This window comes from Calonectris borealis, chromosome 16 (genome assembly GCF_964195595.1).
Source record: "Calonectris borealis chromosome 16, bCalBor7.hap1.2, whole genome shotgun sequence".
Lineage (NCBI taxonomy): Eukaryota > Metazoa > Chordata > Aves > Procellariiformes > Procellariidae > Calonectris > Calonectris borealis.
The window spans coordinates 10871746-10943834 of NC_134327.1; the positions used below are offsets into that span (position 1 = coordinate 10871746).

Consider the following 72089-nt stretch of genomic DNA (forward strand, 5'->3'; position numbering starts at 1 on the left):
CAACACTTTTGAATACTGCTATGGACTTAGAGGTAGTTTAATGAATATGGTGCCAGTGGAAAGTCATCGTTGTCCAAACTGAAAGAAAATATGGCTTAAATAACAGAAAATCTATGTTCAAGATTGTGACTGAGGAATAAAAAAGCCAAGTCTTGTCACGGGACGATGAGGCTGACACAGAACGGCACCTTCAAGGTATTTAATTGGGTCTAGTTCTGCCCCATAAGACATCTAACGACTTGGGTCAAGCCCTGTGTACGGTTTCTGTTGGGTCTGCTGGGCCAAATCCCGATCTCTCTTGAACTGGCATAAAAACAGATGGGATTTGTCAGAAGGGAGAGGTCACGGTGGCAGACAGGGAAACAAACTGCTCTCCTTTACGAAAGGTGGAAAGAGGAGAGAAGAGTGCAGCTGAAAGCCAGTTTTCTAAAAGAAAACAAAACAAGATATATTTCTTTTTGCAATCTATTCTTGATTTCCTTACTTAGACGGAAACAAAGGCAACAACACAAATAGAGAGCGTGACATTTAGCGGAACAAAAAGCAAGATGAACTAAGCTGCTAATTAAACCTCCTATATGAAGACAAAAGACATTTTCCAAAATAACTAAATATTGTACATTTTTCCGTAATTAAGACAGGATATTGCCAGAGAGGAACATGAAGGTAAGAAGACAAAGACAGGGAGAGAGGTTTTTTTATAGCTGGGGGTTTTTTAAAGATTGTTAAAATTGCTACCAGAAATATGCTGAAAAAGACAAGTTTGTGGGCAGAAGCACCACTGAATGAGGAAGAAATGCCACAGGAAGGAAGAAGAGTAATTCTAGGAGTAAACAGCTACTTTTAGAAAATACCATCTGTCCTGAATACGAGTTTGCCATATACTGTGACTCAAAAGGCTTTTTTCCACTGAATTCCCAGCTCTGGCTTTGTTAAAAGTCAAAAACCTTAACCTGACTCAGATAAGGTCACATCCCGTGATTAATGTGTACTTTCATCTGGACCCAAAAGTTACCGGGTAGGAAAATCTCCAGTTCCAGAATTCATCTCGATTCCTCCTGCGATCTTATGACATCACTGCATTTTTTCACCTTAATTTGTCCCTCTATGGAAACTCGCAGGACCTGTCTGCCTTGGGAAGCGCGTGGGTTAATCTATTCTCACTTGCTAATGCATGTGGAAGATAAAGCAGTACATAAACACCAGGAGTCATGTCACAGTAGATGCTAAAAATCTGATATTGCTTAAAATCAAAGTTGGCAGGACATGGACAACAGGAGTAGAGGGGGTCATCTCTGTCTTTTTCATCAAAAAGAGCCTGGGATGTCTAAAATGCACAGAGAAATGAACTATTTTAGGTAATGGAATCAAAAATACATTAATAAGCAGCTTTGCAAACCATTTATGCTCAATCTTCTAATTATCCACAAACATTGGAGGTGGGAAATTGTCTTCTGAAATATGTTAATCTCCATCAAAGATTGTTTTCTTCGGGGCTTTCTGTGATATCAGTAGGAAATCAGAAAATGAGAGGGAAAACAATTAATAGATATAAACATCAATCAGGGTGGAAAACAGGCCAAATGGATTTGATCCTTTGAGGGAAGGAGGCAGGCTTTCATCACTACGTCCTAGGCAACTCCTAAAGGATGAAGAACTGAGCAGAGAAGGAAAAAAAAGCCAGATCCAGTTGAGGATTACATGGGAACGAGCTTAGGCAGAGACTGTTCCCAAATGGCCTTGCTAGGGAGAGAGGCTTTTTTCCTTACATTTCCCCTAGAAAGACTTCCCTTTGGATAACAAAACTGGGGACAAAACCAAGCAGGAACACCTCACACAAAGAGTTGTCTTGGGTCCAACCAAGACCTTCCAGATGCAACACGGGGGACTGTCACTGCCTCATCCCCTTTGTACAAAGGAGCCCAAGCTGCTGATGCCTCTCTTCACCCACCTGAGCCAGCAGCAAAGAGGAGGGATAAGAGTGCCTAAGAGGGGTATGCCACATCAAAAGTCTTTCACAGTTTATTCTGAGTGCAGTTTTTAATAGCACCCTTTGAGCGTGATCATGATGGGGGGCGGGGAGGGAAATGCATCCATCTGCAGAAAATGAAAATGAGGATGAAAATGCTGATTTTTGGCTAGAAAATAAAGCAGCAGGTGCTGATTCACAGTGTTCGAGTAGGGGCGACCTTGTCTGGAGGTTGCTGAGTGTGGTGTAGCACCTCTGGGACATGGGCCTGACTGATTCCTCTTACTCTGGTTTCATTGTGCTGCAACTCCAGTACTTTCCATGAATTTTCCACCTGATTTATCCAGCCATACATGAGATTACAATTTTTTCTTCATTTCTCTATGTAGTCTCAGCTAGTTCTGCTCTGGACCTCTACTAGTGAGCAGCACTTTCACCCACAAGTGGCTCTCTGACTTCAAGAGGATTACAAGTGCAAAGAAAGTCTTCCTTATGTTGAAGTACTGGATATAGCAACACAATCTTGCATTAAGCGAACGAGTTGAGCATGCTGAGTTTTCCAACACCAGCTGGAAACACTCTTTATACTGGTGCTGCTTTGGTGAGCTGCTGGCCACTGACTTGGACATTCAAAGTCAGATGTCCATGGAAATTCTCCAGTTGCTTCCTATCAGCCACCCAGTCTTACCTCTTCCTGCAGAACTGGAATATGAACACACAGCAGAACAGGGCCATGTAACACACACACACTCTTGTTGTATAAACACTGCTATCCCCTCCTCCAGTCCCCTGCACAGCAGAAATGTAACACCACAACCTCCTCTTGAACACCAGTGTACAGAACAAATTATATATTTCAGCATAGGTAGAAAGAGGGAGGGAAACTTGAGGGAGCCAGACTGCTCTCAATTAGCAGTTATCTCCAGCAGCTCATCTGATTAATGGCTGCACCTCACACTGTGCCTATATAATAGGTGCAGGGAAGGTGCTTTAAAAGTGCTTTGCTCCCAATTACTGTGCAGAATGAAAACAGTGGGTATCTCTTGTTAGAGTAAACATCTTCTGTGTCCTTCCCCCAGCTCAGATCTATGCAAGTGCCAACTCTGGACTCGGGTGAACAGACCACATACAGGTGGGAGCGTAGCAGGTACCAGCTGGCTGATGCCAGCAGGAGCCTGAGCATGATGGCCTTGGGTAAAATTATGTGCTTCCATCAGCACTAAGCACCCTCACTTCAGGGGACTTCATGCCCTCAACCAGAGTCTCTCTACCTTCATGGACCAGAGTCCAGCTTTTTTGGAGCTGATCCTCACGGTACAACAGCACCGATCTGTCGTGCCAAGCACAAGCCTTCCTAGAGCCAGAAAGCTGCTACATGTTGGTGTAATGCATTAGCACCTCCAACATCATACTTCAGGGGGTCTGAAGTGTAGTCCCATTCAGTGCCTGAACTGTAGTCCCATTCCCTGTTCTGCCACAGACAGTGACTTTGGAAAAATTAATTTATTGTGTCTTTGCAACAGAGTTAAATCAAGTATGCACATACTTGTGTCTTGGGGTAGCTTAGCTGAAGGGTGAACAGCCATATTGCACAACTGGACCTAAACTGCTGTGACTTGATGTCTGCCCTAACTTCTCAAGAGCTTGTCTACTCTGCTTCTGGCTCACAGTGACCTGCGATGTGCTATAACTCTTTCCCAGTGAGTTATAGGAAAACCTTGTCTCTACTTCCAAGGGAATGCATTGGAAGATCATTGAAAACTTGGACAACTTCAGCCTGCATCCTTGCTCCATGGGAGGAAAGCGAGTGGCACAAATCAGTCTCTCTTAGCCTGCAGAAATCGGCAAGCCCAGGCTCAGCACACCACCAAAGTTGAGCAAAGTGAGACCTCCTGGTTGTGGGCAGGAGGGAGGGACTTGGAGTCACCTTTTCGTTTGGTCTGCTGAGAAAATGGTCTTATAGTCAGTGGACAATTTGCTCCTTGCCAAGTCTAGTTTAGCATCTACAGAGCTCTCTCTCGTACCTACAGATCAACAGGTCTTTGGGGTTGGTTTAGATATTAGGACACGCTGGTGCAAGTTTCAGGCCAGACCAGTCTGCTGAACCGGTTTCAGCAATGTGGGGCTCTGGCACGTCAGGGAGAGATGAGAATGACGTTGCTCCTTCCCCTCCACCAAGCAGCTTCTTTGCTTCGGGCATAAAGGTGCAGACAATAGTAGTCACCAGCCAAGAATTTGGACATCTTTTCAGAAATGTTGTTCTACCAGCACCAAAGCCATGGCTGTACTACGAACAGGAATGCAACAACATTTCCCAATCACAGCTGAATTACATGAAAATTACAATCAATTCATGGCTATCTGGGCAACGCTATTCTAAATCTTGCTTCCCTCTCCTCCTTTTCAGTAAGTTCACTTAATCACACATTCACTGCAAAGTAAAGAAAGGTTTTAAAGTACATTTACCTTGTAAAAATATCAAATCTTCTTTAGAAACGAGCACTAGTGAATTATGAATGAAGGCATGCAGTGCTTATACATTTTTAAATGTAGCCTTTCACTTCTGATAATACTTTTAAAAACCCACTGGACTAGAGCTTACAGCCTATTGCAGAAAACAGCCATATTCTTTGCCACCATGTTCCCTGATCTGAAGAAGTCCCAGCTGCTCCAGTCATGCTGTCTTCCATGCAACTTGGAGAAGAGGCCAGCAGGTCTGAGCAAAGGTCACTTCAAAGGGCAGGAGAGGAAGAATTCATTGTAAATAGCAATTATACACTGAGAAGAAAATGTAAAGATTAAAAAATTAAAAAATAAAAACCCACAAAAATTCATTCAGACAAATTCCCAGCACCAGATCTCTTATTTTGATGCTTTGCTGGGCAGGATGGTTGCTGGTGTGGGTGTGCCCAACCCCACTAAGGGACGTCCACAGGCAAGCAGTTTGTCCAGCTCCCCAGACCTGGGCACAGATTCAGATTCGACGTCTCCACCCCCAGCAGAGGCACACTGACCTGCCAGGCGTTGGAGGGGACGTGTTACCTTGGAGGACACAGGGAATTGCTGAAATGTGTGGGAACGAGCCTTTCAGTGCGGCTCCTGAGCTCAGGTGTAACGTTGTACCAACACAGCTGTACCACACCTGGAGGGCAGCTGGGGCAGAGCCGGTGCTGGATGTCCTCAAATACTCACAGGTGCTGAATGTCCTTAAAAACATCTCAAGGCTCTCCTCTGCAAACGTTATTTTCTTCTGCAGAGTAAGAGACCTACCAAGCTTGAGATAAGAAGCAACTAAATTCAAGTTACATGAACAAGAAGGGAGAAGAAAATCCCCAGCTTATACTTTCCTCTCACACACTGTCTCTATCAGTCTTTCTTCAGAGACAATTTTCATTACTTTGGAGTTAAAGGCCAGGAGGGGACCTTAGACCTGATCTTCCTGATGTCAGCGTTTCACCAGGTATCCCCAGGCTGAGCCCAGTAATTATCTGACTGAAGCAGTTACCTGAAAGGCAACTACAGTTGATTTGAAGCCACAAGGAAATGGCAAAGCGACCTGCTTCCCTTGGCAGCTTCTCTTGACACCCTTCCTTTAACATGGGTGCCTTCCCTCCAGTCTGAATGTGTCACTTTTTTTGCTATGTCCTTTTTCACCACATTATGTATATGCTGCAGTCACGTTCCCTTGCAACCTTCCCTTCAGCTGAGCTCTTTCAGTCTCTTCTGAGCTTCCATCAGCGCTCCCAAACCCTTCAACACATGAACAGTCCCGTCACTGGCATCACAGGTGCTTGATCAGAAGCAAAATGACCTTCTCCTGTTTACCTACTCTCCAGTCCAGCAATCAGACCACATCTAGGGAATTACCAACTTTGTAAACTTAAGTCTTATCTAGAAAATCTCTTTTCTATTTGCTTAGCATTAATTATAGTCCTGTCCATGCGTTTTATCTTCATAGGATTCACTATCCACCTCTTGGATGACAAGATGTCCCACCAGCAGGAATGGCTGGCCCCATTCAAGTACTGACGTAGCAGTAGCGACCTTCTAGTCCTGAACTTTATCGCATTCAAGCTACCAAAAAATGAATTCTCATGGGCCAGAGACTTCCTTGGCCAATTCTTCTGGGATGCTTAGTGGCGAGAATAATTAAGTCTGATTTTTTCACTAGCAGATGATGCCTAACATTTTCCTAGCTGGATGGACTAGGAGGTACCAGCCAAGCTCACGTGAGAAGACAGCTGCTTTCCAAATACAGAAGGTATCTATTGGATACCTCTCTCTTTCCCATGGCTGTGTCAGCTTCAGTATCTCCACCTAATACTAGGCCTGTGATGTTGCTAGGATATGTTTTTGCTTAAAAACAAATCTCCTTTTTTTCTTAACCCTTCCTGCTCTGGATTTTTGGAGGCTCGCATTCATTTTCGGGACCAAATGGTCTCCAGTTTGTGTTGGCTGCTGCCCATTCGTACACACACCTTTTCTCATGTGGTGTACGTTGCTGTTTTCACTCTGGCTGGTGCATTTATTTCATCAGTGAATCGAAAGCGGGCTTACACTCAGATTGCTGTCCTCTGTCTCAAGTGGAGCGTTTGCATGAGTTTTTGAATTTTAAGCATTGGCATGTTTATATTCCCATTTTCTTTCTTTCTTTTTTTTCCAATCGGTTCCACTCGACAGTGATCAGCTTTGTGAAATATCTGCTTTGCAGCACAGCATATACACTACTGGTTTTGTTCGCTAAAAATTTGTGGTCAGGAACCTGTGGTTTTGAGCTATAAATACTCAAAACCATTAAACCAGGTCTCTTACTCAACTCTGATATTTCCCTGTCTGACCTCCGTGCATTTCCTGACACAGGCTCCTGGGTTAAAAAAAAAAAAAAAATCAAATAGAACGGTTTAGGTAGAAACTTAATGTGCAAAATATCTCAAGCTACAATACAGTACAGTGCACCAGGTTTTAGGAAATATGCGTACACCATATGGATCTGGCTCTCATCCCAACACTTAAGGGAATTACCAGCAGTGCTGTGTTCCAGTTCCCAGTGATTGGCAATATGCCCTCCTGTAAATGCTATTAAAAAAAAAACCCTCTGCTCAGAAAAAGAGGGAGAGACCCCAATCAAAGCAAATTAGAGTCTTTTCTCAAATTTTTTATCAGACTGCACCATCTAGAGGGCAGCAGCAGCATCACCCAGCTCCAGATCCGAACCGCTCCTGGACGGGTACCAGTGCTGCCAAGATACTTCTCTATTTCACTGTATAGAAAATATTTCTATATCCCCATTGCCTCCTTGCTATAGTCGGCGCAGCTCCGCAGGAACGTATGCTACTGAAAGCATTTTCCTGGCTCTGGACGAGTTGCTGTCAAGGTGCACAAAGGCAAGGGGCTGGGTGTGCTTCCAGGGACATGACCCTGACGGCGCTAACTCTTCCCTGCTCTCATTAGCATTAGGCTCTTCCTTTGACCCTGTGTTATTACGGTCAACCTCTCATCAGTAAGAAGCCTTTATACAATATGAGGTATACAGACCTCTTTCATTTCTTCTGCTGACATCTTTTTTTAAATATATATCCGCACCATCCCTGCATGAAAGTTCACTGGGGTCAAGCATGTCCTGTCGTCGAGCAGATCACCATCTGGGGCCAGCAGTTGCATGTGTGCTCTTATTAAATTCACATTAAGCTTGATAGCGACCTCTTATTCGGGAAGGGAAGTGTTTCCTGGTTTGCTGTGTGACAACTGATTTATCAAGCCACTAATCAGTTTATTATTAGGTTATTAGCACATACTACTGTATTAATCAATGCACTGTTTAGAGGAGGGTGCATTTTTTTGCCAGGGTACATGAAATCTTAGCTAGAACTGAAGTCATCTGTGAAGCAAAACAGACTCTTAAACACTGTGACAGCTGGAGAATATTTATCTTCCAAAGAGGAAAAACCTGTTTCCAGTCCCTGCACCATTTAGCCAGAAAGGTGGGCATCTAGTGGTGCAGTGGGAAAATAATCTTCTTATTGACTTATTGCATTATCGGTCAATGGCCGTTAGGTGCCACACAGCTGGGGGAGAACTGCTACAAATGGCAGGGCATGACTTAGGGAGCAGTAAAGCTTGGCAGAGCCACCAATTTCTGCCTCCAAAGTGCAGGTCCATGTGATGTCTCAGACATCCAGCAAGAGATGAGTCCAGGCTCAGCTTTCCCATCAGACAATAAATAAATCATAAATAAATAAAATTAATTAAGTAGAATTCTGAACTACTACAAAAATTGTTTGAAATAGGCCTAGAGATTGAGGCAAGAAACTGGCTGATGCACAAATATCTGCACACAGACAATGTCTTCATGTAATTCTCATTTCTAATGCAACCAGCCTAACAGCAAGAGGTTGGGTGAGTAGGAAGAAAATGTGCAAACTAAATGGCCAGGACAGTGATGGTCACCCTTATTTTGCAGTTTAATGATTTTTAGCATCATCCTCATCTTTGCAAGACCTTGACCCTCCTCCTCTCCTCGGGGAGCACGACACAGAAGCCGAGTTAAATCTTTCAATGGGTTTTGCCCAAAGAGTCCTTGCTGCTCGGCCGTCTGGGGGCGGGGGGAAGTGTGAATATGCACCACAAAGATTTTTAGGCAGCTGTGCTTGGAAATGGTCTCTCTAATGGTTTCAGCTCTGCTCCTGTGTAATGAAACCAAGCAGGCAGCATCTGGGGTCTTTCCCTCCAAGGGATTAAGGGGGATTTGATCCCAAGCAGTGAACAGCAGCTGACCCTGAAGGAATATACAACAAGAGAGCCTCCGCTCTTGCTCAGCCTGGCACACCCTGTGCTATCCCTTAGTCAAACTTGCATGAGCCTGTTCGGGTCACCCAGAGGGGACAAAGCTGGCGGAGAGCCCTGCCCTGCACGAGGCAGTGGGGAGCAGCGGGCTCTGCACTCCCTCGCCGTGTCCCTGCATCCTGCCAGATCTGGATGCTCCACTGGGAGCAAACTGATGCCGTGGCCCAGGAAACAGCTAAACCCTTTCTGGGGACATTTTTGTGGTGACAACCTGCTCCGGCTCCTGCCAGTTTCTAAATGCACTTTGACATCACAACTTGCAGCTAAATTGCTGTCAATGACCTTATGTAATGCAGGTCTTACAATGATTTCATTAGCTCCACTGAATTACTTTCCTCAGAATGGAGAAATCATTTCTTTCTTCTGAGTATCGAGCATTTTCAGCAGTTCAGCCCCTTTGAATCATATTATATAACCCCTGAATTGATAATCACTCATAAATGTCATGTTTTGCCTTCTACAGGACCTGTGGATTGCCTTTCCCATTACGGATGGAGGGGAGCAGGAGCTTCTTGATGTGAAGCTGCCGGATCCATCCCCACGACCCCTCTTTCCCATTCCAACTCACCACCATTTCCCCTCCCATCGCTTCTCCCATCATAGCACAGCTCACATCGTTGAGCACCATTGCATGGGGAAGCCGACGCCAGAGCAGGGCAATGGGATGAGAAAACTTTTCGGATAGGTACTCTTACACAAAGGTGGTGTCCTTTCCCTAGACACCCCAAGGAAATTTAGAGGTTTCCCAATCTACCCCTCATCTGGTAACAAAATACACTGACAAGCTGTGAGACAGATGCGTCTGTAACTCTCAGATTGCTCAAACAGCTTTACGCTGTCCTAAGGAAAACTGGGGACATCCCTTGAAATCTGTGAAGTGAACAGTTGCTCTCTTTTGCTTCCAAATAAAGATTAAGTTCTAAATTGCCTAAATCAGATATGAATGCATTGGGGTTGGAGCCAGGCGACAAGCTTCAGATCCAAACTCCAGCAACCAAAAATAACCTTGGGAAACAATCTTCTAAACTCCAAGTTTTAATCAAGAACATGTCCATCCCCACACATTTTCCAGGGGAATTAATCTAAATACATCTCTGGCTCTCTGCTTGATGCTGTTCAACCCCATACCAAACAAACAAACATAAATAGTTGTGATGCCTTTTTTTAGAAGAAGTTTTCCCCACAAGAGCTAGCAAGAAACATATAGGCCCTTAACCACAAAAAGACCGAGATGAATTCTGCATGCTCCAAATTTAGTTATTGGGATCCAAGATTTCTATTGAGTTCTATTTCAAATTGCAAGTAAGAGTTCATGATTCAGACAGCCCTTCTGTGATCTTCTCATCTTGGTGCCTGATTTTTACTTATTAAATAAACTTAACAAAAAGAAGTGTTCTCTTCCAAGCTTAGCTATTGCAGAATAGCTCAAAAGTACATTGTATGACCTGCAAAACTCCCATGCTCCAGTTTTCTCAACTGCCAGTGCACAGTGATGCAGTGCCAGCAGGTATCTCTGCAGTATGTGCTAGAATAGGATTCTCTGCTTATTTTAAGTGATAATTTGGCTGCTTTGCATTCTGCTTGCTAGAAATCATAATTCTACCCCAATGTCCTCTGTCAATACCGATGCATCTCTCCACATTTAAGCAATTTTCAAATTTCTGTTTCTGTTTATAGGCTGCTTCTGCTGTACGAATTGTCTTTAGCAGCCCAGAGCCCAATGTCAGGTAAGAGGCTGCTTCAAGTCTTCCCCAAGTACGCTGAACAAAGAACACCAAGCACCACCAAGCCCAAGTCAGTCAGCAAAGAGCCGTACTTACTCTCCTGCTGTCGGACACTGCATTGGAAAAGGCAGCTCGCATAGCGGGGTTACTTCTACTGCAGATCAATGCTGCTCATTTTAGCATGGGCACAGTGTTGTTTGGTTGGGAGAAAACTAGAGACATGAAGCAAAATATCCAGGACTGTATCCTTACAGTATCCTTACTTCCTTTCAGATCAATGCTGCGCGTTGGGCAGTGGCAGTACGTGTTTTGGAGGGTCAGCACATCCCTCATTAGTCTCAGAGCATTTAAAATTCCTTTTTGTGATTGGGCTTTCTTTTTTCCAAATTGACTGGTATTGAAGAAAAAAAAGGCAATTTGCCAAGCCTCCCAGGCAGCTATAAAGAAAGAATAGCTGAAATCATCCCTGTGTCTCACCTCCACCCACTGATCACCCCTCTATGGACCAGTCTACAAATGGTAACACTGAAGATCCTACTTAAGACTATCATTAACAACAGGAGCTGCAATTAAATATAGATACATTCCTTGTTGTTTCCTGGGTCATGTCACTACCTTTGTCACCACCCACGTAACTCCTCCTTCTCTGCTCCCATTCACCCCAAGCAGCTGCCGCGGTGTCGATTGATACAAGTCCTTTGCTTGTGGCTCTATTTTACAAGTACAGCGTTGGACTATTTGGGTGCCCTTGGAGTTGTGGCTACAGACTGTCGTGTGGGCAGCAAACGGGGCACAAACCTCCCTCTGTTGCTTGTGAAGCTTCATGCTGCAAAATACCTCATTTAATACCATTTTCACCATACAGCTGGGTTGCAGCTCTAAGGAGAGATGTGCTTTCTTCACTTTGGGGACTATTCACCAGTATTAGAGCAGATGAGCACATAAGCAGTTGGATTTAGGAATATCTTTTGCATGGTAGAAGTGCTGACTTTGCTCCCGTGTGATTTCTGAGTTCCTGTTTGTTAGCTTTGGAGCACACAGAGTCCTGGAATCCTTGAAGTTTCATAAATTGCTGTTTGCCTAGAAATTCACGCCAGCAGTTAAATACATAAGTCATCTTCTATCATTTCCCCAGAAGTGTTCTATCCAGAGCTCAAGAATTAGGACCAATGTTTCTAAATTCTGAAGTCCTGAGAATTATTCATAGGAATTGATGAACAATTCCTTGCAAAATAAGGAAGATACTAAAGAAAAATGAACTACTCTCACAAATACTCATTAACTGAGAGGTATGCTTGTAAATAATCACCCCTTTACTTACACACCTAATCTAACATGCTACAGCAAAAATAGGTTAGTCAGAAAATATACAAGATTTGACTCTCAAATAAGGAAATCTTCAACTCTTAATCAAGAGATGTGGTTTACTGAGAACTTACCTATATATACCTGAAAGCACCACACACCAGATGAATGGGAAGAGCTGAGCTTCCATTTAAAAACTCAGCTTCTTAAAGGTTTCAGTTTGTTAAATTCAGCTGTCTAAAGGAAGGCAGCTACACGCTGAGCAGAAGGAAAGTGAAAAACTTCTAGCACTACAAGTTGGCTTCAGACACTTTTAAATCCCAAAGACATTTCAAACTGATCAAATGGAAATGCTGATGAAGAAAAGTAATCTAAGGTCAAAACTTAATGAGAAGAAGCAGAAACAAAGTTTATATTTATATATATTCTTTTTATCACACTTACCCTGCTCAAACATAAAATATGACTTCACAAATAGACATACAGCAAAGCTCCCAACCTTCCTAAAGACAGCAGAACCGAGGACTAGCATTACACTACAAATAATTTCACCTGAATCTACTAATGGTGAGGATGCACTTCAGGTGGCAGAGATCAAAGCTTATTTCTCTTTTGACTCCGCTGTGTGCATCGGAAAGCTCTCATAAGATGAAAAGGATGGAAAAGCAAGAAGGGAGCTTACACCTCTTTAAGGAGCCATCAGCAGAAACCTCAAAATACAATGTTAGCTGATGGTTCTCTGCTGAGAGTTGCTTTCATGTGATAGATAGCCAAATACTTGAAGGATGATAAATGATGAACTGTGAACGATCGTTCTAATTCAGAGGAAGAGAGGAAGGCTTATGTCTGGCATTGAGGAAAATGTAATCAGATGTCCCTGACACATTAACCATCAAGTGTTTATGCTGGAATGAAGTCAAGTAGTTTAACTGGTATTACCAAAACACGAAATTTTTTCAGAATGAAGAAAAGCCTTGACAATTGAACTTGCTAACGGGGAGAAATACATCAAATTAGATCTATGAGTTAGGAGGGGTGGGTTATGGGAAAAAGAAATACGGGTAATGGGGTAATATTATTACCACTCGGTAACTAAGAGGTGGGAAATATCTTACTGTGCTGGTGTTGGCTGGGGTAGAGTTAATTTTCTTCACAGTAGCTAGTATGGGGCTGTGTTTTGGATTTGTGCTGGAAACAGTGTTGATAACACAGGGATGTTTTTGTTCCTGCTGAGCAGTGCTTACACAGAGTCAAGGCCTTTTCTGCTCCTCACCCCACCCCACCAGCGAGGAGACTGGGGGTGCACAAGGAGTTGGGAGGGGACGCAGCTGGGACAGCTGACCCCAACTGACCAAAGGGATATTCCATACCATATGGCTGTCATGCTCAGCATATAAAGCTGGGGGAAGAGGAAGGAAGGGGGGACATGCGGCGTGATGTCGTTTGTCTTCCCAGGTAACCGTTACGCGTGATGGAGCCCTGCTTTCCTGGAGATGGCTGAACACCTGCCTGCCGATGGGAAGCAGTGAATTTATTCCTTGCTTTGCTTTGCTTGTGTGCGCAGCTTTTGCTTTCCCTATTAAACTGTCTTTATCTCAACCCACGAGTTTTCTCACTTTTACTCTTCTGGTTCTCTCCCTCATCCCACTGGGGGGGTGAGCGAGTGGCTGGGTGGGGCTTAGTTGCCAGCTGGGGTTAAACCATGACACTTACGAAGTGTGATCCCATTTTAAAGATGGGTATTGTGGAAAACTGGAATACCCTAGGAGGTTTATGCAGCCACAAATTGCACCTCATGGAGAAATTAGAAGGTATCATGCCTGAAGGGAAACCAGTAGATGGAGGACCTGAAGAGAGGCAATCCTGCAGCTCAGTTATGAATGAACATGGAGCCCTTGCCTACCATCCCCTTCTTCAGTAACAGCACTTGCTTAGGGCCCAGTTCCCAGTTACTTTTGTCCTGCCAGTTCGATCTGCGTTGTTTTGGGATTGTTCATGCAGCTCCCAGAAAACTTCTGCGTGGGTGAGAGTTATGAGTAAGTGAACTGGAATGAATGATTACTTTCAAATGAAAATAAAATCAGCAAAACATAACAGTGCTGCCTCTCCCTATCCCTTCTGTTCTCACAAGGTGCAGGATTCATAACGCTAAAGGTGCCAACAGGGTGCAGAAAAAGGCAGTAAATTACCACCAGCTGCTCAGCCTGCCTATGTCCTACAGCTGCGGGTCTCGGCTCAATACACACCACTAAACCTCACAGGCTTCTCCAAGGGAGGAGTCAGGAGTCAGGGGACTCTTGATTCAAATGGCCCCTTGATTCAAACTTGATTCACACAGTTCCTGGAGGGTCACAGCTTCTCACAGTGACTGTCTATGGTGGTTGGAGACACAGACAACATAGACAAGCTGCTCCAGCAGCTCCGAGCCCACCTCCTCATCCATCAAGAAGCTGGTGACCTGCATCACCATGGGGTGATTGCCTTTGCACTTACAGGACCACATGTGTTCAGTCAGCTTGGGCAAAGCTTGCTTGCACCTTGTATTTGCTTGCCTTGTATTTGTCCATTTTGCAATATCAGATAATAAAAAGTCTCTGATTCACTAACTCTGAGCTGTGTGCAAGGCAGATGGGAGAGAGAGATTTGAATTAGCTCGAATTTGCTGTGTCATGGGTCTGTCAAGTGTTTGTATGACCCCCCCCCAAATCCCTTAAACCAAGGGACGTGTGGTAGAGAGCAGACAAAGCACCCTGGCCAGGCCCTCCAGCCCCTGAGTATCTACCAAACTCCTAATTTGTGACTGGGTAAAATGAGACTGTTCTGTCATTTAGATTTACGGCAGTAGGAGAGCCACATTGCCTATGGGATATTTGATAGGCATCTCTGAGGCCCTTTGGTGCCACAACAGTAGACCTTAGCTCGGCTGGGAATTAGCTTCTTTGCTTCAGCGTTGCTCCTCAACGCCTGGCTGACTGTTGTCCTTTCTCCTCTGGAATAATTATGATGCCTGAAAATAAATGTGTGGGACAACTTGTGCCAGTTTCCACAATTTAACAGCACATGGACATTTGTGTGAAAGTGTGAGCCAGGATGTTTGTGTTCATTCTCCTAATTCTCTCTACAAAATGGTTTTATAAATAATCAGGCCTTAATTGTGTGATTCCAGTTAATGCAGAGGGAGTTAATTAACATCTGGAACAAGTTTCCTGGCCCGGGCTATTAGCTGTGTCTGGTGCAGAATTCAAACAATGTATGAAATGAGGCCTATAGCCAAATGATTTTGTACATAGCTGGAATGAGAAATGACCAAAGATGGATGAGGTATGGCAGCTGCGCCAAGATAATGTCCGTTTTTGGTAAACAAGTGTAGACTGAGTCAAGTCATGATTGTTGTGCCAGTCCAAGAGGTGCACTGTAACGGCAAAGAATAGGCATCACCTCTCAATTTATCCCCGCTTCAAACCCTCCAGCTCTTCCTACTTGTCTCCAAAAGCCTCACGGATCAGAGATTCCGGAGACTTTCACAGCTGGGGGAGGAACAAGCCCACCAACATAACGGCCACGTTTCCTGTGCAACCTTGCACATCCCTACCGTGTTTTATCCCATCTATCTGCAAAGTCAAAGAGGAGGATTTAATTTTGTGCCACTGAGAAGAAGAATACCAAATCACAAGCAGGCAAACTCTGAACCTCTGCCTCACGTATCCGTATCAAATAGAGAAACTGGGATGTGGCTTCTTAACTGCCAGCATCCCTCCTGCAGAAAGGTGCTGGGCAAACCAAGCACAGTACGTAAAATCTTCAAAATCCCAAACCATTTTGTCTAAACTAAATTGATTTTTTTTTTAATTCTTTGTAAAGCTTTTTAATTCTCTTTCCATCATTTTTGGTTTTAAGTAGAAAATGGGTTAAAAAAAAATCAAGAATTTTGCTTAATAAATATCTAAAAGCTAGCAACCTGCCCATGTTCTCTCTCTACTGACTTTAAAGCCATGACCCCATGGGAGCAAAGGAGAAATAATATATTGTAGTGCTAATTTGTGTGATATTACTTGTAGTCAACCCTCAAACGTCAGCGTGAACAGCTCCAACAGGAAACCTAGCGCTCCCAGGAGCTGGCCTCACAGACCTGCAGGCTTTCTCCACAGCTCCTGGCTTCTTGCCCACTCAGCGTTGTCAGTTCACTTGTTTGAGAGCTTCTTGCTAGAAAAGGTTTTGCTATGCTCTCGGAAAGGGAGGTAATAATAGAAAAAAGAACAGTCCGTTGTGTTGGAGGGTGATGGAGTGCGGTACCAGGTCTGCACACCAAGCAGATAAAAAAGTACCATCTAAACTCCTCCCTGGCCCAAAGGGAAATATAGTCCATCCTGGTGACAACATGGTCACAGGGCTTCACCAGACTGTGGAAAGCCCTCAACTTTGGAATTTCTGAAAAAAAAAGTTTTTTGACCAATAGTCACAATCAGGAGTAAGTAGGAGAAATGTCTTTTCACCCTGAAAACCCTTCTTCTCCTATTTTTCACTACCAAAACACAGTGCGCGTCTCCAGAAATGGATTTTCACATATGCCTTGTGAATCTCCATATCTAGCTAGGGCAGGGATAATATGTCTGAGCTGGTTTATATAGTTGTTGTCTTATTTACCACCTCTAATGTGATGAATTGTTATTGAAGGTTTCTCATCCACGTTCCTGTTTTGGTGGAAACCCGTGCTGTGTTTTATGCATGAGGTTTACACTGCTGTAGCTAGAAGGCATGCAGATGAGGAATGCCTCTCCAAATAATCCTCTAGCTAGGAAATATAAACAATTCTCACTGAGCTCCAGCAGAAAACCACAAATTGTGGGGCAAATTGTATTTCCATGAAGTTCTACATATGAATGCAAAAGAGAAGCAGAAGGGAAAGCAATTCAACCAATGGACACGGGTGAAGTAGAGAGCAATTTAGGATGAAATGCAATGTGGCAAGACTCATCATTTTCTTAGAAATGAGGGTCACCGAGTTGAATGTCAGGAGATCCCTTATATGGGGTATCAGGTGCCATCACAGCCAAATACCCAGCCAAGTCTGGTGAACTCTCCTTCTCCTTATCCCATATCAGAGCAACTGGGAGAGTAAGTACCACCACCTTCATTTCCCCATCCTCTTTGTTTGCCAGAGCTACAGATCTTGTACTAAAAAGAAAGCAGTTTACTGGTGGTATAGACTACCTTTGCATGATGCAAAGCCTGCTGAAGGCCACCACTTGTTTCCACTGATTTAAACTGAAAGAGGGTAGATTTAGATTGAATATAAGGAAGAAATTCTTTACTGTGAGGGTGGTGAGACGCTGGGACAAGTTGCTCAGCAGTTGTGGATGCCCCATCTCTGGAACTGTTCAAAGTCAGGTTGGATGGGGCTTTGACCAACCTTATCTAGTAAAAGATGTCCCTGCCTATGGCGAGGGGGTTGGACTAGATGATCTTTAAAAGATCCCCTCCAACCCAAATAATTCTATGATTCTATGATAAATTTAAAAGTTTTGGGTTAAAGTCCTAAACTGCAACCAGCTCTGGCTCCCAAGTCAGTGAGAGAGCAGAAGAAGCTGTGCTGCTGAGAAATGCCAGTCCACACCAGTAAGAGGACTGGGATGTCAGCGTGCAGTCCTACACACTGAGGTACCCACTGTTATTCTGAGGAGCTATAATGATTAGTAATTCAGCCCTGTTTGGATTTATGACCGGTCTGAATTTCATGTACAAGTTTCATAATCTGTGTCATAATTACAAAAATTGCAAATAACTTTTTAATATCAATGTTCAAAAAAATAGGCAAATCTTTCACAGCATTTTTATTGCCTATTTACAATCTCAAATCAAATGGTTTACAACTTTGTGTTCTGAAAATATACAACGTAAGAAAACACTAGCCTGGCAAAATTATGCTTTTATGATAATGACAGGGATGAGTTATAGTTACTCTAGTTAAACTATAATGGCTGCACAGATGCTAGGAAAAAGCTATTGTACAACATGTTTTGCCACCATAAGCATGGCACCTGCTAGCTCCACCATGGCACATATAAGAGCATGTTAACATTTCTTTATGAATATTATTTTCAAGGATTATAATTGGACCATAAACATTCACCTGGGGATAAAATATCAGTATGCAGGCTTTAAAAAATACCTTGAGAAATATTCAGCCAGTTTTGCATATCTGGATTTCAGAAGCAGGTTTATGAGAGAAAATATATATTTTGTTTCTGATCTTGTAGGACTCAGAAACGGTCTGCATTCTTCATATGGTCTGCATGAATTTGCAGCAGATGAATTTAGTGATATTTACAGAGCCAGAAACTCAATCCTCCAGCCCACTGCTGGCTATCAGGAAATAATAATATTTATCCACAGTTTATGTTACACAAATGGCAACGGCAGGAGTTTCCTATGCATCTTGCCAAGCTGCCCCTGCACCATCCACCCATGGTCCCACTCACTCCTGAGATGCTGCTCAAGGACATCAGCACTGGCTGTTACGACCCACCTCCATTTGCTGAATTTAGACTCATAAACCAGCCGCTGAGATGGAAATTTAATCGAGGTGTTATTTTCCAGTGAAATGGGTGAGGAATACGGTGGCCCTGAGCTCTTGCACAGAAAGTAGAGCTAACCACCAGCCATAATGCACGTTATAGATGTGCTAGGCATGGGCGAGCTGATTACACTCACCACGGCAAGCAAAATACAGGAATTGGCGTAAATAACGTTATTAAATGTATGACACTACAATCATTTGCTCTAATTCCTGTAACAGAAAACTCTACCTATTATATACTGTCAGTAAATACATGAGGATTTTGGTCAAAGTGTATTGTCTGACTTTCTTAGCAAGGCAATTTTCATAAATAGAGTATGAAGAACTGAAAAAAAAGTGCTAACAGGTTGTGTAAAATCAGAGTCAACTAACCCAGTTCTGCTTTTTAAAAATTGTTATAAATCAGAAGCAAGACTGTTTGAGTTACTGGAATTTCAGTGAGGTAAAACACCTCTAAAGAGAAGAACCACTGCTAAATATCAAAGCGGACATTTACTTGTGTCTCAAGGATTGCTGTTTTTCATGAGGGAAAACCTTCCCAAGTCTGTGGCCCAGCTTCTTCTTTACTTTAATCCTTCTCAGTCCAGCTGGAGTATGAATGAAGATCAGACATCATATATTCCATTCTCCACCACTGAATCTGCTCTATCTTACTCAATGTTAAAGCCCTGTTAACGCCTTAGGCAGCAGTAGCTGACCCTTTGTATTAAGACCTCCTCTGCAGTGGATGCCTCATGCATACGGCTATTGATGTATTTTAGAGTGGAGATAATTTTTTATTTTGGGTATCTGCTCTGGCTTCATATTCCCAAGAAAACACCTCTTATATCTATTTTTTCATGCCATGTATTTCTCACCACTCCCTGCTATAATGTACTGTTGCGTTCCACAGAAAAAGCTTTCTTATGTCCATCTTTGTCAAAACTCCAGGAGCCACTTAAGCATCACTTTAAAGGGCTCTTTATCACTCGATGAATTTTCCCCTAATTGTATCCTTTAACTCCAAAAGGGGTTTGGGGACATACTTTGTATGAAAGATGCTATAAAAAACAAAAGTTGCATTGCTAGCGGTTCTGCTTTTATATTTCCGTCCAGGTAACTCTCCGCACACCAGTTTGCTTTCTTTTTTCCAATACCCATTTCCTCCTGGGGCTAGCTCCTGGGACAGAGCTGTCTTCAAATAATTTAATTATCATGTGGCGTACACCTTTTTAGTCCCCCCTGAAATGGTGCGTGATGCCTTTGGTTTACATCACTTGTTGGAAAACACTCCAAAGCATTGAAAAACTATTAAATTGTTACAGTATTGGATGCCAACACACAGGGCTATTAGTCTAATTCATCCTTCAGATCAAAGCCCACACAGGCAGCTCTTCTGCCTACAGCTATTTTCCTTTTACTTTCCTGCTTGACAGTAGTCCCTCATATCCCTCTGTTCTACTTTCTTTGAACATACACATTTTCCTTTAGTCATGGAAATATAGTTTATGTCTATTATACTGTATTATAGATTGCAGATCAGGACAAGCGTGCATTACTGCCTGGAACGTCTGTTTATTGTACGTCGGGTTTCTAAAAATAAATAAATAAGAAAGCCATCCTGCTTCGCTGGGGAGAGAAAAATACAAAGGGGGAGGACTCGGGGGCTGGGGGGAGCTGCACTCTGTTCTCAAAGTTTAATTTCCAAGTAGAGACCTTGAAGCATGATTTATTAACATCATGCTGTTTGCTTTTGTCACGTTGTGGATGTGGCGGGGGGAGCGCTGGCCCCTCTCCAGCCCGGACCACCCAGCGAGCTGAGCGGAGCTACCGGCAGTGCACACCCCGGTTCAAAGGTTCACCCCCAATTCACCAGCTCCATCAGTCACCAGCCGCCTGGCTCCGCCACCCCATTGGAGGCAACAGCAGTAACAACAATAACAACCCCCCCAAAAAAATAATATCCTAACAAACGGGCTGTCTGGGACGCGAGAATTGCAAAAACAATCCCCACCCCATCACGGAGAGTATGTGTGCATGGAGGAGAGGGAGCGTGAGGAGGGGGGAGAGAGGGAACGAGACAGACAGAGGGGAGGGAAGAAGGGAGGAGGGAGTCCAAGCTCTGAGAAACATCACTCCATCTCTCTCACTCCACAGGAGCTGAGCAAGGAGCAGGACGATGTTTGACAACACGCAGTACCCCTATAACTGCTTTAATTACGATGGGGATGATTATCCTACCTGTAGTTCTGACGAAGAGAAAAAATTCACCAGACCAGCGTACAGGTAAGAGGAAGTTTTTCCAAGTCCCCCCACTTCTGGGGAGGTTTCTGAGCTCTGGGATGGTGGGATCGCAGCTCCCGGGGGAATGTGGGACCTCTCCCCAGGTGTGTGCGGTGGGTCTGGCCCCGGCGCAGGCATCGCAGCGGGCAGACTTCCCCCCCTCTCCGTGTTTGAAGTGTTCACGATTTGTTTCCTCCTGTGCGGGGTCACAGCAACTCTGGCATGCCATTGAGCCGCCAGACCTCGGATGGTCTCCTCTGACCTCCAGGAGCCCAGGGAGAAGGGGAATTAAATGTGCAATGTGCCAATGGGTGAATCGGGTGCAGATAATCCCCGGTGTGGTGGGAAGGTGTGCCGTGTAGATGCTCGCAGGGGCAGCTAAGGTCCTTTCCACGAGCAGGCGAGGTCTCCAGTGACAGTGTCTCTGAGCCTGGTCTGTCTCACTGCAGCCTTCCAGCTCAGGGAAACTTTTCTGATGGGGTTTGAGAGGTGGGTGATCTTTCTGTAATCCTCCTGTATCTAAGCACTCTCCACTGAGTGCCAGGGCAAACAGCCCTGTCGGGACTCAATTGCCTGGAAGCAACGCCTGCGCATCACCCCAGGGGCTCGGCGCGGAGAGGCAGGACCACACTCCGGGCTTATCCCTGGGTCAGGGCGCAGATCCACAGGGAGAACCTTCGGAAGTGGGATATAGGCACACATGTACCCATGTGGTCCTAAAAACTGAGGATGTGAGTGAGGTGATGGTGTAACAGCAAGTTTTCCTTTTTTCAGCTACATTGCCTTAATTGCAATGGCCATCCAGCAAAGTCCTTCAAATAAAGTCACCCTCTCTGGCATTTATGACTTTATAATGAAGAAATTTCCTTACTACAGATCAAATCAAAGAGCCTGGCAGAACTCCATCCGACATAACTTATCGCTTAACAGTTGTTTTGTGAAGGTAAGATCAGTAACTGTATATTTACATACACACTGTGCATGGCTAAAAAAAATATATGCAGGAATAATCTCATCACTAGGAAAGGGAAACAAACAGCTGAGCTGCGAATCACTTAAAATCTCTCTGAGTTGTCAATTATAGAGATAAAGAGTATGTCCTTGTCTGATGCATGCTAATAGATAACAAATTGAAGAGGATGCAGTTTACATCCTATTCGTATAATGAAAGAGAATAGGCTTAAAAGTCTTGTCATATATGTTTACACCATTCTTGAATGTAAATGAATGCAGATGTTCAGCAGCAGCATCTGTAACACATACAAATACTGAACTGCCTTTAAATAAATACAGGTTCCCAGAACAGAAGGGAATGAGAAGGGGAAAGGAAACTATTGGAGCTTTGCAACGGGATGCGAATCCATGCTAGATCTCTTTGAAAATGGGAATTACAGGCGAAGACGGAGGAGGAGGAACGTAAAAAGAGAACATAAGGAGCAGCGACCAAGCAGAGCGAAAAGTCCTTCATCCCCCGATATGTCTTCTGTGGAATCTGCTTTAAACAACATTTCCTCTTCGGAAAGTAAACGCGAAAGAATTGAATCCGGACCAAGACTACTGGAGCCTCGTGGGTTTGCTCCAAACAGCATGACCAACCGGCAGAGCCTAAGCAGTTCCTCCTTAGCAAAATCGGATTCTGAAATTAAATTCAGCATCGATTACATTCTTTCAGCCCCCGACCCTTTGCCTGTCCTAAGATCTCAGTATAATATGCAAGAAAATAAATATCCTCTACTGGAGGCCCAGCAAATTAATCTCCAGTTCTGGACAATGTGATGTTATTTATTGGTGGTAACAAAGTCTGAGTTGCAGTGTATTCAGCAGCCTCATGTCACTGAAAATCAGCCGCCTGCCTCCTTGTTTTCTTCCGAGCAGTACTCAGAAAGGGTTACCGATTCACCAGCTGATACTCTCTCTGTACCCAAAGAACTTTGCTAGGGTTAAAGCGTAAATAACAGTTACCAATATCAGCTTTCACTATGCTGAAATTCATGAAATTCTAGCTTTGTTTTCTAAACTGTTGTGGACATCCTTTAACACCACAAAGAATTCCTTTTTCAAGCAGAATCCGACAGAAAAGAGACTTGTTTATCACCCATTGCTTTATTAAAGACAAAATGGATTTGAGTCCACTTTCACTGGTGGAAATTAGGATTAATTCCACTGAAGTATATAGGTCAGAACTTAAGCTGATCTAAAACAGTGTAATTCTGTCGACTTACACTGGCTGAGAATGTAAGGGGGGGGGCTTTGTTTTCTTAAAAGGAATCACAGAAAATCACTCTGTCTTCCCTTATTTTTTATTTTAACATCATGTTTCAAACTGTTGTGCAGCTTTAATTCATCATTAATTAGAAAATGTAGTTATTAATAAGTGTTTAAAGTATATTTTTATTGATATGCAGGGCAGAGTTGTTTAAACTGTTGAAGTGAAGTTGTATTCAGAATAAGTCCAAGAAAGCTAATTTCAAGGCTGTTGAACTCTGGTAGACTTTGAGGGGTAATGTGGCAGAGCCATAGGGCCTCCTCATGCCTTGGTTTTAAAAAAAAACCTCTCCCCTTTACTATCAGAAGGCTTCCTGAGATGCTGCAGGAAAGTCCTTGAACATATTTCATTTAGCAAGTGTGAAGGGAGACATGGCTTTGCAAGAAGCTGTATCCAGTGTTGACCAAAGCCAGAATTCCATCTACCTGCTTTGAGACAAGTTGTATATTTCTATTAAATAGATTTTTATTGATCCTTCTTGCAAGCAATTACCAAAGTGGTACTTGATATGATTTCAGCAAAGCTGGTGAGATTTATAATTTACAGATAGGGGTGTTAGATCATGAGCTCCATTTCTAAAGAAAGCCGTTTCGGTACCATTTACGTGCAGTGGGGTATTTCAGAACAGAACCTGGTGGACAACGATGAACTGTAATGAGCATTTAAGAACTTGCTTTTATACAACTTGTTCACAATGAATTGCTTCCCCGTACCTAACGGCAGCATTAGTAAAGACTGCACAAAATCTTGGTTTTGGCTTGGCTACTACAGTCTTCACCTACTGCAGCTAAAAGAAAAAAAGACAAGGATTCTGGTGGTTTTAAGCAATTATATACAGAGAGATAAAATTATCTTTGCAACATGAACTAAAGGTAAATGAAGGTATATGAGATAAGATTAAGCAAAATTGAGCTAGAGGTATGCTCAGGCATGACTTGAATTTTTATGCAGAAGCTTTGACATTTCACTAAGTTATTTTACATTGTGTCTAATATATACTGTACATTTATACTATATATTCTTATATATTGTTATTGAGAAAGGGAGCAATATCACTGCACTTACATGTTGTAAAAATGCATGATATATGTTGTCATGATGCTGAAAGTCCTGCCATATACTTAAAATTTACCTTCAGTGGTATTTCACACTGATTGGTAATAAATGCTCATTTTTTGGAAAACTGTAAAACTTGCTATCTTCAGGCATTTCCATAGCATGCAAAAGTCTTTGCTTCTTCTTCAGAAAAGACAAAGTGGAAAATCATGTCAGTTACATCACTGCATGTCTTCCAAACTTTGAAGGGATGATTTGTTGTGACCAAATTCTGCCTTCAAATGGGAGCTTTCAATTCTCTGTGAATCAATGGTTATTCTGGGCGATTATCTGAAAGCCAAACTTGACTCATTAGACCTGATTGATCTGCTGTTTACATTGATGTTAGAAAAAGAAGAAAACCTCTGGGGTCACTGGACAGATGGATTCTCATTTGAAGAGGGACGAGAATTTGCTCCTTTAGTATTTATGCTCGGTAGTAAATAGGTGTGGGAAGAGCATGTCCTCATTTAGTACTTCAATGTATGCATGCACTCACATGTGGGTTGGTACGTGTGCACCTCTAGGATCCTACCTACATTTATATATCATGCTTTATATGCAGATTTTTTTCTTGATTGTTTTAAACATGGCAATGCTGCTGTTAGGCTGATAGTTACAGTACGCATCTGCAGTATATTTGAAATATATATTTTTTGCTGTGAAATGTGCGAATATCATTCTTCCTATGTGTTCTTTGTTAATGCTGTTAGCACAAGGTAACTCAATGACAGCAAAAGTTCCTACTAAGCATACACCTTACCCAGGTGAACACAGTGGGCTGCTGAGACCAGTGGAGATACAGTTATGGCTACTAAGCAATATAGGATAAATGTATTAGGAAAGGCAGAAATACACCCAGGTGGATTTACAGCGGAGATCCAAAACCATTTTCAGTAAGATGAATTAATATTCACAAATAGCCATGTCCTTTGCTCACAGTAAAGTGCCTGCTAGGAGAGACTGTCATACCTGAGTTTCCCTAACATATAATCAAAGAAATTTGTGTACAAATAGGTGTTAACATTTGTTTTGCAAAGGATATCAATCATATTTCAAAAAATGAAGGGACATATTTCAATTTACCCAGTATATTATATTCTGACGACTCCAGAAAGGTTTCCAGCACTTAAAGTGAATGGCATTTAATATAGAACAACATAACAGGGGTGAGGGCTAGACGTGACCTTATTCAAATGTCGTAGCCATTACAAAGCCATTCCCAATGTAATTATAATTAAATACTTTATGCCTTTCTTGCAAATCCTCTGATCGATCATTGATATGAACATTAATATTGTATTACCCCCGAGCAAATGTCTCCCACACAAGTGTTATGGATCACCAGGTTTCCATTAACAAAGTTGTGAGCTATTGCCGTATGCTGGTCGTGGATAAATTTACGTAAATTACCTTTTCTCAGAGAAGGGGGGAAAAAGTCTAGGTTTTTTTCTTTTCATCCCTGCACTCTAAATCTAGAGCTATTTCTTCAGCTCCATCACAGCCTGTCAGCCACTTACATAAAGCCATAACCAAAGAAGAAAGAAAATCTCACAGGAACATCCTTCTTTGCCCTGTGTTGAAGCAGGTGAATATTCTCCAGACATAGCTGGTTTGGTCCACGGGTTAAAAGCTGAGCTGAAGCCAGGGCTGAGCAGTGCAGGGCAGGGGTCTGCACCCCACCAAGGCCATCACCAGCCTGGTTAGGCTGGGCACAGCAGCCAAAGTGACAAAAGGTATTGGTGTTTGGTTCAATTCCTCATCTCGAGGGGTCTTCCGGACTGCGAAGAGAGACCCAGAATGAGCCACAGATTTCCTAACCCCAAAAGAGGTGCTTCCCTTGGGGGGCTGACGCTGCCTGTCCCAAGCCCGGGATGAGGCAGGAGGCAGGCGCGGGAGAGCAGCTCCTCCCTGCTGGGCTGGTGGGCAAGGCGGGGGGAGAACAAGCCTTTTGTCCTCTCTTTTTAGGATCATAAATACCTTTGCAAAGGAAAGATGAAAGGTTTCTTTCTGGGGAGAAGCTAGGCTCGGCCTCACTGAGGGACCCTGGGGTGTTTTGTTTAGTTATCCTTTTAAATGAAGGCTTCCCATGATAAAACAAAGATTTTGATGGAGCTACGCCAGGTTATTCTGCAGCGATTTGACTTCTAATGATTTAATTTCTCAGGCTTTTGTCATTTGTGTCACAGAAGTGGTTTTTGCCCAGCAAGATGATGCTCTGCCTCAGAATGAAATTCAAAGTACTTGGGCAAGGATGCAGCACTTTTTTTTTTCCCACCACCAGTGAAGAGAGGCCAGATAACACCCAATGCAGGCCAGTGGTTGACCTCACCTATGGGAACCTCTCCCTCAGCAGAACCTCCTCCTCATTATGGGAGCGTTAATGCAAATTAGGATAGCTGAAAACAAACCTTTTCTTTGTCAGTAAAGCCAAGTTCCCATGTTTTTCTGCCAATCAGATAGATCTTATTAGTTGAGACCCATTAACTCCCCATATAAACAGAAGCTGTGTTCAAGGAGCATTTGAAGGTCAAACCTGAGAGAGAGAGTTGGCTCTCCCCATGCCTTTGTTTTGTTGTGCTCCATCTTGTTGCTTGGGCTGCCACAAGCTTCCTCAGCTGTGCAGCAGGTTGGTCCTCAGCTACCTTGCAAAGCAATCTGCATGCTCCCTCAAAGCTGAATCGAGATCTTTGCACCATTTTCTGGTCACAGAGGGTTTTTTTGTTTGGTAGCAATTGCCTGTTCAGGTCCAAATTTTGTGTGTCCTCTCCACTCTCTACTGGCAGGGAAAGGGGTTTGGAGGTACAAGCCTTGGGGAAAAAGCTCTGCTACACGTCTTCCAGTAGTACAGAGCTGGTTGGGACTCTACAAATGGCACAGTGCAAGGGCCCTTGGGGCTGTGTATGAAGTCTCCATACTGTAAATTGAGGGCAGCATCTCCCCAGTGTCCCACCACACTCAAGCTCAGGCAAAAGAGGGAACCTAGCCCACACGTCCCTAAGCAAACAGGGCTTGAATCTTCATCTCTGGCAGTGTAACACAAATCCCTGTCCGTGATCAGCACTTCAGATCCCAAACCCAAGACTTGGAAATCCTGCGCTGCTCATTCCAGTGGGCCTCTCCCCTCACTGTCTCCTCTGGGGCACGTTCTCCTCCCCGCTGTGCGGGTGTAAATCCTCGCAAATCCATTAACTTTGGTACAATCACTTTTGGAATTGAAATAGCACGTGTGAAACTGAACTTTGCATATTATACCCAACATCTCTACTCACACAGTCTGCCAAATTGTGCCAGCAGCTCATCTCCTGGATAGAATTCTCACAGCAACAAATGGTCCTGCCTCTTTATTTTGCCTTGGAATCCAGCTTCTAATTGCTTTCTCCAGAACATGGGTACCATATGCACTGCAATGCACAAAGAACCTAGTACATACCCTCTGTCTCTGTTTTACTGGGAATGTCTTTCTTATTGCACTTAGGGTCATTAAATTAAAGAACAGGGTAGGTCCAAGTCCTATGGAACTTGCACTGGAATTTTTTTACCCAGAGAGCTAACATAAAATAACAAAGTAAGTTGTGCTCCCTCCCACCCTAGCTACAACGGTTGGAGGCAAATCCAACTGTGAGAATTTTGCCTGAGAAAGAACTGCCGGATTTCTCCCACTGTGAAATCCAGCTGTTAATTCAAACAGAAGGGATGGACCTGACCAGATAGGCCAACTGGCTTGTTTCCATCCTGAAGTCCATTGTGTTCCACAAGTTCCTAAATTTATGGTCGTGAAGGTCTTCCAAGCCCTGTAACGAAGTATGGCATGCAATGTTTTTGTTATGGAATGTGCACTGCAAAGGAAAAACAAGGTTTGCATTTATCTTTCAAATGAAGATCCTGGAATCTTTCAGGATAAACAGGCTAAATTAGGAATCAAAACACACCATGTTTCTCACCATAACTATGAAACAGAAAATAGCACTTGCAGAGTACTGTCAGAGAAGAAAACTAGAAGTTGCAGTAAGCCCAACCAACTTTCTTTTTGTCATGAGTGTTTCTCTCTGTGTTCATTGTCACTTCATAGCAGGGGTCGGCAGTGTGCAGCAACAGGAACAACCTTTCATCTTTTGGGGGTTGTTGTTCTGCTGGAGTATTTCAGAAAAAAAGTTTTGCACTTCAGAATTGAGCTGCCGGTCTCCATCATCAGCGTTTACATTAGGCACATACTATCTTGCCTTGCTCTGAGCAGGTTGGAAATAAGATACCAAAATGCTCTTTGACTTGTCAGCCTGTATGGTGCAGCTCAGTGCAGCTTTCTCATTGCTACAGCTCCCCAAACTAACTGTTCTGAACAAAAGCTGCTCCCTCTTAGGTCTTTGTTGAAGGCATGATGAAGACTTAATAGGCTTGGAAGTTTGTTCAATTTTCATAGTGATATCAGTGGTTCTAATTAAAAAAAATTAGGCTTCCTGAAATATGCACAGCTACAAGAACGCTATTCTTTCCCTCAGTCATTAAAACCTTTTGTTAATACTAGCACTTGGCCTTACAGCCCCATGTATGCGGATCTAACTGTCCCCCTGAAGCTGCAGTTTCCATAGCTGCTAATGGTGAAACACTGTCATGTTTTCCTTTGTCCGGGAAAAAAATTAGGATAGAATCAACTTTCCTCTTGAGCCCAAAGGCTCCGCTGACCATTAGCCATCTGTCCCAAGCAAGATCTGCTCTAGCTGAAAATCCTTTTTGAGGTTTCATGCCACAGATATTTATTCCTACAACAAAATTGCTCCCCGTCTTCCCCTCTTTGCCTTGAGGCGTTACTAGTATTGACTGCAACCAGCATCCTCTGCTGCCATCCTCTCCTTCCAGCATGGCCTCTCTGAGACTGGGAAAAAGAAGCAGTACTTTCCATGGAAGTGAATATGGAAAATAACAGGTGCAATGAGCTGTGTTTTCTGATTAATCTGTCTCAAGCTTTTCTGAGGCTGAGGGCTATATGAGCAATTATCAAGCCCTGGGAGGCATTTCAGTACTAATCAGCCCATAACATTGTTCTGCATTGGAGCATCTGGGACTGGCTCCGTGGGTTGAGTCCTGACTCTCATGAAATGAACGGGAGTTTTGCCATTGGGTTCAAGGGACCAAAACTTCATCTTCTGTTGCCAGGACCAGAGATTAATCAGATTAAAGGCCATGTGGACTGCAGAGAAAATTAAATACCTTCTAGCAGTTACTTGGTGTCTTCTCAAGACAAAATAGCAGTTTGTTTCCACAGGTTTCTTTGGCTCTGTCTTTCAGCCAGACAAAATTCTTCCTGAATTCAATGGGAAATGTGTCCAAATAGGGAAGAAGTTCCCCAAAGCCCAAGGGCTGAACACAGCAGAACCAGATGTTGGCATCTGGGGTGAGATTCCTGGTGCAAAGATGTTTGTATGTTCTTTGAGAGCACCTCTGTTCTGGGGCTTGTGTACACACGCAAATAAACAAGTTACACTAAGCTAATACCCAGACTTGGGATCTCAAATTTTCTTTCAACAGGAAACTGTCCCAAGATCTGCTACAGTTTGGCAAAGGGATGACACTGTTACTTTCTATTTTGTTTTGCTGTTGTTGAAATTACAGGAAAATAAATATTTTCAAGATGATACATTGTGTATTCCTAATAAATACCAAGGGCATTTAATATAAACCATGGACACATGGTTTGCTTTGTTGTTCTAAGTAACCATTTCCTTTTAACCAAATGAAAAGCTAGTTGTGCTGTGATGCTGCAGATTATAAATTAGCAGCTCTCATATGGTTTTGTGCAATTGTTTCTTGAAGAGCTTTAGGCTACTTCAGACAAAAATTTCAAATAAAATGTGAATTCATTGAACTGTAACTTGTGGTATTAGATTTATAATAAACAAAGGTAGGTCATATAATCCTGTCATGGAAAACAACATTTTAAAATTCAAGCAGCAACATTTTAATCTGGTTTAGGTTCTGATCCTGAAGTCAAGAGGAAGCTTGGCTCTTTCTGCTTCCCAGTGCATGAACCCAAGACAAGCCTAGACTGGGTGGAAAGCACACAGCCAGGCGTGCGCTTCCAAACAGGTTTACTGAGGTGGGAGAAGAGAAGACAGATTTCTTGTCAACCAGAGAAGAAATGACCCAAATGCAGTAGCAGCCTGCTCCCGCGCCAGACCAGGATGGGAGGGTCAGGCGAAGAGACGAGGGTGGCCCAATTCAGTCCTTCTTCCAGCGCTTCCTCACTGCTGGTCCTCACCCGTGCTTGAGGGAGCAGCTGGGGAAGAGCTGAAATCGGGGCTGGCTGCAGCGGGAAGGCAAGCAGCCCCCCAGGGCAGCAGATTGCTCGGGGAACATGCCTGATTTCCAACTTCAGCTACACAAAGGAAGGACTGATGTCAAAGTATCTCTATCTTCTGCCGATGCACACTTACCTTAACATGGCAGAGGTGGAGATTTTTCTAGAAAAGATCCCCCTTGCCTTTAAGGGAACCTCATATCTGGGATGGGAAACACAGGCATGGTCTGCTGTGTTGTTTTGTAAAGACACCTGGGACGATCTTTGCCACCCAGGACGATCTTTGCCACCCAGGACGTGTATACCTCAAAGACCATCCCTTAACCCAGTTCCACCTGACTTCTCTCCCAGGAGTGGATGGAGAAGACAAGCCACATGAACTGCTCCTAGGCAATCCCCGCTCCCAGCAGCCTGCTCTCTCCCATGTCCCCTCCCATCAGGTGACAGCAGAAGGGACACAAGGCTGCTGGGGAAGATGTGCAAGGAGCAGACCACCTCATCTCTGGAGACTACCTCCTAATTTGTGCTGGGTCTGAGTTCCTTCGGGAAAACTGGTAGCACACTTTGCATGGTTGAAAACAGCGTAGGATCTTCTCCTCGCAAGACATTTGCTGCCCACGTGCTGTGCAGTCCATGCACCATCCCCACCCGTGATGGGGACAAGCGGTGGAGCTACGTGTGAGTACCACCAGCACGTCCACCGACACTCAGTGGCAGAGGAGGTTCTGTAACAAAGCGCTCTCACTTGAAACACTCCTTGTTTGACAGATGTTTATTTGAGAGGAGGCTCAGTTCTTCTTTTAGTGGGTGTTTTGTAAGACAAAATGAATAAGCATGGCAGGTCTGTGCTACAGCATCATAAAGCTGTAGCTTGCTACTTAACACCAGACATTCATTTCAGAGAGAAGAAATGAATATACCTTAATGTATAGGAACTCCTCAGCCTGGCTGAATCTGAATCATTTATACCATGACAACAGCATAAGCTGAATTTGGAGAGCAAAGACCCAACTGCAATTTATCCTGTAAGGAATATTCCTATTAGGAAGTGAGTTTTCTGTGTACTGGGCTCTACAGGCACGTGGGCATGTGTACGGCACATATGAAATTGATATCTCTGTCTTAATTCTGGGTTGCAATTACTGGAGCTGAAGTTTAAAATTTTTCCAACTGCCGAACTCACAAGCTAAATGACTGTATAGCTACTGAAATTGATTATCAGGCTTCCTGTTTCCTCGCTTGTGATCCAGTAATATTGACATACGGTACAAGGAAATTGCAATCTGAACTACTAGTAGCAATAGCTGGAGGCAATTACAAAAGGAGTATTGCTGGTGGTGGCACATGGACTCCTATATTAGATTTAACCATACTCTGATTATAATGCACTCGTTCAAGATAGCAGGAAATTCTATATTTCTTTTTTAAAATACAGCCAAGAAAATATTTTTGTTTGCTTCTGTATTTCAGCCTTTTCTCTGGAATAGCCTAAGAAGAAAACCTTCTAGCTCCAGAGATTCAGGTCTATTTTGTCTCCAACATGGGTTATGCCTTGGGGCAAGTTATTTTATGTCTCTGTGTCTCCACATCCCTATTTGCAAGGCAGAGAATTCACCTTTGCAAAGCATTTTGTTGGAAACATGCTATATCAGCAAGCTTATGTTATTGACCTTCTACATTCTCTTCATTTGCTGTCACCTTCCCTGTCTCTGCTTTAATCTTCTCTAGTGCTTGAACATTTCTTCCATCCTGCCACTGACCAGTTGCCACAGATCAGTTTTACAGATGACTGAGTCGTGCATAAATGTGTAAAAACTACCAGCTCTCCCACTTTTACATGACTCCAGGAGCAAAAATTTTAAGAAACACAAAAAAATACAAACAGAACTGGGATCAGGTACAAGGCTTGGAAGTTGTTACTTTTTTTTAATAATCTTCTTGTTCCTCATTTTCAAGATGAGGTAAAGCATACCCATGTCTCCAGCTAAATGAAAGAAACTTTCCAACTTGCATCACATACTAACTCACACTGCCATTGGCATTAGCAAACATTGTGCCATTATAGCAAGTAGAAGCATTTTATAGCCAGTGGTTTCCAAAAATGCCCCCCAAAAAAAATTCTACTGGCAGTAAAAACAAGCAGAGAACTCATGTAACTCCAAGAGGAGTCTCTAGCACCGGTGACGATGTTATTGCAACAAATTATTGAATCTTTCTTCAAAGGATCTCCATGCTGCCAGGATATTTGTTTAAATTCAAGGAATCCATGCAGGAGCTTAAAATAATTTTGCCATAGTGGATGCTTCCTGGATGCAAAATCTCCTGGAGAATCCAGCTTGGCTCTTCTTGTGATATTCCCAACCCTATTCGGAGGGAGGTAGTCTTCAATATCCCAATTATACAGGCTCGACAAGAAGAGAGCTTTGATTTTGCCTTCAGAGAAATTTCCCAGGCCAAAACAAGCTCATTATTTTGCATTTACTACAAACCTAGTCTTGGTGCCATCCTGAAGTAATGATCCATGGCCATTCGTTATGCAGAGGCTGAGAAAAGGTGGATTGTCATGGATCGTGGCTTCTCGACAGGCCAACCTTTTCAGAGAGAAGTTCAGCAGAAGTGGGAAAGTTGTTTGGGTTTGGTTTTTTGTTTTTACTTGCCTGTGTGACTTGTGAGAAAAGAGCTTTTACTAATGAGTTCTGCCCTCCTCTGTCCTTTAGAAGTCCCTGGGGCTTTGCACGTATGACTAAGCCGCAGCAAAAAACTAGCTGTGAGTCTGAATAAAACAGATAAAACTGCACTGTAATTACAGAGATCCTCCACCTGCAAGCGCTGCTGAAGGTGTAAGGTAGCATCGGTTGGGGCCACTATAAGCTATAATAAGGATGCAGTATAAGACTTTCTGTCTCTTTGCAATGCCAGATGTTTGCAATTCAAACAAAAGCTTAGCTATAACAAACCCTGACTTTTAAGGCTTGGAAACCTTCTGTGAACCTTAAGAGAAATGAATATTTAAGAGAGTGAGGAAGCAGACATGCCAAAATGAGAGCGACTTTTCTTATTGAACTTTTCCTTCCTCCAAATGGGACAGAGTAGAAATTTCACTGCTACCATGAGGTGTCTAGGACAAAAATAAGAGAAATTCAGAAGAGTTGTACAAATGCAACCAAAACTTCCCATTTTCTCAAAGCTATTAGTCTCAGTTTATCTTTGATCATGACAAAGTGGAAGATGAGTGCATCTGGCAATTGGGCAAGCCTGTCATATCTTCTCCATGGCTTATGTGGAGCTAGACTGTTAACCAGGTGCTAGTCCCCTTCTGCTTGCAATACAAAAGTTAATGGGAATTTCATGTTGATTAAATGTGTGTAAAATGACGCTTGAAATGAAAAGTCCCCAGTTAACTGACTTTTCATCACTAAAATCAGTTTAAGTTGCATAATGTTTTTCTTGTTAAAATAATTAGTCCTCAATCAGAGTAATTTGGAAGACTAGCTGGGTTATTTTAAGGCAGTGTTATGCTTTATTCAAGAAAGCTCTTTTGTATTTGAATTATTTCCACAAAGTGATGCAGATAATTGCTTAATGCTTTGTCATTCTAATACATAATTCCCCAGCATCTGAACAGTATTAACGGGAGCAGAACTTGGCAAAACTACCTGTAATTTTTTTCCCCAATCTTTTCCATGCCAAAGAGAGAATGTCTCAGACAATGAGGTATGCAAACTTTCTATTTTTTGCCTGCAAATTAATCCTGAAATAAGATGTATTCCTCTGGCTGCCGCTTCAGGACTGCTTTCATGTCACTTTGGTTTTAATACATGACATGTTAGCCAGGTTTAACCCCAGTCAATAGGCGCACCTTGGTTTCCCCAGATAAATAACTTCACTGAGCAGAATCAGGACCCAAGACTCATTTGTCCTTCATAAAGGTTTGTTTTGTTTGTTTAAATATTAGCATCCACCAGCTGTGCAAAATAGACCTTTTTCATTAGCTGTTTGATCATGGTGGGAAAAGCTATTAATTTAGTCAGTACCCTGCAATGAGCTCTGGGGTTGCTACCAAACCACGAACTGATGAAAACAATAAATGCTAGATTGTATTAACTGTAAAGGTTAATCCATAAATCAAAGGGAAATGTCAGATGCCTTTTAACATTGATTGAGATGTAATTTGGTGTTGGTAGTGATATGTTTGTTACATAAATTCACAAATGCACTCCATTCCTGTTAGAAGTCCACTTCTTTGTAACTTAAAACAAATTAAGTAGTTTGTTTTGTTTATATAACCACATAAAGATTGATTACCTCATTGTGTTTAAGTTACGATATATCACCGATTTTTAAATAAGTGAATATTAATATCCAGATCTTCTTCCAGGTACATTTGATTTTGTATGAAAATGAATACACTGTTGTTTTTCCTGAAAGTATGCTGTTACCTTAAATATGTTTAAGGCAGTTGTTCCTTTTAATTTTTGGGTTTGATTCATGTTTTTCAAATTACAGCATAAGAATTAGCCTTTGTATAAACGTGCTCAAAAGTATAGAACATATTTTCTATATTATGGATAAGTCATATTTAAATATATAATATAAAACAACAAATATGAGGAGGAAATGTCACAAATTAGATCAGAATGGAATACAGTAACTGACGCCAAAACAGCAAGGAAAGGATCATTATGGTCACTCATGGAAACGTTTGTTTCCACTATTATTCACAAAAGAAATGTAAGGCCAGGGGATTCTTCACTTGGTGCAAATGAGAATCAGGTCACCAGACCTCAAAATATAAACAAATAAAACCAACCTTTCTAGCTTTATCTATCCAAGGAAATTGCAAAAGAAAGTCCTCAAGAACAGGAGCATCACTCCCAGGTTGCTGTTTGCCAAAAATGGAAACTACCGAGGTTTTTCACTAGCTGTCACTTGGGTGGGCAGGGTGCTGAAGGCTGCCAAAGCTGGGAGTACTCTGCGCTTCCAAACACTGCAGAATCCCTGGCTCAATCTTTACGTTGTATTTCTTTCTTAGAGAGAATCACAAATGTTACGGTTTAACAGGGTAATCGCTGCAAGAAGTCCGTGGGAGTAGTATTTTAAAGGCAGTCAGGTAGAAGATCACAATCATTTTCTTCTGCTTAATTTAGCAGAGCCAACAGTGGGAATGTTTTCCCCCAAATTCCTGAAGGGCATCGATCCAAACAGGTATCCAGAATGCTTCTAGTGAGATTAAGACATGCAAGGACACAAGACTCGGTCAATTTAAAAATGCCCCAAAAGTTCTTCATTCTGAGGTAACGGGACTCGTAGAAGCTCAGCAATGGCAGCTGAGTATTTCAGCAATGGAGATGGGCTGGGACCACCTTCCCATGTGGATATGCCAGTTAACTCTTTATGGCTTTAATCTCTGAACCGCTGCCTGATCAACATTAAAAACGAGATCTCCCTCTGTCTGTGCACGCAGATTACAATGAGAGAAAACATGTTCCTTGCTTATGTAGTTTTCATATTTGCTTGCAAATGTCTCATGAATACAATGAGACATTTCAGTAATGTTTCATTTGCCTCCAACAGATCTTGGCCTATATATGAAATTTTAGGAGGGAAATTCCAGGACACGTGAATCCCTCTCTGCAACTCCTGCTGTCCTTCGCAGCCCGGTGCATAGGCCATGATAGGCACAGGGTAGACACCTAGGTAAGAGGGCAGCAAATAAAGGCAATATCCTCAAGCTCAGTTGGCTGCGTCTTCTCCTTCTGCCCTCCCATGGCAGCTCAAAGGAGTTTGTGGAGGCTGAAAGTGCTGGGGAAAAGGCAGAGAGCATGGGGACAGAGGGTGATGTGCTCCAACATCGTGCTGTGGCTCTGCAAGCCGGGTGGGAGATCTGCATGGTGCTGGCATTTACTAAGCCCTGGGGACAGTCTGCGGTGGCTATCTAAATTAGGTCCTCAGAAGAGGGCAGAGAAGGAAAGATGCAGAAGGAGATTAAGACCACCCTGACCTCCAACCAACTCCCACGGCTCTGCGTTTTGTCCTCAGAAGGAAGCGGAAAAATGTCTTTGTAATCTGAAGCAATGCAGTCAAACATGAAGCACAGATCCACAGGCAGGAAAGGCATTCTGATAAATATAACAACATATTTCACTGGGAAGAGCAAACCTCTATGCTAATGTAAGTCCATCTCTCTGTCCACGCTCTGTCTGGGGCTTTCTTTTATTATTGGCTTTTTCTTTTAATGTAAGATTACAATTCACAGATTTTTCAGCTACATTTGCCCTATTTATATACAGCGCTCTAATCAAATGTTCAATACTCCTCACCTTCAAGGATGGAATCATAATGAGTGTATAATGAGCTACTGCACAGCCACTAGTTCCCATGCCTTTTAAACTAGCTTCAACAACTCTGAAATCTTCAGCGTAGATTAGTGGAGCCCTGCTGATTCACATGGCTATTGTCTCTGGAAATAAATGAAAATCATATTAATATTCACAATGTCATTCATTCGTATGCTAATTGGAAGGATTGCAAAATAAACTACGAAGACAAACACAAAAAGGCGTGTGGCTAGGGTAAATCTCAAGGACATGAATAACAAAGAGTGTTGGATGGAGAGGGACCTCTGAAACCACCAACTTTTGGGAATTCTTCCTACAATCCGACTGTCACACAGATGAAATGCAGAGGCCAGCTCTCTTACCAGCTATCATGGCCATGTTCTTGTCCCATGGGCCAGTGCAAATGGCAAGGATAACACAAAGAGGGCAAGAAAGTCTGCAGAGGTTGAGGTCCCCTTGTAGGGGAGAGGAGTGTCCCACTGGAAACTGAACTGCATCCCTACCCCTTGGTGGTGAGTTTGATCAGCCACAGGCCTGTGTTATCAGACTTTCATAGCAGTCAGCTCAAGATGATGAAAAATGCCTTCCAGCTCCATCTTCACCCTGGGATCATCTCACATGAAACATTTTGAACACTGCAATGCTTCTGTGAGATTTTCCTAATTAAATGTCACTGAACTTTTTCTTTTCTTTGCTTTCTTTTTTTTTTTTATTTTTGGAAAATTGTTTCCTTGATTTCTCTGGCACTGATTCAGACCCTTCGATTTGCCAGTTCAGGACTAGAAAGCATAGATTCCTCCTGTAAGGGCCTGTACCCTATATATTTCTTGCATCTGACCACTTGTAAAGAAAAATGAACGGTACAATAAACCAGACAGTTGTCCATGAACTCGTCCTCCTATCAATCTCACATTAGACACCTGGAGTGATATCGCCTACTTTGCTGAACCTGCTCTGGTGTGACGCCGTTTAATTATGTGCAGAACTACCCACATCAAGTTTTATACGGTGTGGCAATACCAGCATCAGCGATGTGTGAAGATAAGAATAACACTGGGTTTTGCCCTGCTGCCATCATCTTGGGATGCTTGAATACAAATATCCAGAACATTTTCCCTTTAGAACAAACCATGCATTCCTCTGTCTAGCTGAATTATTTTCTATATTAAATAAATCAATGAGCAAAGAAAAAAAACACAAAAACCCCACAAAGGAAAGAGAACAGAACACACAGACACAGAAGCTAGGAGCAGGAGGACCGCTAATTCCCCGTTTCTTTTTTATACTCTGATCACAGAAGAGTTGAACTGGATCTAAATTATTCATTAGGAAATAAAAACAACTTGGATCTTTTTTTTGTTTGTTTTTTTATTTGCTAATTCTTTTCTCTGAGCTATTGTTTCCCCTCCACTGCTGGTGACATCTACAGCACCAAAGGCCAAAGTCAGACCAGGTGTGAGAGGGCACCACAACCCTGAGGTCCAGTCCCTCTCTCCATGTCTGAATTTAGCACAGGGAGCAGGATCCCTTACCCAGATTTAGATGTCAGAGCTACTGCATGAAAACCAAGCAACACACAATACATATGTGGATGAATTAAAGGGAGGGGGCAGAACACGTATGCCATTCTTTAGCCTTATAAATGTTTTAGTTTCTGTTTTAAACTAATTCCCATATACTAATAGGGTCACATCCTGGCAGAGGAGGTTGTCTTTTCGATGAGCAGAGCTTACTGGAGCCTTCCCACACCTCAGGCTCTTTCTTTTCCCAGACACAAGCCCAAGACACTGAAGACCTTTCTTTCCTTGCCAGAGAAGAAGTCCTAATAGAAGCCTCCCAGCAACTCCTTGGGTGAAACGCTGTTTTCCAGCTAAGGGAAGCTATCTGAACTGAGATATTTATGATACAATTCAGTTAGACGCTTTTTAAAAGCTCTTGAGTTCATCTGTGTCTTAACCGGTCTAAGGTCATGTCCCTTAACCCCTGGCTAGCCCCATAGAAAATTTCCAAAATTTGTTCTTTAGTGGGGAAAAAATTCCGACTCAGTCTGGTTTTGGTCCTCTCCTTGGCAGGAGACACATCCAGCGTCTGCTGTAATGTGCTCATCATTTGCCAGCACTGCAACCTGGTTAAGGCAGCAGCCCTGAAGTCCCTGAGCAGAGCTGACAAGTATAAATAAGGGACAGTTGTCACATTTGGTTACAGGAGGGCAGCAGCGAGGAAGGTTGCCTGCAGCAAGAACAGCCAGGCTGAGACAAACTCTCCTATTGTTTGGGGTCATCTGGTCTACAAACTGTTTCACATGAGAAAATTAGATTATGCCAAACCAACTTCTTTGGAGTATTTTTTTTTTTTAATCCAGCATTAAAAGGATGGAAGTAATCGTAAATCTGGAAGCAATCACACACACATCACTTAGAAATGCTCTGCCTCAGTGCAAGAGAAACAGAATACATCAGTGCTGATTGGCCTGGGGTATCTCTCCCCCCACCAAGCCCATGTCCCAGACAAGTTAAATGTTTCATTAATTAGGCGCTAACTATGGTTAAAATTAGGAGAGCTGCAAGGATCTCTCCTCCTCCTTCAGACTAATCTGCTGATTAAAAGCAGAGCCCCCAGTTTGGGCTCTCGGGGTCACTCCGCATTGCTGGTTTGCATTTGCTGAGTTTGGGTTTTGAGTCAGCCTGGTGGGGTCTGTGAGGCAGAAAGGGATTTGCGTTTGGTGCCAGAGCAGGAGGCAAACGGTGGGAGCAGGCTTGAGAAGGGGACACCGCTGTTAGCATGCTGTGTGTGATGGACATGCACCCACCCAACCGCTCTCATGAGCTTGCGGTAAATCCCAACTGTGTATGAACAGATACTGGGCAAAGCCCACCATGGTCCTCAAAGGAAAGTATCTCCAGAGAGGGCCACTTAGGACATCCACCATGTCCTTTACCCACACGTGGAGAGGTGGCGGAAGCCGCAGTCCCCATGTCAAGCCCCCATGGGGGGGGCACTCATCTGTGCCCATCTCCTCCATGATCCTCCCAGAGCAGGGACACCATCTGCTCCTCCCCAGCTCTGCAAGGCAAATGCAAAGAAAGGCAATGCTCCAGCTAGGAAAAATCTAGGTTTGAGGAGGCTATCTTTTTCCCTGGGAGAGACTGAAAGCTCCTTACTCTTCCCAGGCTCTTTGGTTTTGATTTTGACTGTATGCAAAGCCGGCTGTTTTGCAGAACCGTTCACCTGAAAGGGACTAGCATGGGGATTTTAGGGCGCTTTTCTTTTTAAGAAGCAGAGAGAAGATCTGCTCCATCTATCCATCCAAGGTGCTGTCAGACTGAGATATTCATCAGAAAACAAAGGTTCTGGCAAGCCATTCTGTCAAGAAACAAAAGTAAACCTGGCCATTGAAGGCAAGCGGTGAAGAAAGCACACCAGAAAAGAAAACAATGGGGACATTCTGTAGTAACCACAAAACCCAAAGTTTTCTGCCATATTCTGTTTTCCATAAATATTGGCCTCGCTTTAATGTAGAGCAGCCAAGAGCTGCTTGTATGAATTCAGCCTCCCTAACCAAGAGCTTTAATCAACTATAAATAAAGTTACCATGACAGACAATAACAAATATAAATTAACTGTGCAAAGGTACATTCTAGCACCTTTCAACAAACTAGAAAAGGTTGAAAAATCAACCATGAAATATTTAATTTCCATTATTCCTCCCTCCTTGAAGTACAAGCATGTTTAGATCCATCTCTAAACAAAAGTTCCAACAAAAATGTTGGAATCAAAGCAAAGCAAAGGTTCATCTTGAGAACCTTGCAAAGCAGAGATTAGAGCATTATGAATTATTATTTTGAATTACTGTTAGCTATCATCTTCTCTTGGCTGAAGCACCTGAGAAATTTGATTTAAACTACAAGCCTGTCAGAGGAACTCACATTCTTTTTTTTTTTCTTTTTTTTCTAATAAAATATTTGGCCACAAACATTAACCCAGTTCACATCCCAAGGCCTCACCAGCTTTGACCCTGTTTACCTCGTGAGAGCTGATTCCTTCCTAGTCTGAAGTGGGGATGGCTGGAGGCAGGAGAGATACCAAATAAACAATGTTTGTAATATTACCCCACAGCAAAAGGAACTATGATACATTATTTTAACTCTCCCACTGCACCAGGGAACTTCATCAAAGTGTGCGACCTTGGTAATCATATGCTTTGGCACCCTGCCAGAAACAAACCATGAGTTTAAAGTCAAGTAATTGTTTCAAAGCTGATTTTTTGTTTGTTTTTTAATGTTAGTTTAACATACTTTTTGTCTCTAATATTAATACGTACAGATATTGACAGAAAAAACAGGGTGAATTATACTGGAAGGGAAGATGCTGGAGCCTCACTGCTGAAGTTCAGCTCGTAAAGAGGAAGAAGAAAGTCCTAATGTTATTTCAGCTGGAATAGCTGCTAAAATCACTACTAGCAGCTTTCCTTGCTAACAACAGTATCTTTAACCTGGTCAATGCTCCTGAGATCCTGGGATAAAATTGCCATTAATTACAAGGAACTTTTTGCTGACTGGGAATCTGGACCTGAGTTTCCATCACAAACCTCAACAACTGTCATTACAACCTACCTAAAATCCAGCCTAAAGAAGACTATCTAAAGCCCGGAGAAAGCAACAGCTCTCTCATTACCATGTATAGAAAGGGAAATATGCTTTTTCATTGACTGCTCAATAAGATCATACACAGTTTGGTATCTGGCAACTAGAAATTCCCTCTCTCCCAACAACGGAGCAACCAAAAAAAAAACTTGTAGTAAAAATCCCATCAGACTGACAGAGCGAGAGCTCAGACTCGCGCTCGGGAGGCCAAGCTGTGGAGCACTCTGAAGTTTTTCCATGTAGATGTGCCAAAGACTGTGTTTGCCTCATGTACTTTTTTGCTCAAGAGTGCAGTTCAAAAGGGTGAGTCTTGCTGTGATTAAAGTCCTATTATCTTTTGACGAGACTTGTGGCAGGCTTTCTCGGTAAATTGATGGGGTTTTGTGGTTGTTATAAGTACTCAGAGGGTTCCATGGATACATTTGATAAAATAAAAGGAAAAACATTCAACCCCCCACCCCAAGCTTTGGGGGTGGGGAGCTGATTCGGGCAGAAGCGCAATTGCTGGTTGGCAGAAGTAGCAACATAACATGAGTCATAAAAAAAGACACTGCTGGAGTCATCAGACAAGGGGAAGGTCAGGGCAGCAGAGCAACTTTTTGGCCAAATGGCTGTGCGTTAGGATGTGGGTGAGCCACCTGCTATGGCTGAGAAATGATCAGCAGCTCTAAAATAGATGAATGAGCCAGCACAGAAAAAGGTTTTTACAGTAACAATGGTGCATGGATGATAGCACACATCAATAGACAGATAAATACAGGAGAGTGCATTTATCTTTTCCCATAGCCTTTTCTTTTGCTCTTCTGCACCTATAACCGTCTATAACACAGACATCTGCCTGTTTAAAGGATGGGAGGGTTTAGACCCTCCGAACCTGTTCATTTTTCAAAGAAGTCAATTACTATTTTTTCAATGAGTAAAAAATAAAGTACAGGACAAAAAGTGTTCTTAAATCTTTTCAGTCAAAAAAAAAAAAGGAATAAAGGCAAGAGAATAATTGTAATGAAATAGATTCTTTCAATGTTTCTTATATGAAATGTTTCATTCTGAAAACCTTTGCAGTTCATGTTTTGATGCTTCCCAAAGTTAAAATCTTTTACTTCAGTGGTTTTCTTTTCATAAAAATCACTTCACAAGCCTTGAGAAGTACAAATATCCTGAAAATGAAAGACAACACTGCATTTTCAGTCAAACAAAAACATGTCTGGTTAACCAAAATGAAAAATTTCGGGGAGGGGGGTTGCTTTACTTCATTTAATTCAAAAATTTCCATAAGTCTCTTTCACTTCAACCAGCTTCTCCCCCAGCTTTGCTTGTTTTTTCCCCGTTTGGCCTCAGAACCACCACAGGTCCTTCATGTCCCATGTCTATCAGTCAGGGTCTCCTCTCTGATGTGTTGAACTTTTGAAGGGGGAAGGAGAGCAGTCCCTGGAGCTGTCTGGCACTGAAGGGGACAGGCTGTTCCCACGGCGGGCAGGAACGTGGCAGCCCAGGAGCCATCCTTGGGTGATGCCTGGAGGAGCTCTTTGTTCAGGAGAGGGACAGGCAGCTACAGCATGGTCTGGTCTGGTCTGAGTTAAGCCAAAGTTCAAGCAGCCAAGATTTCCAGTGACATCCCTTGCAAAGGAGTGGGAGGGGAAGGCTGATGGAAGATGGGGCTCATTGCAGTGGACTGCATGCAGAGATAGATAGATAGATAGATAGATAGGGTGATATATGCATCTGTATGGTGTCTACATACAAGATTGCCCTTTGGGTTTCCTTTACTACCAAGGAAGATGTAGTCAAGATACTCATTGCTGTCTAAGCATGACTTGTCTCTGTTGATGCAGCTTTCACAATTGGGTCAGCTGAATGGTGCCATAAATGCTCATTTCTATAAGTGGACTGTGACAGGAGATGTAGGGTGACTAACTGTAAACACTAAACTGGAATGAATTCAGTTCCCATCCAAAAAAAACCTAAGGACCCATTGAACAGAGCCTAATTGGAAACAGGCTTCAATGAATCTGCCTTGTGAATGGGGCCAACAGTAGATGCATTAGATCACCTATAGGGATAGAGGCATCAGACTTGTTAGATGATAGTTTTATTCTGAGATGTAACCCATAGCACAGGAAAATACGGGCACTGGGCACAATCCCTGCTCTTACCCTTGCTCTCAGGACAGGCCCTTGGCCATACAAGGGGAGAATGGCAAAACTGGTATCCCAGTTTAAATGTTTGAAACCAGGCTGGTTTAAATGACTAAGGAAAAAAAGGCAGGACAGAGGCCAGGATTAACTGGAAGGAAAATGGCATGGGGATATGTATGGATCAAATGCTTGGTAACTGTTTTATCTGCTAAAATGTGCATAATAGCAGTGGAGGAACCAGACCTGAGGGGAAATGGACATGATAGTCCAACTGGGACATACATTGTAGGAGGATTCCCTAACCCACTGGTTAAAATATTAGGCAAACTGCTGAAATAACCAAATTACAGGCTTTGCAACCTTAAAAAAAAATGTCCTGTAGGATTGCATTAGTAGTAAGGCATCTGGCTGCTCTTCTCCTCTCTGAAAAATCTCTATTAGACATATTTTAAGGGGAAGCAAAGTAGAGCTCCGCAGACAGCTATCAGAATTGCCCTGCGGTTTCAGTCCCATCGGGTTACTGTTCATCCAATGTCTTTTCATCCAAGCATCACAACACGGCGTTGCGTGTGATGGGGGTTATTGCATCAGCTTAAACTCTCCAGCCTGGTTACGAGTCCCCACGTCGGGTGCCAGGGGGTTAGCAGAGGAACGGCTGCTTGCTGTGTCCATCTGCGTCTTCGGGAAAAATAGGTTAGGGGAGTTCTCCGGGATGGAAATGCATTTTTTTGTTGCAGTACCCATGACATTGCTGGTTACAGGGGGATTAACGACAGCTTGAGACACTTAGGAAGAGGCTGGAAACAGTGAGGGAAAGCTGGAGGGTCCCTCGTCCCCAGAGCTCGGGTCCAGCTGAAAATGCCAACTCCTTTTGGGTAACTTTACTACAGATGCTGTGACTTTAAAAGATGGAGGAGTTTGCTGCATCCAATGCAAGGCTTTCTCTGAGAAGGCAAAATAAAGATTGTAATTCCAGTCATTATTAAAAATATAGTGGTCTCTAAATCTCTCCAAATACAGTTGATAAGAGACAAATAATGAACAAATAAATTTTGTGGCAGCTAGAGGAGCCTTTTGTGGGATTTCACCACATGGTGGCAATAGTAGTAAAGGTTTGACGCAAAAGATTTTTCTGGAAGCTCCCAAGCCATTTAAACTATAAACTGGGCTGCTGTTCAGTCTACCTTGTGGTATAATATAGCTCTATTTTTCTGTGTGGAGAAATCAACTGTCACAGCTCCCCTATTAGAAATTGTGTCCACTTCTCATCTTCACGCTTCTGGTGAGGACTACAGACAATTCTGAGATTTCTTTGAATATCTTCTTCACTTCTTTTTTTCCCTCCCACCTTTTCCTCCTCCAAAATACATAATTGCAGCTTCTGTGAAATGTTAATTCACAGAAGGTTGTATTCTCAGAATTGGGAAAATTGCAACATTCAAGTTTTCTTTAGCAAACGAGGGAGACTTCAAAACACAAGGGTTGCCTAAATCTTCCAGTAAGGTCAGATATTTGTCTACCAGTTTAATTGCCAGCAGAAGGAAAGAAAAAAAAACCCCACCAAAAAAACCCCAACCACCAAACAGTATGAAAAAACAGTACTTTAGAGATGAAGTATGACTTCATCTGTAAAGTACTGCTTTGCCATCCATTCCTCCCAAAACAAGAAAGAAGAATAAATCCAGAGTCAGTTGCTAGTGGTGACTGACCAATATTGCAACATCCTTTCTAGAGGTAATAATAAACTCGTATCATCTTTCATTCTTCAGAAATACAAACTCAGAGCTGGCATTCACCCTCCTCTAGGGTGGAGCCGGGTAGCTGGTTTGCACCAGGCACCGTGTGCACCTTTTGCCAGGAGGGTAACAAGCCACAAGGAACAACAGGGTGCACGTCATATTTTGCGAAGTCAAATAATTACACATACTGTGGTTCATCTGAGAGACTTGTGCCCCTTAAAACCACCCTACAGCCATGGTGAAGGGCTCCAAGAGCGCTCATCGTAGTCGCACCGACACGTCAGTTGTTGCATGAGAAGCAGCACAGAGCAGGAGCTCTCTCTCACGCAGGAATTACAGCATGACAGCACACACACAAGAGTTAACACCCCATTCCCGTGAGAAGTGCCAGGGATTTATGGCTCTCCCAGAGGATTTGCTGCCGCTGCAGCCGTGCTCCAGAAGCCCCATGCAGCATTGTCTGCAGCGCTGGATCAGCAGCGGCATTTCCTGGAGCACCTGTGTTTTTCTTGGAAGTCTCTCATCTCCATACTGACCAGACCTGATGTTGCTTATCTTTGGTGATTAGATCAGCTCATATCTCCAGGACTGGAAGGAATGATATAAAAACATACCATCCTACACCATCTCAAATGACCTGCCAGGAAGCAGTTTATTTATACATCCCAGGCACTCAATCTACTGTATAGATATGTGCAAGCAGACAGGTGCAGATTTAGCAGGAAAGCCCCCAGTAAAGTGCTTTAACCCTGCTGTCACCCGTTCGCTTTAACAGGGAGGGTAGCACACTCTGCCACAGCACTCGGGACCACCTGGCAGCTGCCCAGTCTCTTTTGCCACTGTTTCGGTGGTGGCCATGTCCATCCTGGCTAGCAGGATGTGGTTGTCACACTTCTTACTGCCATCACCTTTTGGGGGTAACCAAGGTGCTTGGGTGAAATGAGACGTCACCTGAGTCAGGCTTTTAAAAATGGCCACTGAATAAAAAACAGGGCCAATTATCAGATGGTGCAGGGCTGTCTATCAGTGCTAACACCTACAGCTGCCTTTGCTTGGAGGCAAACAATGAACCACCAGCCCAGACTGCACCATCGCAGGCAACTCCCAGCACATCACTCCACCACAACCATTCACCACTTCTCTCCCAAACCCCATGCTCTGCCCTTCCTTCCCCAGGCAGCCCTGAAGAAATCAAACAGCCACTGTGAACTGCAATAACATCATTGAAGTGAGTAGGACCGTGCCAGTTTACCTCGGCCGAGCACTTAGTCCAAGCATCCGCGACTGCATCACGCACGACGCAAAGCCTTCCCTCCAGTAGCTGTGCCTGTGTGCGATGCTCGGGCCATCCGGCAGCTCTGTTTCAGAGACAAAGCTGTTTGCAGTTCAAATGTTCGATGCAACATGATTCCAAGAAAGGAGCCATCAGTTAAATTGATCTCTATGTCTGAGGAGGAATCTTGGCTGAAATCTTTCCCTGCGAGTCCAACAACAACAGCACATCAGTTACTCCAGTGGATTTCATTTCTCAACCCTTTAACATGTAATTCCTGGACAGATGCCCTAAACTGAAAGAGTAAAATACTCTGCTCCTGGCCACTTGAATTGCATAAGAGTGCATGCCCACTGCTAAGCCATATACAACTAGTTATTTGTACTCTGCTTGAGACTGCCACAAAGCCTGCAGTCTCAAGGGACCAGTATTTTTATACTGGTTTTCCTGAACAATTAATATAAATCATTCAGGAAGGACCAGAAAGAAATAGCGCTGGAATCTCTTACTGAAACTGCCTCATTTAACCAGGTTCACAATTATCACACATGAAAATAATACGTAAGAGCTGAAACTCTGGGGTATGCTTTCAGGATTTTGTGTCTGCTTTTAAATAAGGAGAGACAAGATCCTACTGGACTTGGACATCCCTGGAGACATCCTTTGGTTTGAAACTTTGGAGTCTTTTGTCCTTGCTCAGGACAGAACAAATCCTTCAGACACATCTTTTCTGTGTGCCCTTTGTCTAGTATTTGTGCTTTTAACTGAATCCTCTCTTTCTCCAAGAGCTGTGAATATCCTGGAGAGTCTACATGGAAGGTGTTCAAATAGCAGAAGAAATCAATAAGGCAATTTAATGGACTATTGCCTTATATCACACTTTAACAGGTGTCTGATGATCTATTTATCATTTAGCTAACTGAACAACACATTCAAGGAAGATGTAGACCTTATCCCCATTTCCTCCTCAGACACCTTAACCATTACTGTAGGAGGCCATATTAATCCATCAAGGAGAAAACTAGTCATCAGTTGCGACCCAAACCATACACAGAGCAGCCTACCAGGCAGACACAGTAGGAACTGCCTCACCCTTTCCCAGGGAGGGCTAGGTAAAATTCAGCCCCCAAAACTGGATAGCAAGGAGGAAGTGAGGGTTAGGCTGCTGCACCTACTTTTTTTTTTTTTTTTTTTTTAATGCATTGAAGTATATTATGCCTTGAACTGAGCAACAGTGCCTTTATACGCCTGGAATTTTTGCTGTACAGTCCTTCCAGCACCCACCAGTGCTGCGAGTCAGCAATGTGCACTCAACTGCTGCATCCTGACAGAAAGGCTACGAGGGTCACGCAGCTGGGGCTGTCCTAAGCAGCACCATTTAGTTGAGTGTCGTTTAAATCAGGCCCATCACATGACTTACTGGTGTATGTATATCATTAGCTGTGCTGTTAGTTTGCTTTATAAATGTCACTGCTGCTCTTTCAGTAGACAGAAGTGACCCTTCCCAAAAGATTTCCCTTTTTGTACATCAAACACTGCTAAGCACCATCCAGTCTTCTGTGTCATATCCCTTCCCAGCATGCAAGACCTTAATGAACACCTTATCTGATTGGCTATCACATAGGGCATTAGAAATTCCTAATTTCTTTGGGATTTCTCTCAGTTTTGCTCTTGTCTCATCTGTACTGGAGAGAAAGTATTTCAGGCAGCAGGAAATGTTTAGATGTGTTAGAACTTTCTTACCGTAACTATGTTCAGTTAACACAGTGATAAAAGAGTAAAGGAGGGTCAGGCTGACACCAGGAGCGCACGGTGCCCGGTTATTCCCATTGTTAGTAGCTGGTGTCTCAGCCAATTCCTGCAGGGACAAGGGACATGGCTGTGAAACCTAAACAGGGACAGCGTGCAGATAAACCTGATTACCATGTTTCCCCTGAACAACATCCGCTTGTTAACACAGTTGTAACTGAGTGCACGCCAGCGCATACTATTCTCTCCGACTGTGATTTCTTCTACCCCGTGCCTTGTTCGGCTGCAGCGCCAGGCTTCTTCAGCCATTCCTCCTTCCTCCAAAGAAGGGAGGTAGAAGTTGCTGAACAAAGCCAAGCACAGCCCATAGTTCTGCTTTTTATCTTGCTTTTGAAGACTTGCTGCTTAATCTCTTTCTGAACAGGAGCCAGTTCCAAGAAAGCAAGACAGCAAGGTCCTTAGGACAAGATGATGGATGGAGCCATGGAGTTCAGAGCACTTTGTTCAGCCACTCAGGTTCTTTCTTTAGATAATGATAAAGTTAACTGGATCAATTTTAGAGCTTTATAACAGCAGAATGACTATGGATTGACAAGTCACGAAGTGCATAACCCACTTAGATATCATCAGGCTGACACAACACAGACTGTACCTGGAATATCCAGTACTAGTATATTTTTAATAAACTGATTATTTTGCAGATTACATGTCTTGAATAATACTAAAATCATGGCTTACCTGTTCAATGTTATCCTGGTTTTATTTTTAATATCACCACCTACTAACCAGGATGATACCGAGGCTTTCCTAAGTCCATGCCAAAGTGCCCATTAACTACTGTGAGCTGATACTTCTGAGAACTGGGAACAAATCCCCATGGAAGTGAATTAGTGTAACTCCATTAACTTGAATGGAGCTTTATTTTCTCACAGCAAGCAAGTAGTTCCCTCCCTTGATTTCTGAATTAGTCCCACATGTAAAGCAGCACCTCCTCAATGAGTTAAATTGACTCATTTTGTTCTGATGCAAAATTGACCATAGAGAAATGGCAGAGCCATGTTAACTTACATTGGACTATGGACTCCAAAGAGACTTCCTCTTTGCCATGCTTGTCTCCAGCATGCTCTTCTAGTGAATGTGAAACTTGGAAACCACGGAGGAAGCTGCCACGGGAGTATCTTGTCCTTGCAACTTGACCAATATTTTACCTGCCCAACTGAAAACCCAGGTATTCTTCTGAAAGCAGATAGTAGCCCATCATTTTACAGACTAATGGTATTTTTAGCCCTTACCAAAATAGACAGGGCTAGAGCACCCTTTCATTTACACTATTTTTATAGCAGTTTAATTTCAATGGATGAGGGTCTTGCCTCTCAGCAGTGTAAACAAGATCAGATTTGTATCCACATCATGTATTTTTGCATGATGCAAGGTAAACTTGATAATTTATGCTGCAAAGGGGCTGGGATATTCTTTGAAGAGGGCAGTGCTGGATAAAGGGCATGCAGTGATAGCAGTTTTGATGTTTGGCAACAAGCCAGCATTCCCATTCAGATCTGCACCATGGTTCTCTCCAGATCCATCAATTTTTCACCTTTTCTTGGTGTTTGAGTCTCCTGAAAGAATCCACTAAAGGTGACCATGAAACACAAAGTCATATTTTCAACCGAGCAGTTTGTGAACGTGAGATGCCAAAAGTTATGCGGATATGAAAAAAAAAAAAGTTTTGTGATGCACCACTTGAAAATCTTGAAAATTCTTTGCCATCAAGGTATGCTGGTGGGAATTGCCAAGGATATAGTGCAGAAGAGAGATACTGAAGGAGCCTTGGTGTGAGTCAAAGGGGAGATCTTTGGTTTTGAACTAAAGCATTGCAAATTGTGCTTTAAATTGTGTTGTTTGTACAAGTTTGTACAACTTTTCATCTTTAAGTAGTCGGTTCATTGCTTCCGGAAGAAGAAGCAATGGAGTGAAACGTTGATATTGATTAACAAAGCAACCTGTGTGTGTGAGTCAGGGTGAGGTCTTGGCTTTCAAGTTGGTTCCTGGCATGCAAGGAAATCCAAGAAAAAGCAGCCTTTCCCAAATCAGGGGATTGCTGCTGAATTTCCAGCCCTGATTTTGGAAGAAAGAGAAATGACTGCCCCAGGGTTTTTTTATATAGCTACCCTGATTATAGCAGTCGTGTTACGATTCAGGCCGGTAAAAGTGAGATGAGACCAAGGCTTGCTGAGACACTGTACCGACATAATTCTGCTTATTGCTCATGATGGAAAGAAATGACACAGCAGATTAGGTGCAACCTTCACAAACTGAGAAGGTCTAAAATCAATATATTGAAATGGCACAGGCGAATTCTGATCCCTGTCACAACTGGAAAATTCTGAAAGCTGGAGCAGCATTGTAAAGGCAGCATATTGCTGAAGGTCGTCTTTGGACCAGATGGTCTCATCTTCCCATCTCACTTGCATACTGAATTTGTAGTGGTGTAAGTCAACACCTGAACTCAGTTCACTCATTTGTGCTCTTTCCAGCCTTCCGCGTAGAGTCGGATGAGATCACTGTTTATTTGCTTGTTATTAATTCTTGGTTTGTGCCTCTGACAATTTTGTAAATCAATATTGAAATTAATGGATCAACTCAGAAAACAAAGATTTATGTATTTTAGCAAGCTGAAAAAGCAAATAAATTTTACAGTTAGTTCTGAGACCAACAGAATAGCTTGTCTGGGACAAAATGTTACGTTTCCCCTCAAGTTTGAGAAATTTCATTAAAATTTTATTTTTTTAATTGGCATTAAGGATGGTGGCAAGTGTTAAGATATTTGTTCTGACTGGAAAATCAAAACATTCTGTTTTGAAGGGTGCTTTTTCTGAATGTTTGTTTGTTTGCCTCAGCAGGAACAATTCAGCAGAAATGAGGCAAATTCACAAAACGTTTTCATGTTGCTAAATCCACATTTTTGCCAAAAAAAAAAAAAAAAAAAAAAGACAGCTAGAGCTTTTCCCAGCGCTACTTCCAAACTATTACAGAAATTAGAGTGAAATGGTACTGATTAAGATGGGGGGGGGGGGCATCACCCTTGCAGTAACTCTATCCAAGGCAATGGATTTACACGAGAGCTGACTCTTGGCTCTTGGTATTTATAAAGCCTATAGTCTTCAGTGGTTCATTTTCAGAACATTCTTCTTCAATGACATGAGGGTGAAATATTGAAGATAATAGCCCCAATGTTTATAAAAGACAAAAGCAGCAAGATTTACTCAGACAACAACATGCAGCCCGGGCGATACTGAGGTGTGGGTGCAGATGGGCAGCAGGTTCACCGCAGTCTATAGCCAACTGGTCAGGAGAGCAACGTCAACAAGTGCCTGATAGGGACCTGTCTTTTGCTTCCTCTCGCTCCTCTCCCTTTTTTCTTATTTTTATTTATTTGGTATGTCAGGTCCTTTAACTACTAAATTCAATATGCCATTAACCCACTACCTAGAGTTTTCAGCATTTCATTTTGCCAACCTGTGGCAGCTCCGCTTCCCACGCAAACCATTTAAGTTATCCAGGAGCCAAACTTCATGCATGGGAGTGAGTGAGAGGACACCCATGTGAAAAGCCCATGAATCTTTCAGACATGGCATGTGTCCTTCCAAAGAGTGCACATGGTTCCAAAGGGGATGCAGAGGAATTAGCATTAAAATAATGTGTCAGTTATGGGAGTTAAAAAATACGCATAGCTGGAAAACTCTCCCCCATAAACTGGAAAAATATCAGCTATTGTGGGCTATTTGCCAAGGATTCAAATTCTCATGAACAAGCTCCTCTGAGCTCATTTGAAAATCCTCATGAACTCTGCTGCCATTCACCCATTAGGTTCAGGATAAAAAGAAAGCCTGGAAGCTGCTGAGAAACTAGAGGGCTGCCAGCCCTCCCAAATGCGAGCGTGGGATTCAACCGAGCTCTCCCCACCCCACGGAGAGCAGATGACATAACGCTTGGGCTCGTTCTGTCCATCCCTCGTGTGGTAGAAGCGGAGGCAGGAATCAGCTTGCTTTTGTTTGTGAGCTCTCACAGTCTGAAAGGGGTTGGGAGAAAACTAGGTGTCTGCATCCATATTTGCAAGTAAGCCCAGGCCCAAGGCCGCTCTCCAGTTCCAACTTGCCAGTTGTCCATGTTGTGGGTACAACAAACACACAGCCCATCTGGGTGGTCTGGTCATGTGGTGGGTTTAGGTCTTCTGCAGGTCCTTGTGCACTTCCTGCGTCCAGCTTCTCACAGAAGCTAGAGTTGGTAACATGCTATAGAAGAACATGGGTCATGAGGCTGGATGAAGTGAAAGCCTTTCCCAGGTCCTCACACCACGGTCAGAGCTGTGTGAGAGCCAGGCTTGCTGTTCTGCAGAGCTTGCTTTTGTGTGAATCATGAGGATGGGGTTCTGCTTGTGTCCTGCCATGTGCCACACTAGGGTCATTAAAAATATGCTTTGGATTTTACATGTATTTCACTTTGCTTGGGTATCTGTCCATGAGCTTAACTGCACCCTTAACTACAGCCATCCTTATCTGTACCCGGAGGTTGGGAAGCCTGCTCTGGTGAACCTTTGAGCATGGATAATATATGTTACCAGCCATATGTGCATGCACAACACACTAATGTGTTAACTCAGGTGAACTGATTCAAGCATGCAGCAGTGGGGCATTGCACAAGCTCCCTTAGGTGAGGAGAGAGCGTAGGACCCCCTGCCACAAAGTGCTTATTTGATTTCATTTTAGATAAGGACATTCCAAAGTTAAAATCCAAACCTTGATAATGGTGATGAAAAATGAAACTAGTGTTGAACGCTCACTGCCATTCCTTTTTTTTTTTTTCCCCCACAAAGACATGAGCAAGATCTTTCTAAATTAAAAATAAAATATGATACCTGGGAAAGAAGGAAAATTCAGAGGTAAGGCTCAGCCTCGTGACCTCCTTGCTGTGCAGCTGAATAGCCAGCACCGGGACATGATTCAGAGACAGTCTGCGGGCATGTCCATAGCTGTGCACAGCTGAGAAAATAAAAGACCCTTAGCAAGGGCAATAACCCAGATAAAGCATCACCTTTCCCCCCCACCTCAGCAGCCAAGGGTGTCACTGATTCCCCCAAAGCCACAGACTGGAGTCCAATGTCACCCCCAGTCATGGCGGTGGGACATGCAGGTGGCAGTAACACATGCCTCTCACATGTGCTCATAAAGTCGGTCACCTCCTGGTTTTCTGTTGAGTAGATTTTCACAACTCCAGCTGCAAACTTCAAATGTCCAGTGTGTTTTTCCCTGGTGCAGGATGAGACTGGGGACCTGGGGGCACGGCTGAGGCTGTCTGGGTGACCCTGGCTGCTGCTGTTTCTAGGGGAAAGCTGCTGAGGAAGGATTTGTAACATCTAGCATTCATTTTTGGATGTCAGTGCCCAGGAAGACAGAGGTAGTTTGGGGGATTTGTTTTGGTTTTTTTAAGAGAAACATTCTTTTAAGTGATTTTTTTGACGGGCTGCTGATAAACCTCAACACTGAAATCCAGGTTAATGGAGGAGGGGTGGTTTGCATGGGAGAGCCTGAGTTTTGGAAGAAAACCAATAAAGATCAACCTGCTTTAGCCATAAATTTCATGTAGGCTTACAGAGAACCATTGCAGGCTGCTGTCTGCATGAAGGAGATTTGATCTTTCAAAACTTGCTTTGTCAAAATCCGTTTCGCAGTCTGCAAGGGAAAAGCAGGGATTATTTTTGATGCAGATCGCTGGGGAGGCCACAAACACTGGCCACTGCCTTCCTCCCACCATTCCAATGCACAGGGGAAGGTAACTCGGGGAGAGGGATGTTGGTGTTTTATTCGCTGCTATTTCAGTGTATGGCTTGCAAATTTTAATTCTAGTGATGGCCTAATGATGTCGTCCAGTGACACGCAACCAGAAGTCTGTCATCTGCAGCAGGGGGAGAAGAGCCACTTGTGGGGTAGCTCTTGAGATGTCCCATGCTAGAAGTCCACAAAGTCACGGTGCCTTCCTGAACATGACAAAGTTTAAAAGAGTGATTTAAAGGTAAGGGGCAGACACTGGCTCATTCAGGGACAACCACTCTGCCCCCTCCCTGAGCCTGCCTTTAATATCTAATTATCGGGACTAATGACTGATTATGTGTCTCCAGTCTTTTCGACCTTCAATAATTTCTGTACCAACATGCTTTACCGCTTTCCGGGGGAAATGTTATCTGAAGTGTGAAATTAACCATTCTTCTGTTATGAACTCACCACTTGGCCATAGCTGCTAAATAGTTTCAAACCTGAAACATATTTGAACTGTTTCCAAGTTCATCTAGAGCATGACCTTGTGTGTTTTAATAATTATAATTTCCTCAGTAAAGTACAACTCTAGAACCAGAGAAAAAATGTACAGACAGCTGCAGGGGTGGGGATGGCTGACTGTAATGATGAGCTTTACAAATATAGCAGGAGGAAAGCAATAAATCTCCAAAAACAAAGTGCCTTCTCATTTTAACCCCTAGCATGCAGCAGTGCCCTGGTGGTACAGCGGAGCAGACCTTCCCGCAGGCTGCCCCGATGAGAGTGGAGATGGGAAACGTGGAAGGAGAACAAGGAGGAGAAATAGGTATCAGGTTGATCTTTCTTTTCCCAGCGAGCCGCTCCTGTTTCAGATTTTTATCTCCGGCACACTGGTGTAAATCAGCTGGAAGCAGCAGGATTTACCCCCGCTTTGCAGAGACGCGAGCTGCGATCAGGCGCACAGTCGCGGTATGCATGCACATGTGAGTAATCCCATTGGAATCAAGGACTTGAAAGAGGAGCGCGCACATGAGTAATGTTTTGTAGATACAAGGGCTGGAATCTGGGCCACATGGCTCAGGACAAAGAGACGTGTCAGTTCTGCATAAATAACATAGGCATTCAGCTTCAAAACATCAACCTACTTAGCAGGGGCCAAAGTCACTCTTTCCATCTCACGTCCAGGAAAGCGGGGACTGGGGCGGCAGGGTGACCTTCGCAGCAGCGAGAGCTGGGATGAGCCCAGGTGTTGGGTGCTCCTGGCGCCCAGGGAGAGATGGGTGCACGGCAGCCCTTTTGCCCAATGTCTGCATGCTCCGGTGGGGCAGGGAATGGGATCCTCACTGTGCAAGCAAGAAAGTGCTGTGTTTTGCGCTGTGATCTTGCTTGGAAGAAAAGCCTGCTGTAGCCTGCTGTAGGTACCATCCCTGCTGCAGGGGAATTTGGACCATAGTGAGAGAAAATAGCCTCTGTTTCTCCTCCAAACACTTTCCCTCTGTACAGCAATCACCTCCTAAAGCCTCAATGAAACAGGGTTAAAAAACAATAAAAGGAGAGAGCCAGTGCGACAGACCACCCAGGTCAGGGTGCGTTTATCAGGCATGCATCACTCCATGTGATGTAAGGCTTCTCTTAGCCACTTCTGGGAGATTTGACCAGGAATATGACTAACACAACACTTGGCAAAGCAAAGACTAATAGTGTGATTGTTCTGTCGGCTTCTCTCCTTCTTGACTAATATCGTGCTGAGCAGTGTTCGAGTTAGCGATCTGAAAGGCCTTTTCATTATTGTATCGAAAACTCCTCTGACTGCAGATCTCTTAATCAAAGGACTTTTATGTAAAGTCACATTTTTTCCAAAACCAGAAAAGTTCAGGCTCAGAGCATAAACATTAGACTCATTATTTAGAAATAGCAAGTAAGTCCTTTGGGTTCTGGTATCAGATCAAAGCTAAAAAATTAAATTGCTTCAGAAAAAAAAATTAGTTCGTTTTGGGAATCAGCATATTTCTTGTTTGCTTTTTCATTATGTAGCTAAAAAAAGGAATAGGCAGATTCTGTCGGTGGTTTTCAAGTGTTTTCCAAAACTGGATGGATGCTGCATGCTAAGTACTTCCACAGTCTGTGGAGGCAGAAAATATTTTGTTGACATGACAATAAAAACATTCTGCAGAATTATCGAATTATTTTCTTCTTCACCATCCGCAGCCACAAGAAAGTAGCGTGATCACCACACTCCTGTGGAATAGAAACCTGTGCTCAGCTGACGTTGCCTTTGACCTGAAGCGCTGGAGCCTGCCCCGACACGTGGAGGAAGAGATTTCCATCCAGGTTGTGGGTGAGACTTGGGAAGTGGCCTCAGTTCAGCAATGCCCCCTGCCAACATGTGGCCTGTCCATGCTGTCCCAAAGCAATCGCTCCTTTTGGGGCTGTCCAGTGGTAACTGGTTTACTAATGGCGGTTTGGGCAGAGATAATTGGTTAATTATTTTTAAGGGGTTTAGCCCCACTACTCTGGTACCAATGCTACCCTCCCTTCCACCAACCCTACCTGTCTTCGTATCTTCTCCCTGATTGTGGCCTCCGCCCACGTTTTTAGGCTATGGACACACAAATGATGGAATTGGCTCTTGGTAGAGGAGCAGGATGGACACGTGGGGATGGGGGAGAGCCATGTCAGACATATCAGCCACTGCCAAAGCAGACACTTTCTCCATCCAAGAAAAAACCCACCCTGGAAAGCCACTGCTGCTGACAGCAATTCCCACCCTTCTGGTGGTGGTCAATCCTGAATTCATGGTGCTGACTGCCACACTGGCCACCGGGCACCTCAGGAGATGGGGGAGCAAGGGCAGAGGCAAGACTGATATTTGGGATTGCTTTTTTTTTACCTTTTCCTTCCTGATTATTTCCCCCCCCCCCAACATCAATTACCTGTTGTGCTCACAAGGCAAACGTGACCAACCTTAATTCCTGCTGATTTTTGTGACCTTTGCCAGTTCCTCAGAGAGAGGTGGGGCTCTTGAGAAGTACTGAAGAGAGCAGGCTGCCGAGGGCTGAGGAATGGCAGAAATGCCCACGTTTTCTGTTTGTGACACTGCCGCTGATGGGAATCATTTAATCACACAGCAAGACAGGTTCATGCTACCTTTACACCAGTCCTTAAGATGTTTCCCTTATCTCTGACTTTCTGTGGTCAGGGTTTTCCCTGCCCAGTTCCTCTGTCACTTAGAAATGGACTTGAGTGTTTATTCCTCAGGAAATGTGAGTTGTCTTCATGGCTCGGCCACAGTTTCCCTGCTTGGCTGTCATACTGCATTTCATCTTTTCACTTCTCAGGTCCCCATCTGTACAAAGAGGTTAATAATAAGGGGAAAACAAGCATAGCAGGGCCAGCTACACACAGATCCCCAAGTGTTGAGGGGCCACATAATTTCTTAAATGAATCGGTCACATGATACTCTTTTTTTTTGTTCCCCTCCTTTACTGGGTAATTGAAACTTCATAGACATTAGGAATCTGAAACATGCGTAGCAGTTATTTATGTACAAATAGCCTTTTCACTGCAAACTGAGGTTCTTGTAGGGAAGAGAGTCCTTCTGTGAACACTGGAGCGAACAAGCACCTGTTTCCACAAATGTTATGATTCCCACATCTGGCACGAGCAGTTCATATTCAGGGTATAAACACACATTTTCCATCTCTGCTTTGCAACATTAGCTGTGTCGTCCCCTATCAAACCTCCTCTGAACCAACAAAAAAATAAAGCTTTCCAAATGACCATCCCCCTCTCTAATAAGGTCTGCCTTCTTCTGGCCTAACTGCTACCCAAGTCTTTGTGATGAGCATTTCCTATGGTCTTAGCACTTGAAGGCCTGCAACTAATCTCCTAGACTTGAAGGTCTCCAGCTAGTAGGAGAAAGGAGCCCCAAGAATGCAGGTGGATGAGCTTGGTCCTCCACGTCTTATCGAAAGGGAGAGCATGGCTGTCAGACTCGGCACCCTGCCCATGGAAAGGTGCCTGCTAAGGCGAGGGGAAGTAATTTGACCTTGTAAGTTCAGTAACATGGGAACCAATTACACAGAAATCCAAGCTTCGGCAGGCAAGGCTGCACTCTGGTATTAGCTGGTCAACGGCTGCTCGATGTGCAGTAAAGGTTAGGATTGAGCTGATGCTGAGTTGGCAGCAATACTGAATCCTCTGGAATTCATGTTCTGTCTTTGGTAAGGAAAAACAATATATATAAATGTCTTCTGGCAGCCCACTTCCATGCTCCCATTCAGCCCCTGACCCATTATTTGGGAAACTGCTACTTGAGAAAGCAAAAGATAAATCTACTTTTCTACTGCACTGTACAGTAGAAAAATTAGTCAAAGCTCCGGCTCAAAGCAGGGAATCAGAGGACAACAGAGTCGAAGCTTATCTGCTAGTTTAGTAAAATGGTGTGATACTGTATATTAAGCAGGGGAAAGGAGAAAGACAAGCTCTCCTGCGGCATTTCTGGGCAAGGTGAAGGGACAAGCTGGGGGGAAGAACTGGGCTCAAGGAGGTAGAAGTGGTTCTTAGATGTGCTTTCCTTAGCTACATGCAATGTGGTCTGATGGAGCTCACTGATCACGCCATCAGATTGCTTTCCACCGCAGGGAGGTTGTCTGTTGAAGATACGTGAAGACGGCAAGCTGGTGCTGCAAGCCACTCAAGCAGCCGGCAAAACGCACCGTAGCTGAGGGGGCTCCGCACAGGCACCACCATCCTCTCACGTGGGTCTGGCCCAGCCTCCAACGACCCGTGCACCCCACTGCAGTGATAACACAGCATCGCCTCCGCGCTGCTGCCTTCATATCATCGCAGAAAAGCCGTTTTCAAGGAAATGGGAATAACACCAACACAAATCGTTCCTGTCTGAATTGTTCATGGACCTTCAGACACCATCAAAGTCAGAACACAGCGTGGTCAGCAGTAAAGAGAGATTATTCTGTGTTTGTAGGAAACACTTGACCAAAGACCTATTTTTCTTTCTATAGTGGAGTTAATTTGCCATAGCTGCAAATGAACGGCAGTGATCCACTTCAGACCAGGAGAAAAAATTAATTTTATTTCATTTTAATCAGAAATTTTAGAAGTTAAGGATTAGAAAGCATCAATTTTAAAAATGGAACACTATAAGATTTTATAACCTTACACTTAAAAGTGTCTGTCTGTAAAGATGGTAAAAAGGACATTATAAGCCTTTGAGGAGCACATAGGAGTTTAAGATCCAGGGAGACTTCTGGTTCTCTGAAAGTTTTAAGTGGTCACCTAAATACCTCTTAAAATCTGGCCTGTCTGTGTTTTTGCAGGTGGTGGAGATGCTCCACTTGCTTTTCAAGCCCAAGCTTCACTGTTCAGTCCCCCACTTGTTCCCTGCACACCTTCAGTCCTGGCCTTCTGCGTCCTGAGCCCCTTTCAGCAGTTTTCACATGTTTCTGGGCTACAGTCTCTCTCTGTTTCATATCTGAACCTATCCCTTCCTTTCCATATCTACACTTCTAGAGTATCTCTTCTTTTCTGGTATTATTTACTCCTAATAACACTATAATTATATTATGGAGCCCTGTCAAGCTTTTAGGAACAAAGCTCGTATGAAGGATGCTATACAAAATAGACCTCTATCACAGGGGAATTTGCACTATGGCAAAGAGACGAGGAAGTTGTTTGATCATTACTCTTATCTAGAACAAATTGCACATAATAACCTTTACTATATTCTATCAGATTTTGTTCCTCAGACAGACACAATTTTTTGAAAAATTGATCTGTATTTAACTGAATCATCTAAGTATATCTGAGTCCCCAAAATAAGATACTTATGTGCATTAAAAAATAAACAAATGACTAATTCAGTGAATGCGGCCCTTGTTTCACTGCCCTTGACATAGGCTTAGGAACTCAAAACTTTTGTATTGACTTAAGATAAATGCCGCAAGACCATTAAGCAATCCATTGTTCTTATGGTACTCAATAATCTAGTCTTTTTATTTAAATACGATAGGAAGTAATCCCAGAGCCAATGAAAGCATAGAACCGACTAGGTGCTACGTTCCACAAACACTATATTGCATAGAAGAGTTTAACTCCTTATCTGAAAACCAGTTTGGCTGTGACCGTATTAACAATTATATTATCAGTTTTACTTGGCAACGTTTATGTGTCAAAAACGTATCATGGGTTTCACAGCTTAGTTCCAGAAATAGGCTGTGATGTGGGTGACATCATACTTCTCCATAAAACCCTTTTTTTTGCTTTTCTTCCTTCCATAAACACTCGTACACCCAACCCTAAGCTGAATCCACTCAGGCCATTAAGACATAACAAGCTCTTCCCACCATTCAGCTCTACGGCATGTCAGAAGGGTTGAAAAGTTTACCAAAACAGCATGGTTTGCTGCTGGAGGACAGGAGTCTTTGTGGCTTGCTATGGTAGAGCAGGAAAAGCGTGGAGGCCGTATTAAAACCATAACCATTGTGCAACGAAGAGGCACCAAAGGCTGTCAATGACTGAATCAGGCTGTCGGTTCGCTGCATGATGTAAAAGGATAAGAATGTGTAAGAATGTGTTATGATTGGGAGGTGTAACTCCCTTACTCAAACAACATCCCTGGATGAGCTGTGCAGATAGCTTAGCCTGGGGCAGGGAGGAGATATAGTGCGGTGAAAGATTATGAAAAGCCAGGAACGGGCAGAACTGAAAGCCTCCTCTCAGAAGCCTAACTGGGATTTTTAAATAGTAAGCAACTAGATTCTTAAAAATGAAGCGGTAGAAAGTGGCGTTGTGAAACTGCATTGCAAAATTCAATTAAGTTGCAAATAGCTACGCAACTGTCTGTTGTGTTGGAGGAGGGAGTCTGGGTGCCATTTTGATGATTCATGATCAAATATTACCCCGTCTTTTCAATTTTTTCACAAGCGTATATTAGGAAAAAAAATTAAATTGTAGAATTATTTTGTAGCATTCAAAGAAGAAAGGATATAAGGCATTCTGCTCTCTGTATGTTAATCCTTTCCTTTAAAATAATAATGAAGGATGGAGTGTAATTAAAACTATGTAATAAGTTGCCATGGTCAACTCAGTGTCTTCATGAACTAATCCACAGACCATTACATTTTCCTTTAGTTTGAAGGACCAGTTTCCCGGATCTCAATGTAACTGGGTTTTACCTTCAAAATCTAGAAAAACATCCTGGAAGCTATAAGCTGAGGCAAACATGTAGGAAAAAAAATCACCATTGAAGTGAAAAGTTGTCTCAGGAATCACTCAGGAAAACTAATCTAAAACAACTAACCTAAATTTTGAAATTGAGTGTTTAGACCACATTAAACACTGGGGCAACGTTACTCAAGTTTTAGCCATTCCAGTTCTGATTTAATTTACTTTGGAAAAGAGTTAAGCAACAGTGAAGTTAAGGCACTTCTGTCAGAAGCTGAAGAGAAGCTTTATAACGTACTTTAAGGTTTTCAGGTTTTTTTTGGAAACTCCTATGAACTTTTTCACGCAAACAGCTCTTTACTGGACAAATAACATCTGAATATTGGGATTTCCTATCAATTCCTACAGAAGTTTGGAAGTGACACAGGCTTTTTCTGTGACACAGAGAAGCCCAAAATAGAGATATATTTAAGAATTTCTTGGGGTTTGGGGTTTTTTTCTTTTCTATTTTCTTTTTTTTTACCCCAAAAGCCAGAGGCAAAATAAAAAAAAATAAAAATAGAGTGGAATTGTAGAACAAACAAGATGGCAAAATAACAGAACTATTTTTTAATAAGCTGGGAATTTGCCTCAATATGCAGTTCTTGGAGGAAAGGCAGTTTGTGCAAGCTGGCCAGATTCCCCGTTGCAGACATATGGACACCTGGAAGAAAAGACAAAAGAAAGTTTTATTCTTGTATAATCCTAAGGTTACGTTTTTGTGACAAGCATAAGTACTCCTTATTAAGGAAAGCTTGAAAGATTGCAGAACCTGTAAACTGCAGCTTTTACTGATTAAACAATAAAGAGGTATAAAACTGGGATCTTTACTCTCCCTACGAATGCAGGATAACTCCATTAACTTTGATGGAGCTACAGTTGGAAAGTTGTTTTTGAGAGGATAGGCCAGCTGGTGAAAATAAAATACACTGAGAAAAATGCAGTGTAGATGAGGAGGGAAAGAAGGGGAAAATGCTATAAATAAGAGCTCAAAAGAGTTGAATTAAATTCTTGATCTTTAATGGGTTAGGTTTCCTAAGGGAAGAGAGGAATAAGAACTGTGATGAGGGAGACAAATACTTGTTGAAGATTCAGAAGATGTTTCCCAGGGTCCCAGCCTTGAGGCTGAATGGGAACAGAGCTGGACTCACTTGAGGAAAAATACAAGATTAATGAGGAAAACTACAAAATCTAAAAGAGAAGAGAGATGGAAAGGTATATTTCTCTCACTGAGACTCAGTAAGGGATAGAGGAGGATTAGAAGCTAAATATTATTCATGTGTCAACTTTTTTTCAAACCTAAGCTATGGAAAGCTCCTTAGCTCTGTGATGATTTTGCTGGTCTTTAGGTCTTTCTAAACCTCAATTAGTTAGTTATTAATTCGTTATCATGATTATTTATTTTAATCTATTAAATGGAGGCTAGGACTAGCTGTGAAGCTGATGAGAGGGAGCTCTGGAGCACCACAGCATCTCCTGGAGAGGTGCTACAGAGCATGTTCCAGTGGCATGATGTTGTGGGGGTCCAGGGGAGGCTGGGCAAGGGGAATAGGTAGCACTTGATGCAGTTTGTCCTGGACTCTTTTTTTAGTATGAGATGACCTGAATTATGCCTAAATGTTGGCAATTGGCCTCAACTGCTTTACAGGGTTCTCTGGTAGCTCTGGGCACTCTTGCTGGGGATATCTGTGGTGAATAAGCAAGAGCAAAAGAGCCGGTCTGCTTCATCAAATGTTCTCTGAGCTATGTGTGTGTTTATTTTGTTAGTCATCTTTTGTTGTTGGGATCTAGCAGGACGCTGCACAGAAATCTCCCTTTATACAGGAGGTCTGGAAGTGGACGTTCAGTGCTGCCTGTGACTTTAATAAGAGCTGAATTTCTAGAAACAAGTGGGAGAGTGGGGAAATCTCAAGCCTTCTTAATGCACCAAAAAGGAAGAAGGGAGGAGTATTTCCTTCCCTTCCCTTCCCTTGCAGAGACTTTCTTGAAAATGGAGTCGTTCTATTTTGGGCAAAGTATGTGCTAATGTCTATGGAAGTGCGTCACTCAACTAGATTTCATCCACCACTTGTGACTTTCATTTCTTAAGGGAAATGTGTTTTGCCATCAGGACTTATAGCAGCAGTATCACCAGTACTCATTTTCATACTCCATGAGCTGCAACTACATCAACTTAAACAGCAAGGTAGCTATTACAAGGCGGTATGTGATTATCTGAAGGCAATATAAAACAGTCATACAGGTTGCAGGTGTTTTACTGGAGTGGTTCAGAGGCACTTTCTCATTAGGGGTTGACGCAGATGTATTTGTTCATTTTAGAATTCATATTGGGTTACCAAACCTCTTAACATGTGCTTGCCGGGAGGCATTAAAAATACTACCATCCCCCTCGTGAAGCACTTACCTAAGTTGTGTGTATGTCTCAGTCTAAGCACAGTTCCTGAGGTGCTGTTTGTGTGCTCCTGCATCAGGATTTAGACCCTCTTATGAAGACCTGTAGAGCATGTTTCTAAGTCACCAACAGCCCTTGTCACAAGTTTGTCAGAGCACTGCTTAGCCCCTGGGATGGCCCAGTCTCTGGTACTGGTAAGGATGGGGAATGCAACCACCTGAATGGTATCTTTAAGCATTGGGCTTTGTTTCTCACACATAGCCTGAGAAAAGCACAGAATCTACCAGGAAAAGGCATTTCTCTTTGCAGTTAGAAACAAACATTTTTATGATAAGTTCCAGGTATTTGGTGAAGGCAAAAATACTGAATAATGGGACTTTTGAAGGCATCTTCCCACTGGCACACTGGAAGCAGGTATTGTAGGAATTGGTAGGACTTTAGATCCATAGATCTAGTAGTATCTGCTGGCCACAAGATCAAGATAGAGCTGAACCTCTTCATACCCTGAGTATAGTGAAAAAGAAGGAAGTGGAGTAAAGTCAGATATGTCCCCTGTTAGCAAGACCTGCCACACTCAGCTAAAATTGATGAAAGACCCAGCCTTACTAAATCACTAATTTAAATAGAAATATGATGGTGGACATTGATGCAGAAGAGCAAAAAGGATGTTTCTGCCCACCTAGTCACCAAGGTTTGCTTCACTCCGTGTCAGTAGTATGGTAGGGCACCTCTGGCCCATACATCACTCCCACACTTGATGGCTTCTTCATACCAGGAGTGGAGCTGGAGGGGACAGGTAGCAGCACTCCTGATCTGTCATGAACATCAGATTTACGTGGGCACATACATCCTGTCCTTGGATGTCGCAAGTCAACATGTGTCAAAAAAATGCATTTGTCAAACATATCTGTTGACTTTTCTGAACAAGTCGCACAGATGCTCACCTCTCCTTTCTAAAAAAAGGATTGTGTTGCAGCCAGCATTGCTATCAGAGCTCAGGAACAAATAAATGTGTGGCTCACCTCCAAGGGGTTTTCCCCCTTGTTTCCTCACAATTGACAAAGAAGCCTATGTTGTTTAAGAATAAGGCAGGATGACAAATCCATGCATGTGCTCTATTTTGTAGCTGTCTGAGCCTGCTGCTGCACAGTCTTCTTAAGAATGACAGCATTATTATATATTTCCTGGCAGAGACAATCTAAACTGATGCCCATTTTCTTCCTTCTGCCCTGGGAACTGCAAGGGAAAAAAAAAATCAATTGTACCCCGGATGGATTAAAACGGGAAATGTCATCTAAAATGTTGGAAAAGCTAGTTGAGAAGCAAAAAAAAGAATTAAAATAATAATTCAAATCTTACCAGTGGACAGATTTCTGTTGTAGTTTCATAAGTGGATGTAAAACTGGAATAATCTCAGCAGAGCAATTGTGTTCTGTTACACCAAGTAGTATCCCAAATTACTTTAGTTCATTCAATGACATTCTTTGGGATGTCTACCAGCATGAAATGTCTGGGATGTCTACTCATCCCCAGTTGAGTGGGGATTGATTTTATAGCAGTTTGAAATACGTATCCAGCAGAGGATATCTTAGCCAATTAGAAAAAACACAGACAGGTGCCCATCAAACCTTCACAGCATGGTCTTGATCTTTGTCAGGATTTTCCTAATAACAAATGACAAATTAACCTCTTCCACCTCATTGGAGAACCTGCAGGGCTTGTACGCAAAGGAAACCAAGCTGCGGCATGGAGGGATCCCACGCAGCTCATTGCAGCCAGAAAAGAACTGCTCCTCTGCCTCGCTAGCTGCTCTCGTGTGTTTGAAATTTCCCATCTCTAGGGAGTCAGGCTTGAAAGTTAATCTGGAAGGGCTACAAGGAGTTTGCTGTGGAAGCTGCTACTGTGAAGTTACGATCTGATAAGAGGGAGAGACAAACCAGAGCCGGCTAACAGCTCTATTCCTCCTCCTGGTTCTGCCACTTACCTCTGGCTGCCCTTCTTCCAGATTGTGTGTTAGGATGGAGAAATATGGATTTGCGATTGCATGAAAACTCCTCGTAACCTCTGACTCAATTGCCGGCTTCTCATATCTTAGAAGCCCACTTAAATTACAATAAAACACTCCAAAAGTCCCCCTCTCTTCCTCCTGTTTCCTGTAATTAGAATTATGCCCTGCCCTGACTCTCATAATGACTGTGGGTTTATTAGCTACCTGCATGTCAAGCAATTTCTGCTGGAAGATCCATGGGTGAATGAGGAGCAGCAGTACTGAGCGAGTTGGAGAAGAGTTTGCACCTAGAAGAAAGGTCTGATGGCATCGCCAATGGATTTTGGTGGTGAAGACTGGAATATGTCCTTGGATGTTTCTGTGAGACAGAACCATCTGGACACAGTCCTGGGCAACCTGCTTTAGGTGACCCTGCTCAAGCAGGTGAGTTGAACATTATGACCTCCAGAGGTCCCTTCCAACCTCAATCGTTCTATGATGCTGTGAACCCACTGATGAACTTTGTTTTGTCCAATCTATGCAATTTGTCACTCCCTTAGTTACCCATTTTATGTATTAAAAGAAAAAAGAACTTCCTGCCTCACACATGTCTTCTGCTGAGACTTGCCTCACACATATTTTGTGCTGAGACAGACCAGTAAATCTGACGTCACTCTCCATTTGGCCCATATCGTTGGTTTGGGGCAGGGGGGGGAGTTGAGGGGAGGTCGGGGGCTGGGGACTGGAATATCTTTTCTATTTTGCTTCCTGGAGTTAAGTATCTTATATAATTTTCTCTTGTTTTAAACTGGCAAAATTCCCATTGACACACTGGGTGGTAACATGGCCCCACTGAATCCAAACTCCCTCCTGGGCTCAGTGGAGCCAAATTTCAGCCAGCATCTTCTGTCACATTGTCCTAGGTCAGCTCTAACCTTTAGGTCGTTTAAAAATGACATGTAGGTCCCCTGAAGCTCCCACTGAAATAACTGATTTAGGAAGATCTGGTCTTTGGCTCTTGGAAAATATTATTAAGTGTATTCAGAGGGATGTATATTCTAACGACTGAAGATTTCATTAGATGATCAGGTCTGATCTACCGTATGACTCACTCAATGTCATTTCAACTACAGAGTTCTCTAACTCCTTGATTAAAAAATGTCTTATCTGTAGGCATCTAGTCACCATCTGAAGACTTCAGGAAACAGACAGATAAAATCCACTCCTCCATCCCTTTGCTGTAATTTTCCTCTTCGACTTCATTCTGTTATGTCCTCTTTCCAACCTGTCAGTACATACAGTAATGGGAGAATATGAAATACAGGGAGAGCTTAGTAATTTAGAATCAAAATGAATGATATCCCTCAAAATTAGGGACATGTGAAACTTATCAGTATGTACTAGAATGCTTTTAATTTGGGGAGAGAATTTCAGTGGGGTCATTTGGGAAAATAAACAAATGTGCTTGTTTTCACATTGCTGAGATTTTGACTTTGTTTTTCAGTCATCAAAATATATCAACCATCTCAGAGCCTAATGAGAATTCTACCCACCAAAACCAAATTATGCTTATAATGAGTAGAAATGGTTGAAAATTCCGAATTTCGAGTGTTTGATGAAAGTGTGTTGATCACTTCATTCTTCAAAAGGGAAAGAACAGATTCCGATGTAAATACTGTCAAAGGCTCTTTTCCATATCAATTTTCTGTGTAATTAACAACACGCTGATTGGTTTTGTTCATTTTTGTGGTTCCTCCTGAAGTAGGATATGGTTTATATACATATAATACTCAGAGAATGAAAGCCATAAACCATACAGTCTAGTTTATGACTGTAAAAAAGAAATTACCTTTGCACAAATGCTTTGTCTCACTAGAGGGAAAAAAAGAAGCTAATTTATAAATGAAGCTAGTCATTGAATTGAGAAATCCATGGAGACAACAAACAACTTTTACCTCAAAATGAGTTAGTCACAACTAGTACACCTACCCAATCTCCAATAGCAGTTGACTATTATTTTTTTCCTCTTGTTAAGATGTACGCTAAGATCAGGAGGAAGATATGGAGAAAGGTCAGCAAGGATCAGTCTTTAAAAGGGACAGATTGCTCATTAGTGAATGCAGTAGAGTTATCACCACAGAAAGAATAAAATTTAGTGATTGTATCTAAGAAGTATGAATGTTTTCCTTGTCAAATGTCAGTCCCTTTAGAATTTGGCAATAGTAACTTAATGTAATTTTCTTTCATGTGAAATTCAGCTGGGCTGTGACTCTGTGTGCAATCTTTTTCTCATGATGGTAGTATAATTTGACATATCAACTGTATATTTATAATGGAAATAAACTTCATTATGACTCCCCAAAGGGATCTGATCTAAATCTCATTGAAAGAAAAATGGAAAGACTCCCATTGACTTCTCTGATCTTTGGTCAAACTATTGTAGCTGTAGAATTCTTTCACTTTCCCCCCTTATGCTTTGCATCCGGAAACCACACATATTTTAAATCTGTGTATTCGAGTCATCTCTTGTTTTGTTCCCATTGTTTCACAAAGTGTTAGGGGCGCACTTACAATGTAAAACTGAACAATTATCATCTTGTTTCAGTGTTATTATCTTGGCAGCAGAGTGCACAAGTATGACAACGCTAAAATCTCAAGTTTACATTAGGTTGCATGGAGCAAATTTTGCAGGAAGGTAACTCTGCTGACTTCTGTAGCATTGTAATCAGTTACAGGGGAGCAGAATCTAGCCCCATTTCTGCAAAATAACTGTGGCTTTCCTTAGCAGTCTGATCATGTCATAATTCACTTTAATGCTCATGTATACTAGCCCAAGGGCTTATATAATTATTACGCCTGTCTCATCATGAAAGAAGGATAAATCACACCTGAATACAAGAGTAGGAACTTGTTGTTTTGTTTAGATTTTAAACATTTTAAAATCATTATTAAATGAGCAAATTATGTATGCCCTGCAGTAGAGGGTACAAGTCAAAGCTATCTGGATGCTTCTTAGTACTAGTGCTATGAATTTTGAAGAGTACAACCTCATTAGAAGGAAGCGTTGATTAACGCTTTTTTACCTGACTATAATGCAAGGAGTAAAAAACAAAGAGAAACGCATTGGACATAAACTTCAGTCCAGTTGGATTTTTGAATATTTCATAGATCAATTAATACTTTATCCTAAGCAACAAGATATCATATTCATGAGGGACGCTAATTATGCAGACATCTGTCAGGATTGTATTTACAGAGAGGTTTCTGAATAACCCAGACGATCATTTCTAGTTAAGATAAAGTCCCAGAAGGTGGGTCTCCCCTGACTGGGGAAGCAGAGATTTCCACATTAGCTGGGTCTGGAACACACAAGGAAGTAACGAAAAATCAAATATTCTATGAAAGCAAATGTCAGGGAGATGAAGATATCTAGGGTCTGGTTTAAACCCTAGGGAAGTGAGTAAAAAGAATCACTTTAACTTCCATAGCCTTATATCAAGGTCTTCTGTGGTTTGTAAATGGAAGTATTAAAACCCTGGAGTATGGTAGAACGAAGAAGATCCTGAAGACGTATTATGGGATGATACAATATTTCTTATTAAGGAAACATGCCATGCTGCTGGAAAAGCTCTGAGAAGCACTGAGCAAGCTGTTTCCAATCACTCCACGGTTAGAGTAAATTGCACAGTTCCCTCCCCATATCAATTACGGATACATTCAGACCTTCGCTGTTAGCAGGTATATGTTTAACTTTGTGATTTTTTCTGATTCATTTAATACTTGTGCAGATAACTCTTATAAACACCATGAGTATTGGTTGTGTAGGAACTGTAAGAAGTAGGAATATGGGGCTGTAAAAGGCAGTTTCTTCCTTTTCTTTTCCTTAAATTTTATGTTAATGATTTTAATTTCCTTTCTTTTACAGCCAGATCAGCAGCATTTGTATTAAGATAGATACCATATGACTGCATTATTCAGGTACAGTTCCATTCCTTGGGTCACTGTTACAGCCGACTAACGGTATAGTTATAACATTCTCCCTTTTCATAATGAACACGCGATAATTAGATCAGCTTTACCTCCTGTGAGGAAGAGGACGAGACAAGGGCTGAATATTAACATCCTGCCTTCTCTGTCTCAGGCAAAACCAAGTTTTGTGTTGCCGTGTCCACTCACGCAACTTCTGCTTAGGCACCAGCTACCACTGGCACCGTTTCAGATAGTACTGAGATCTACGGCTTTTCTTTTTCACTCGCCATGATGGTCGATGCCATGTGCAAAAGTCTTTGGGAGTTACAGATATTGTAAAAATCCAAATTCCTCCTCTTGCAAGTTGCAAGACTTGTGCAAGCAAAAAAAAGATAAAAGCTGTGGAGGCCACAAACTCTCCATTACTTACTGTGCTGATTCAGTTATTCGGGTCAGCCAGGCTCTTGTATTTGTCTTTTCTCATGCTAGGGAAGACCTTTCCTTGTGACAACAGCAATGTGAGAAATTGGTACCTCCATTCTGAGGTTCCTACCAATCTTCCCACACCCTGAAGCAAAGCAGGAGGTGGCAGGGAGAGGGGAAGACAAGGGAGATTTGCTGCCTATTTGTTTGTCAGAGAAAGTGTTTATTTACAATGCAGTTAGGTTCTGTTTGTTGCTAATTTAATTGTGAAGGTCCCTCATTTAGATAATGCAACTGGTACAAAGTGGGGCTTAACGCAGGTCTTGCAGCATCAGGGAGAGGAAGGGGCAGAGCTGTGCATCGGCACGTGCAAGGCTCCAGCCTGCAGGGTGGTGGGGATGCTCTCAGACTAACAAGTACGAACGTGGAGAGGAGGGACCATAAGGAGCCAGGCAGAATGATTCACTCACTGTTTAGCACAGTGACAAGGACATTATACCCCCACGTTAGCCCTGGCTCAAACTTCAGGTCCAAAGCTGTCACGTGGCTTTAGACATGGTGTCTAAGACTCTGACTTTAGCTGGAAGATACTTGAGCTGATGCTAATTGACCCATCCTGGATCCAAGACCTTTTTATCTTTGTGGCAAAGCTAATCCTAAATCAATATCATGAGTCTGGCATTTACCTCCACCACAGCCCAAAACAAAACCTCAGATTTAGGTAAGGTTGTGCTCTTCTGTACACTGCGTTATAGTGTTCAGGTAGGCTACAGCAATATTTCTGAACCCAACACTCTGTAAACCCTTGTGACCTGCTTAAATTCAAGTCAAAGTGACACCTCTAGCACCTGCTATGGTATTTTATCAATAAAACTCAATAAACCGAGTTTATATCAGTTATTCCCTACAGTTTTCCTCATGACAGTTATCTTGCATTTTTTCTGAATGCAGTGGAAATGAAATGCAGCTCAGTCCTGTCATCTGCTTAATCTTTATCTTTTTCTACCATTATGGTCACCTGCCATGGCTGACCAACCTTAATCCTTACCTTTTGTCAGAAGTTTGCTCTTTTGGAGTGAAATGTCTAGGTATATCTTATGAAATAAGTCCAAGTTCATTAGGATTTGTAGGAAAGCAAAGGGAAGTTTCAGACTGAAAGCAACGGAGGCTCTGACTGTAAACTTGTGAGGATGGCAGGGAGTAAACGGGGTGATTTGTCCCACTGATATGTTTCAACCAAGTTTGCAAAATCATGGTTGGCAACTGTGGAGGATGCAAGTATCAAAGGGAAGCATGGGTTAAAGGGAGAAATCTGGTAAAAGAATGTATCCTTTGTGCAGGGAGGTTATGCATTTAACAGATCTCTACTGAGTTACTTAATAACATACCAGATGCCAGCGACTTTACAGAAAAACAGAATTACTTAGAATTTCAATGTTAAAATGTTAGCAGGCATTCCTCCTGCCTGAGCATACATTGCTAGTGTATGAGATCTTACTTCTGCCACAATAGTTCAAGATTTGCGTTCTCTCTTTTCAGTGTTTTTATTGTGGATCTATGTAATTGTTCGGCTCTGTTTGCCATGCAACAAACGGACATTCAAGTTGCATGAAATCACAAGCTGAGGACAGAGCCCTGCCATTTCACCACAGCTATAAATAGGGGAGCTTTTAGTGAACCCTCCCTTCTCGATCATCAAGTATTGCGCTCTACCAGGGGCTGTGAGTGAAGCTGAGGAGGATGAAAATTGTTTCCCCAGCACTAATCACATTAAGAATTTCAAGCCTGGATGCCAGGAGGGTGATGAATAAGAGCTAAACCACCTTGACGGATCTGGAAGTTTCACTGGAATTTCCCTTGCCTTGAAAATGGAGCCCAGCCACGATAAGAAGTGCCACAGCTTTCTTCACTGATGGATCTTCAAAGAGATTCCTCCTTCGAGGTATATCAGACATGAGACTCCGAGAAGGGGTGTACTGGGGCTTTGTTGAGGTAGTGGTCAAAATTTTAATTTTATCTCTCATCATTAGGACAACAAAGCTGTAATAGCTGCACCGCTAATACAACTCTG

At 42.8% G+C, this 72089-nt stretch overlaps 1 protein-coding gene across 1 annotated transcript; it reads left to right on the top strand.

The window, feature by feature from the left end:
• Positions 1–20545: 20545 nt before the first annotated feature.
• Positions 20546–24716, top strand: FOXL3 (forkhead box L3). The gene is made up of 3 exons (XM_075164871.1): positions 20546–20683; positions 21455–21623; positions 21974–24716. Exons 1-3 carry the CDS (start codon positions 20577–20579, stop codon positions 22454–22456), a joined length of 759 nt encoding a protein of 252 aa, XP_075020972.1. The 5' UTR covers positions 20546–20576; the 3' UTR covers positions 22457–24716.
• Positions 24717–72089: the final 47373 nt, after the last annotated feature.

What these genes read in the sequence shown, in the direction of transcription:
- FOXL3 (XM_075164871.1), top strand. Translation starts at nt 20,577, where the DNA reads ATGTTTGACAACACGCAGTACCCCTATAACTGCTTTAATTACGATGGG. An exon ending in TTCACCAGACCAGCGTACAG is followed by an intron (nt 20,684 to 21,454) that starts GTAAGAGGAAGT and finishes TCCTTTTTTCAG; the next exon opens with CTACATTGCCTTAATTGCAA. An exon ending in TTAACAGTTGTTTTGTGAAG is followed by an intron (nt 21,624 to 21,973) that starts GTAAGATCAGTA and finishes AAATAAATACAG; the next exon opens with GTTCCCAGAACAGAAGGGAA.